The sequence below is a fragment of the Thamnophis elegans genome, chromosome 9, assembly GCF_009769535.1.
Source record: "Thamnophis elegans isolate rThaEle1 chromosome 9, rThaEle1.pri, whole genome shotgun sequence".
Taxonomy (NCBI): domain Eukaryota; kingdom Metazoa; phylum Chordata; class Lepidosauria; order Squamata; family Colubridae; genus Thamnophis; species Thamnophis elegans.
This window is the reverse complement of record NC_045549.1, coordinates 46,028,377-46,100,465: the sequence shown is the minus strand read 5'-3', so window position 1 is coordinate 46,100,465 and position 72,089 is coordinate 46,028,377. Positions and strand designations below refer to the sequence as shown.

The following is a 72,089-nucleotide window of genomic DNA, read 5'->3' as shown; positions in this document are numbered from 1 at the left end:
GAAGTACAAAGGGGCAGATGAAGACAAGAATTTTGTGAGGAGGATATGGAAAGGCAGATGTTAAAAACTTCATTTGAGGATATTAAAGTTTGTTTGCAGAAAGAATACAGAATTGGTCTATTTGGCTGAAGTTACAGAAACAGCTTGTTCTTTTCAGGGATGTTTACAAGTTTAATATTAGAACTGGATGATGGTTATTACCTCTGGTAATGTTTCATTCTTTTTTGAGTGAAACCAAACTGATTATTTGAAGAGGAAATGGGGGGATTTATTTAAAGGGAAAGGAAGGGTTTCAGTTAAGTGGAATAGATATAATCTGTAATAGGTATGTTGTTATTTCGGATAACTCTTACTGAACTTTTGCTATGTAACAGGAAGATATAAGGTTTTATAGAAATTGGGGCGAGCTATAGAATGAGATTTTTGTTTATACTTTAAGAGGTAGTGATAAATGGTTAATGTTGATTATTCTTATTGGGATACAAGAGGTTTCTTTTTTTCTATTTTTATTTTTCTGCACATCCCTTTTAAAGTTTTAATGTATTTAATGTATTTTTTTATTCTGTAGTTGTATAAATTTTTTGTGCAAAGTAAAACAAAAAACTGGGTGACTTTGGACTAGTCACTCTCTCTTAGCACATCCCACTTCACAGCTTTGTTGCTGTTGTGGGGAAAATATAAAGTGACCAGATTTTCAGATTGGTAAAGAGGGACACCATTGACCGGGGGGGGGGGGGGGGTTGATTAAAAATTTTATATTTTGTCAAAAGCTCACAAAAGGCGATTAATGACCCCAGGACACTGAAACCATCATAAATATAAATCTGTTGCCAAACAAAATTTTGATTACGTGACCATGAGGATGCTGCAACAGTCGCTAAGTGTGCAAAATGGTCGCAAAGGTCGCTAAGTGTGAAAAATGGTCATCAGTCACTTTTTTCAATGCCATTGTAACTTTGGTCACTAAACGTTTTCCCCCTCCTTGAGACACCTCACTTCTTCCTTCACTCCTCTTGCTTATCTACCTTCACCTTATCCGTCTTCTGCTCTTTCCCTCTCTTCCTTCCTTTCTCCTTCCATCCTCTCTTCTTTCCTCACTCACTCCCTTCCTCCTTTTCTCTTCCTTCCTCCTTCCATTCTTTCAGCTTCCTTTCTTTTGCCTATCTACCTTCTCTGTCTTTCTGCTCTTTCCATCTGTCTCTTCCCCTTCGCTTCTGTTCCTTCCTCCTTCCATCCTTTCACCTTCACTCCTTCCTATTTCTGCCTTCTTCCTTCCTTCTGCCTATTCTTCACCTTCTCTGTCTTTCTGCTCTTTCACTGTCTTCCCCTTTCCTCCCTCCCTTCTTTCTTTTCTAGTTCCATCTTTTCTTCTTTCCTCTCTCTCTTTTTCTTCCTTCCTTCCTTCCTCCTTCTTGCCTATCAACTTCATTCTCTTTGTCTTTCTGCTCTTTCTCTCTCTTCCCCTTCTCTTCCTACCTCCTTCCCTCTTTTCTCCCTCCCTTCTTCTTTTTCTTCCTTCCTTTCTTCTTCCATCTTCCTCCTTCTCCCTCCTTCTTCCTTCTATTCTTTCTCCTTCCTTCCATCTTTTCTCTTTCCATCTTCTCCCCTCCCTCCTTCCTTCCTCTCCTTCCCACTCTCTCCTTGGGAGGGAACAAAAAACCCAAGGGCTAACGGGGTTGGGGGGGGCAGCAGAGACCAAATAAAGTCAGAAGATCTTATTAAAACTTTCCTATTTGTTGGATCACATTGCTGCGAACTTATAAACCAAATCAGGGGAACATTTTGCAACCGAGGGTGCTGCAAGGAAAGGGGGGAGGGAGACAGCCCTGCCGTTTCCCCAGTTTTGCAAGGAATGAGAAACGGTGCTTTAATCCGAAGCAAAGGATGACTGCAATCAGAATCGCAGACAGGGAAAGAAAGAAAGATCCTTGTAGCACAAAACCCACTTTTGCATGGTTGTGAGAACATAGGTAAAACAAAACAAAAAAGCACAGCGTCCCTCCACCCTCTGAATGGGACTCAGCGTGACTCCGATTTGAATAGAAGGACACGGAGCCGGGCGGGGAGATAAGCACCTTCATTTGCATTCTCTGCGACCATGATGCTTTGTGAGGAACAATCCCAGGGGCTCCCCGTAACTTTTTGCAGATTTTTCCTTTTGTGCTTAAAAAAAAATGGGACTTTTTTAAAATGCCACAGAATGAGCTGTCAGCCTGACAAAATACAACCCCTTTCTTTGTCCTCCTCCTCCTCTGTCACTAACAGCTGGGGGCTCAGAAATCGGAGAGAAAAGCCAGTCCTCCATCTCTTCCCTCTTCCTGGATTCACTCCAAAGTTTCTTAAATCCCCCTTCTGTGCATAAACATTCCTTCAGCCTCTCTCTCTCTCTCTCTCTCTCTCTCTCTCTCTCTCGCTCTTTGCCTCTATCTCCCTCCCTCCGTTTCTCTCTCGGTGTGTCTGTCTCTCTGTGTCTGTCTCTCTGTCTCTCCTCCCTCCCTCCCTCTGTGTGTGTGTGTGTGTTTCTCACTCTGTGTGTGTGTGTCTCTGTCTGTAAGCCGCTGTTGCGCCTGTCGTCCTGGATCAGGCTGAGCTGCCTGTCCTTCTTCAGCACCTCCCGGGGGTGTACATCCATCGTAAAATCCATCGGGTCGTTCGAAGTAGCGGGGCTCAGCAGGACCTTGGCTGAATGCGTGCAAATGCTCAAGTCCACTGCTCGCCGCTCCTCAGCTAGTTGCAAAGTTCTCTCCAGAGATTCTGGCAGGCGGAGGCAGCACTTGCCTCTCGAGCTTCGACGAAAGGGATTTTTTCTGCAGGACGGAGCCTGGACGGCAGGGAATTTCCCCACCAAAGTAGAAGGCGAGGCTTTCAAACTAGTCTGATCCTGCTTGAAAAGGTTGCTGTGGCGGAACAAAGGGTGCCCTGGCTGAGGATTCTCTCTTTCAGTCGGTCTCTGGAATTCCCCCCCCCCTCTTTTTTCTACAGAAGGAAAAGGTTTTTTGACTGGGCAGCTCGACATGATTAAGATCGTTCTGCGCCTCCTTTGCACTGCCCTCCTCTCTCTGATAGCCGCCTGGTTAAAAAGGAAGAGCCCATCGAGAAAGATGAGGAACGCGAGGGGGATCCCTGCCCCCACGGATGGGCTCCAGACTAGCGGAGCCTCCTCTTCCTCCTTTTTAACCAGGCGATCTTTTTAACCAGGCAATCTTCAGCTGCTGCATAAGCCCACAGGCACGCGCTACCCTCTTCTCTCTGATAGCCGCCTGGTTAAAAAGGAGGAGGAGGCTCCACTGGTCTGAAGCCATCTGCGGGGGGAGGGATCCTCCTTGCATTCCTTGTCTTCCCAGATGGGCTCTGGACCAGCGGAGTCGCCTCCTCCTTTTTAACCAGGTGGCTATCAGAGAGAAGAGGGTAGGGCATGCCCGTGGCCTTGTGCAGCACCCAAATTCTCGCCTCCTGTTCTTCGGCTGTTGCACAATCCCAAGGGCACGCGCTGCCCGGTTTGCTGAATCTGGCGTGGCTTCACAGAAAAAAGGCATGCAAAAAGCCCCTGCCCAATCCCCGCTGCCTGAACAGTGAACTCAAACTCAAACAGTTTGAGTGAAGGAGGCTGCAGGCTCCTTTGTCCTCGGCTATGCGATTTTCTTTCGTTCTCTGCTGCCCTAATGAGTGAATAAGACAGAGGGAGAATGAAAGGAGATTGCGTCCCTTCTGTCTCCCTGTTGCTCAGAAAAGCAACTCCAGGAAGGTCCTTTGGTGGCGGCAGGCGTCCTAGAACCTGCCTGCTAGCAAAGGACCTTCCTGAAGTTGTTTTTCTGAGCAATGGGGAGACAGAAGGGACAGAGGTGGTGCAGTGGTTAAATGCAGCACTGCAGGCTACTCCAGCTGACTGCAGTTCTGCAGTTGGGCTGTTCAAATCTCACCGGCTCAGGGTTGACTCAGCCTTCCATCCTTCCGAGGTGGGTAAAATGAGGACCCGGATTGTTGTTGGGGGCAATATGCTGACTCTGTAAACCGCTTAGAGAGGGCTGAAAGCCCTATGAAGCGATATATAAGTCTAACTGCTATTGCTATTGCTAAAATACCGGCCGGCCGGGACGGGTATACAGGGCTGGGGGCAGGGCAGGCTTACTTCTGGGTCCGGTCACAAAAATCGGGACTTTTTAAGAACGCCCTAGGACGCGGGACAAATTGTGCAAAATCGTGACTGTCCCGCCAAAATCGGGACGTCTGGTCACCTTAGGAAAATAGGAGAAAATATACTCAGTATGTTCATCATCTTGAGTTATTTATTAAATAATAATAAATGCAGAATGAAAATAAATAATTAACAAAATTAATACATTAAATAATATAAATAACCTTTAGTAAAATTATTCAGAATAAATATATATATATATATATATATATATATATATATATATATATATATATATATATATATATTAATCTGCCTTTAGCTCATCTGCTTTGGAGGAATCACATTGTGTTTGCTTAGCCACAACTTTATAGAGACTGCCTATTTTCATGGAGTATATTTCCAGACAAGTGCATTTTTGCCCAGCTTAAAAAGGCCTAGATATCTTTTTGTACTAGCCTTTTGAGACAGGTCAGATCAAGAAAAAGGCACAGCAGGGATTCATAAATGTTTTTCAGCATGGTAAGGAATCTTGAAAGCCTGTCCTAGTTTCTCACTCTTACATCTTATAGTATACAAAATCAAGGTGGAATTGTTCTGAATTTCTTTCTCATTTTTTTTTCTGCTTTCTCAAAACTGTGTGATCATTTCTTCCTTTAATGGCTTGCTCCTTCCTTCTCTATTCCCAAGGTCAGCTCAACATTCTTATTACAGTTCATAAATATTTGATGGTTTCTTCCTAGTTCTTCCATCTTTTTTTTCTTACAATGGTTAATCTGATAAAGAGAAAACAAATAGAAAGGTTTCTTTTTTCCAGGAGATTTTTTGGGAAGCATTAAGAGAGAAAGGCTACTCACATTAAATTGGAGGGTTTTATTCAAAGACTAGTGAAATGATTCTGGAGTCTGAAAGTTTGAAACATTTTGCTCCTTATACTTCCAAGATTGGAAACCACAATATACTAAAAAGTTTCAGCCTTTCTGTATTAAACAAGCACTTTTTATTTCTCTGCTTAGATTGCAAACGATTCTCAATTCTATTTTAAGGGTAACAGTTAGATTGTAATGATACTAGAGTCAGCAATAGGTAGTTCTCAACTTATGATTGCTCATTTAGTAACTGTTTGAAGTTACCAACTTTCTGAAAAAGGGGACTATCTAAAATTCTGACAGTTGGTCACCTCCCTCTGGTCACCGGATTGCACTTTGGGTCGGGTGGGTTTCGGCCTGCTTTACTGGCAGTTTGCTCGTGTGCACGCTGCACGCGCATGTACAGTTCAATTAAAATTGTTGGCGTCAACCAGGGAACCAGTTCAGAGGCGTAGCAGGCCTGGGTTGATGCCAGTTCCAGAAATTCAAGCCGCCATACCACTACGGCTTTGGCCGAACCAGGCCGAACCATAGGAACCTACCTTTGCTTTGGATGCTCAGCACTGCAACCATGTACCCACACTTTAAAATGATTTGGCTGAAAACTAGCTACTTCCATTTTTCAACGAAACTGTGTTCATAGCAATCATCAGCAATCATCACAATGTTTGCCTAACAAACACTGCAAAAAATGTGAAATTGAGTTTCTTATATCAGGGGTCCCCATCTCCTGGGCCATGGCCCAATGCTGGCCATGGCCTGTGTGGAACTGGGCCACCAAAGTGGTGGGTAAGTGCGTGTGCAACACCGCATTTGTGAAAGCAGCACATGCATGCAAAACCATTCCCTCCCCCACTGCTGCTTCCGCCTGTCCACCAATCGGGAAAGGTTGGCAGCTGCTGGGTTACGTGACCAGCCCATTTCATGACCATTATGACTTGCAACTCTAATGGGCAGGCTTCCATTATGGTCGTAATTCAAGGAGTAGCTGTACTGAGTGTAACTCTTCCTCCACAACCCCTGGTATGCCCAAATATGGGAGGAAGATCACTCCATCCATTCGATTCCCAGTAAGGGTATGGCTAGCTGATGAGAGCTAAATAGCTTGAAATAGATCTATACTAGTCTCCCTTTATTTATCAGCACAAATATAACACACAAACACACATACACACACACACACACATACATATGTGTGTGTGTGTGTGTGTGTGTGTGTGTTATATTTTTTGTGTAACAAAAAGGCAACAGTAAAAAATATTGGGTTTCTGTCTGGATGGTCTCTTGTGACGAGCCGAAGGACAGAGAATGGAAGTAGTGATCTTCCTCCCATATTTGGGCATACCAGGGGTTGTGACTTTAAATATATATATTTACTCACGCACACACACACAATACATTGTTATCATTATCCCTCCTTCATTTAACGCTATCCATTATCATAGCATTTCCCCCCCAATAATCAAAACTTAACTAAATTCAACTTAGTTCTTTTTTATTAACCTTTATATATAACCAAATTATTTCTAATCTTCCTTTCATAGGTACCATTCAATATTCATATCCAATTACTACTTGTCATACCAATACATATGCATACATTATCATTATTATCACATCACCAACATTATTGTGGTTGCATAATAGTCACAATCATCCTGTTTTTCCAGCAAACAGGGCCAATTTAAGAAATTTGGGAGGGCGTAGTAATGGAGTACCTTATTTGAAACAATTACCTAAACACCCAGTCCCAGATTAATATCAATTGATTCCTACAAAATGAGACATGTATTCAGAATGGAATATCCAGGTGTATAACCTAAGATTATCTAGGAGACTTATATTGAATACGCTACGCAATAAAATTCTTCTCAGGAAAATGACCTGATCATTGGCCTGGCCTAACACTGAACCACATTGGCAAATGGGTCAAAAACTCTATTATCCCAATCTGCAGTAGCCAGAGGCAGCTGATCTTCCAGGAAATCTCATTGGTTTGAAGTAAAAACAGGAAGCTCTCTCATGATCAGAATGATAGAGACAGACTGTTATAGTTTGGCCCATCTTTAACACATAGCTCACTGCGCCCTTAGTATTTCCTTACTGTTCCAGGTCCAGTGCACCTATATACATCATGGCCCCACTTTCCCTCTAAAACAGACCTGAAGGAAATCATGTATGCTATTACACTTCTGGCAAATTTAGTTAATTTCCTAAGAAACATCCAGGCTCCGTGGTACATAACATAGCCATTATTGTGCTAAATTACTGAATATTTCTTACAGTGCAATTCTGGAATTAATTAGGAATTTTGCACTTAGAATAATGTTAAGTCGCTCTTAATGTGAACAGCTTGACCATAAATTCCATAATTCCTTTCAATAATGCTTTGGAGTGGAGGAAAAACACTCTGCAGCGAATGATTTTTTTCCTTTTCCAATTCCAGATTTTTATAGTAACAGCAACACCTGCTGGAAAAAGTTGGAAAGATTTTTTTACAAAACAGACTTGGGGGAGGTCCTGTTTCTGAAGAAAGGTGGTAGAGAGAAACCTTGAAGTACTGTCAAAGGAGGCAAAAGCCACATCAGAGCAAGAAGCAACACATATTATCTTTCTTCTGCTCTTTCCCTCAGCAATCCAGCATCTGCAAAAGTCAATAAGGAGGAAGATGTGGTCTCCTCCAAAGGCACATTGCCAACGTCCCAAAGAATCTGGAATAAAACACTTCTTCTTGAGCAGAACTATACCCTCTTCAACCACCACAAAGCAAACACTCAGCAGGAATATGGCAGTTGGGTTTCCTATAACTTGTAAAGGCATCAGCCAGCTTTGAAAGAGGGACCTGAGGAACATCGTCCAAAGATGCTGCTTTTGATTTTTAGAATTTAACGCTAACATGCTGGACCATTTTACTGGAGCATCATTAACAAGCATGCAAACAACAAAAAGAAAAAAAATGTGCTGTCACTTCCCTTCCTTTGCTTCAGTCTCTGCAAAACAGCCATTGTTGTGGAAGATTACTACTACAGGTAAAAAGGTAAAGGTTCTCCTTGCACATATGTGCTAGTTGTTCCCGACTCTAGGGCACAGTGGTCATCTCCATTTCAAAGCCGACAAGACAGCCAAAGACGTATCTATAGTCATGTGGCTGGCATGTGACTAAACACCAAAGGCACACGGAACGCTGTTACCTTCCCACCAAAGGTGGTCCCTGTTTTTCTACTTGCATTTCTATGTGCTTTCAAATTGCTAGGTTGGCAGAATCTGGGACAAGTAATGGGAGCTCACAGTGCTAGGGATTTGAACCTCTGAACTGCTGACCTTCTGATCGACAAGCTCAGCGTTCTAGCCACTGAGCTACTGCATCCCTATTTTACTATACCCAGGCAGAAAACTCCAGGCATCCTTGTGGAATACGGTACATGAGGTAGACTACCACATTTTTTAAAGTCTGTAGAGATTCTCAGTCATCCTGGTCCTGGTTGTCCCAACGGTGCTTTTTCCGGAGGCAACTGGACTCTCTTTTCTTTCGTGAGAAGCAAAACGTCTTCAAAGAAAAGAAAAAAAACAAAGTCCAGTTGCCTCCTGAAAAAGCACCTTTGGACACCACATTTTTAGTCTCCAGGAAGGGCAAGGGCATCGAGATCTGGCTCTAGGCGCTAGGATAGACTGATGGGTATCTGTGGATGGTATGGAAGCATCCTAGGAAGAAGACTAAGACGCCGGGGGTTTGGTTCAGTTGCCCCTACCCAGCGGCTGCCAGATGCGGGCTGTAAAAATCCAGAGCATTTTTAAATGGCACCAAAGATCTCTTTGTTATCATTTAATGGTCAACCGGATTTTTGCAGGAAACATTATGGTGCCTGTCTCGCTTCCCTAGTGGGACCGTTAGACGAGAGGTGGGAAGCTGATAAGATCGCAAGCATTAGAAAAGCCTCCCCTCTAAACTGCTGGGAAGACCGCATAAGCGCATCACACCAGGCGCCCTTCGTCAGGATGAAGCCTCGATGCCTGAAATGCGCATGCTCCGAAAGACCCCAAAAGGCCCGAAGATCTGCCTTCCCAGCTTCCGTAGCGGCGCAAGAAAAACGAAAGGCGGAGTTTGTCCTTCTGCGGCTCCCGTACTACGCCAGCAGGCATGGCGGAATATTCTTGCGTTAAGAAAACAAAACTGGTTCTTAAGGGGGCGAAATCGAAAAGGTGAGTGTTATTCCTCAGGATGGTGGAATGGTGAAAAAGAGTGTGGGTTTTCCTCTTTTTTCTCCAGTAAGTGTGGTCGATATCTTCGCCTGGGAGGCGGTTTGTAGTTCTCGCCCTGAAATAATGACTAAATGCCTCTGAGCATACACAGATGTCCTTCCCTCGCTTTTGAGGGGAAAAAAATTCATCATGCAGCTGGGATTAAAGGAGGAAATTAAGAAATTTCAAAATCTTAAATTTTTAAAAAGTGTATTTTAATTATATTTTAAACTAAAAAATACAATTAACGCCGCTTTTAAAAAGGGGTTTAATTGTACATTTTCTATCCTTCAATTCAGAGTATTTTTCTATTAGATTTGTATAGCTGCTTATCTCACACGAGACATGCACAATAACCACCAGCACTACAAATAACCCCAGGCGACAGATGATGATAATAATAAATTAAGACACAATTCTTTTCCCACCCATGACCCTGGTAAAACAGGGTCTTCAGCGCCTTACAAAATGCATAAGTGAAATAATATGCAAATCTGTAGATAACATTACTAGTATGTTGTATGTTTGCCCTGCTTGTTTCTTGTAACTTGCTGTTCTTGTAAATACATAAACCTCATGTCATTATGAAATGGAAATGATTACAGCATGGAATGTTCTTATATGTATGTTCGTATACATATTCTAAACCAAAAGAATTAAATTAAATTGTGTGTGTGTGTGTGTGTGTGTGTCAATTTTTTGATTCCTAGGACTATCTGGAAATAATCTCTACAGTTTTCTTGGGCAAGTTTTTTTAGAAGTGATTGCTCCTTCCTAGGTCTGAGAAAAAATGACTGTCACCCAGTTGGGTTCTAGCCTAAGGCAGTACTAGAATTTGCAGTCTTCCAGTTTCTAGCCTGGTGCCTTAACCACTACACCAGACTATTTCTCCTAAATCAGACTTTAGCTCAAAAGCACATTACTGCTTAAATTCCTATTCCACCAACCACTTTGTATAACCTCTTGTTAAGTAAACTATAGTTAATTACTTTGGAATTCTCTTTGCTCCTAATTTGTTTTTGGTTACTATATTTTTCGGAGTATAAGACGCACCAAGGTTTTGAAGAGGCTTTTTTAAAAAAAAAAAAAAAAGTAGGTAGGTAGGTAGATAGAGGGATAGACAGGGAGAGGAAGAGAGAGAAATACAGTAGGGAGGGAGGGAGAGAGTAGTTAGGTAGGTAGGTTGATAAAGGGAGAGAGAGAAAGAAAAAGCGAGAGATGGAGAGAGTGTAGGTAGATAGATAGAGGGATAGAGAGAGAGAAATAGAGATAGAGAGAAATACGGTAGATAGGTAGGGGGAGAGAGAGTAGTTAGGTAGATAGATAAAGGGAGAGAGAGAGAAATACAGGAGGTAGGTAGGGAGAGAGAGTATGTGTAGGTAGGTAGGTATGTAGAGGGACAGAGAGAGAAATACAGTAGGTAGGTAGGGAGAGAAAGAGGGTAGGTAGGTACCGTGTTTCCCTGAAAATAAGACAGGGCCTTATTTTCTTTTAACCCTCCAAATAAGGGGTTGGCCTTATTTTTGGGGTTGTCTTATTATTTTTCAGGTGCAGGAAGCAGCAAGCCCACCAGCCCCACCCTCTCCAACCCACTGCCTGCTTGCCTGCGGCCACAATGACCCAAGTTCTCCTTGCATCCTGGCCTTCGCCTGCCCTGCTTGCTGGCAGCGGAACAGCTGACTCTGCTGCTCTGGCCTCCCGGGGGAGGGGGGGGGCTCTTCCTGGCAGAACAAACGAACACAGACACACACACACACTTACACACACACCAAGGCAGCCACATCCCTTCACTTTCCAGCTCCATTCTCCGCTCCATGTGCAGGACAAGAAAAGTAGACTGTGTGCCTATGGAAAAAAAAATACCAGAAAATGCCTTCCAAGTTTTCGCAAAAAAAAAAATCTCACGAAGTGGGAAGTAGTCCCACATGGTAGTGGAGAATGGAGCAGGAAAGCAGGCTAGTGGAGGGATGTGGCTGCCTTGGGGATGGCAGGGGATCTCTCTCACACACACACACAGACACCATCCTTTCCTCGGGAACTCTGTACAGACACAGAGAAGGCTTCGGATAGAGCATTTGGGGGATGTACGTCTGCGCTGAGATCCCAAGAAAAGAACGATTGCCAGGAAAACCGGGGGGGAGGGGGGATTTTGCCTCTTATCCTGTGCTGAGCTTCAGAACAGGGTAAGAACAGAGTAAGAAAAAGTAAAATCTCCCCTCCACATTTTCAAGCCATTCGCAAAAATGCCCCATTCCAATCCTTCAATGCTGCAATCCTGGAATATGCTGAAGGCTCGAAATGGGGCATTTTTGCGAATGGCTTGAAAATGTGGAGGGGGATATTCCTGCCTCTCACCCTCTTCTGAAGGTTAGCACAGACTGAAAACAGAATAAGAGAAAAAATCCCCCCTCCTCATTTTCAAGCTGTTTGCAAAAATGCCCCATTTTGAGCCTTCAATGTGAATATGCAGGTGAGAAGTGACCTCCTGTAGGCATGAAAATCCATACATTTGGGACATCAGAATAAGCCCTGCGAGGAAACGTGCAGGCCGCTGAAGTGCAGGAAATCTTCCCCCAACCTGCATATCGTCCTTTCAAAGAGGAGTTTCATCAGGACGAAGAGGTAGCTGAAGGCGGCATTTGTGTTGCCTTCATCCTGCTGAAACTCCTCTTTAAAAGGATGATCTGCAAGGTGGGGGAATTTCCTGCACATCAGCAGCGGCGTCTCCTTGCAGGGCTTCTTCCGATGTCCCAGGTGTATTGGTTTCCATGCCTTCTTTTCCTGTTCCGTGGACAGAATTGCGAGCTGTGATTGTATTATGTAAGGAGGGCATGAGGCATTTGGGTTGTGTTGCTTGGCCTCCGGCTTCTTTTGCAGCCGCAATTGGCTGCAAAAGCGACCGGCGTTTGCTGGAGGCAGAGGCCTGAGCGGCACCTGCAAATCAACTGTTTTGTGAATGGAGCGGCCCAGCTGATCCGATTAAGGGGCCAAGAAGCCCTGAGGTGACCAGGGAAGGGAAGGACTGCCCCCTGTTCTGGCTAAACCCACCCCTTCACTAGGGCTTATTTTTGGGGCAGAGTTTATATTTTTGCCCACTGCGAAAATCTGGCATGGCTTTAGTTTCAGGACATGTATTTTCGGGAAAACACGGTAGGTAGATAAAGGGATAGAGAGAGAGAGGGAAATACAGTAGGTAGTTAGGGGGAGAGAGAGAGTGTGTGTAGGTAAGTAGGTAGAGGGAAAGAGAGAAAGAAATAGAAACAGAGAGAAATACAGTAGATAGGTAGGTGTTTCTGCTGGCATAGCACAGCACTTGATCAATGTAATTCTCATCGATCGGTTAAAGAGCTTTCCAAAAGGAAAAAAAAAAGTTTTTGCACTCTACAAACCTCCCAAAAACGGTCTGTTTTTCACAAAAACAAGCCCATTTTTTCCCAAAAACGGCATGAATAGCCTTGGGGGAGCTTGCAGAGTGCTCCTGCAGGGGGAGAGGGGCAAAAACAAGCAAAAAATGGTCCATTTTTTCATGAAAACGGGCCCATTTATTGTCAAAAAAAATTGCATGCATGGCCTTATGGAGGCTTATTGAGTGATGCTGGGGGCTTGGGGGGAGGGCAAAAAAGGCCCGTATTTTGTTCATTTCTGCCCTCCCCAGCCTCTAGGAGCTCTCTGAAAGCCTCCATAAGGGTATGCATGGCCAGTTTGGTAAGGGGGGGGGGGGCTTCGGAAGGCAAAAAATGCTGTATTTGATGTATAAAACACATCCAGATTTTCAGCCTCTTTTTTGAGGAAAAAAGGTGTATCTTATACTCCGAAAAATACGGTATATTTTGGCAGTATTTATAAAAATGGAATTTGCATTATTGATAAACCTAAGCAGATGTCCGGTGGTATATTTTTAGGACCTTAACAGACTTGACTAAGTCTAGGATATAAAAATCTCTGTATAATGGATTGTGTTGCTATTTTATGGATAATTCAAAAGAAGTTTTATTTCAGAGGAAAGTGAGTTGTAGGTTAAACAAAACACCAATAGAAACCAGAGTACGTTTATAATAGATAGCCTTTCTCTTAACATGTGAGATTCTGAGGAACACTGATGTTTAAGAGCAGTTCAGAAAGGTTTTGGGAAACTATGCCTCCAGATAAGAAATTTAGTTAATTAGTTCTAAATTTCAGCATTTTCTTTAGACATGTCCTTGCTCTTCTGTTGAGTGTTGCTGTCATTTGAAAAGGAAATGTGCAATATTAAATTGGTTAGAATTATTAATTACATGCAAATGCTCCCTTTTCTTCCAGTAAGAAAAAAAATACAGATAAAAAACGTAAAAGAGAAGATGATGAAGAAGATAAGCTTGATATAGTTGGTAAGTGATTTTTTTCATGGAAAATAAAAAATATAGGAATTCTTAATTAGGGACCAAAGAAAGATTAATGTTTAAATAAACTTGAAATTATAGCTTTAGCACATACCTCCCAACAGTTAATATATTGTGTTTTGTGGTTGACTCTAATAATAGAACATGTCTATTATAAAGCAATATTGATGGTTGGAGTCTGAGCATAATGGAATAGTCACAGAATTGTGTCTATACTTTGCATATTTTATGATAACGTACTGAATACAACATTCACAGCATTTTATTGTGATTCTTAATACTTCAAGCTGTCTAACTTATGAACTCAAATACATAGTCAAAAGCTATCAATATTATGATCCTTCATGTTTATTCTTATCAGCTGTTGTGGCAAGAGAATTTCTAAAACTAAACAATTTATTATTAGATTGAAAAATGACAAACAAGGATAGAGAAATGTGTTTTATATCTAGAGGCCTCCCATATATTTGCAGTCTAAATCTGGTATCCCATAAAGAAGTGAATGTGTTTAATGATGACAATTTAAAAGGCTTTTGATTAACAGCTACAATTGAGCATTAACTTTGATCTCTCAAAATAAATTGTTACAAAGGAAAGCAGTTGCTTGATATTTCCAAAATGTTTCCTTAAGCAATTAAAATCCCTTACATTTTACATAGGGAGCAGCTTTTTTATTCTGTTTTTTTCTCTATTTTAGAAGGCTGGTGGACGATAACTAATTTTGGTGAAATCACAGGAACTGTAGCAATAGAGATGGGTCTTGGTACCTATATCAGTGCTCTTGATAATGGCCTCTTCACTCTTGGAGCTCCACATAAAGGCTGGTATCACATCTATTTATGTTACCATGAAACCATTCTGTTTTTTCCAATGATAGCAAATATATGGTAAATTAATCTTACAAACACCGCCAAAGCAGTGTCTAGATTTCTAACTGCATTTAATTATTGGCATGCCAGCTGCACCCAAACAATATGGAATCAAGTACAGATAGATCTTGACATTACCACAATTAGGGCTGGAATTTCCATCACTAAGCAATGAGGTCATAAAGTCCAATGTTATGTGCCACATTGCTTAGCAACGGCAATCCTGTCCCTCTTGCCATCTTTAACTAAATTCCTTTAGTCATTAGTTAAAACCCATCCTGATCTAAGCCATTCCTGCCTTGGTTTCTCCTAGCCCTGAGCTGTTGTTTTTCTAAGGTAAGGAAATGCCTTTCTGTCAACTCCCTGCAACTGCCTATCCCCTAACCCACCCTCATCTCTTCCCTTTTGGTCACCCCACATGTTACCTTTTTAGGTAGATGCCAAATGTGCATTTAATGTTATATTTCTTGTGATGCAAAATCAGTCCTGTTTGTTATAAATTATAGATAGGTATAGGTCACTAATGGTTAATCTTTTCAGCACCGAGTGCCAAAACTCGAGCGTGCTGGAAGGTGAGAGCAGCTAGGCGGTACGCACAGCAGTCAGATGCACTTCTAGGTTTTGTCACATGTATATGTGTCAGAGAGCTGCTCTCTTCCGGGTTCTGGTGCATGCATGTCAGCTGGTCTTCACATGAAGACCAGCTGGCTGGCATGCATACGCATGATGGAACCCGAAAAAGCAGCTGGTGACGGCATGCATGCCCACAGAGAGGGTTCTGTGTGCCACCTCTGATACGCGTGTCATAGGTTCACCATCACAGGTATAGGTAGTGAATATATCAGAAAAAAATAAACTTTGAATTTCCTAATATCCTTAATGCATTCTCTGAGTCTTTTGTATCAATAATTGTTAAAGTAATTCTCCAACTCCCAACAACTTAAACTACAGTATTTAAAGCCAAAGTTCTAGATTGAAGCTACATGGTGCTCAGTTATATATTTATAAGGAATTTAAAAGCAATTCAGTCACAGTTGTTGAAAATCCTACCACAAGTTCCTTATTCAACTTCCAATTCTCTAACACTACTGGAACTAGTCTGCATTTCCCTTGGAGACTTGTTCTGGCTGAAGCAAGTCTATTGGGGAACTTCCCTGGTCCATCTCATCTTATTAGGTTCACTTCCACCCAAGAGAATAAATTATTGATGATTTGGCATACCACAGTCTCATTTTGATAATACTACCTGCTTTGGGACTTAATAAAGCTCTGGCTGGACCGAAGAGAAGATTTGAGAATCTAGAGATCGAAAATGACAGAGCCGATATCATGTCTCACCCCCTTTATTGCACAATTCCTTTTTCTCCCTGGACTGTCCCTTGATATTTCTTTCACCTGTTATGTGGTCTACATAGGAAACTATTTATTTTGGCTCAGATTGAGATGTTACCTATTAGGGCAACAATTGGTAGATATATACTGTATATACTCGAGTATAAGCCTAGTTTTTCAGCCCACTTTTTGGGCTGAAAAAAGCCGCCTCGGCTTATACTCGAGTCAGTGAAAAATTTGCCTGAAATGGAGGAGAAAAAGGGGCGGGGCCATGCCGCTGGGTGACACTCGTGAATGGCCCAGTGCCCCTGTGAGTTTCCCCTCCCTCTGCGTCAGTTTGCCGCGCAGCACGCACCGCACCATCCCCCCTCCTCACGTTCTAATGTAATGCAGGGCTGTCTTACGATTCCCCTTCCTCCCCCTCCTGCCGCTCTGCAACGATGTCCCACCTCCTCCTTGTTATGGCAAGCAGCCACATAGCGATGTCCCACCTCCTCTGGTACAGTGATCCAATGATAGGAATCACTGTGCTGTGTGTCATAGGAGGCGGGACATCGCTCCCGCGGCTGCACGGGACATCATCATCACAGCGGGACATCAGCATCATGAGGTGAGTGAAGTATTTCATTGAATACACCGCTAGTTTACTGTTTTTCTTTGAAATAAATATTCAAAAACATTATTGGTATCTATTTTTATTTTTGAAATTTACCGGTAGCTGCTGCATTTCCCACCCTAGGCTTATACTCGAGTCAATAACTTTTCCAGTTTTTTGTGGTAAAATTAGGTGCCTCGGCTTATATTCGGGTCGGCCTATACTCGAGTATATACGGTAAGTCTTCCATTTGAAAACCAGACTTGTTTCTTTTCAGACTTGAAAATAGAATTTGTTTGATACGAACTATCATACTGTATAAAATATCATATATCATATGCCTTTTGAATACTGATCATATTTTATATTTCCAATTGTTAACATTTCTAATTGCCATTGCATTCAGGAGGCCATTTCCCTTTTCCTTGGTGGTTACTCTTCAGAAACCTCAAAGATGTTTGACAGATTTTTATCAGTAGTTACAAACCATTTTTTCTTCCCTAATTTTATTTATATAGAATTTTTATGCCACCTTTGTTTTTGTAAATCTTAAGATGGTGAACTGTTCTGACCCCCCTCTTTGCTCCTTCACAAACGACAGCCAGACAGAACTTCAAAGGAAATATCTTTATCAGTCCCGGCTCAAGCTGGCTGCGAGCCCAAAATAAACATAGATAAAGTCTCTGGCAAAAAGTTACACAGCAAATGCAAAAACAAAACTCTTACAGCAAACCAGGTTTGCAGAAAGCAAATCACTTATCCAAGTGCCTCTTTGAATCACGGAACTGAACTCACGAACAAACGAATGACGAACGACATTGACTTCTGCAACTAAGGCGTGGCACCATCAGTCTTTTATCTGCAGGAGAAGACCCTAACGAGCAACAGCTGCTCATTATCCTGCAACAACTCACAGGTTTCTGCTGAATCACAACAGTGAACATACCTAATATTACTCCTCCTATTTTCCCCACAGCCACAATTTGTGAGATGGATTGGGTTAAAAGAGTGTTACTGGTCCAAAGTCACCTAGGTAGGACTGGAACTCACAGTTTCCTGGTTTCTGTCTCACAATACCACTGGCTGCCTATAAATCACAATACCACTGGCTGCCTATAAATAACTCATCATGACAAACATGCCTAATACTTTTTTCTCATCCTGTTTTCCCCACAACCACAAACTCTCCTAGTTTCTAGCTTGGTGCTTTAACTAGATCAGGCTGATTTTCCCAGTTTGCAAGTTAGTAACCATTGACTGTGTTAGAATTTTTTTTTTGTTAGTTAACTGTATTGCTAGTCTTTTTCTTGTTTTTGGTCTTAGGTAATAAATAAATTTTGATTGAATTCTATAACTCTAATAAGCATATCTTTTTTTAAAAAAAAAAAGATGAAGGACCTAGTCCTCCTGAACAATTCACTGCGGTCAAGCTGTCAGATACAAGGTAATTTTTCTCTTGGACTTTGAATTAATATAAGAGTATCAAATTTAGATTGTATTATCTGTCCGTAGATGGCTTTTGTAATCATAGTTTAGAAATAATATTTCCCTTTTAAGAAATTGATATGTATCAATTTTATGTATGTCCACAAGAGTTACAGAATCACTGCATGTATGCATTGAAAAAACACATGAGATCCTATAGGTTAGGTTCACTGCTGCCACATTTCGATTGTGCAATTTCTGCAGATATAGAGATCTCCCACATGAAAGGGGGGGGAATACTATCTGAACTAGAGCCCCTTCAGACTCATCCATATCTTGCAATGGATGGTTTGATATGTCCTTAGGGGAAGGTTAGACTACATAACCTCTTCTTCTAGCGGCTAGCCACATTCCCATATGCTCATGTTCTGTCTGGAAAAAACAGTGATACTTTTCCTCATACAACTTGCATAAAATAAGTATTGTTGCATTATTGTCTTACCTTGTATATTCTGTTTCTGCTAGAAATAGGAAAAAATGGGTTTAAGAACTTAGAAAGATCAATCTAAAAGCAAATCAGGGTCTTAGATTGACCTTTCTAAATTCTTAAATCCAATTGGGATTTGAGAAAACCCAGATTGAAATCCCTACTTAATCATAGTACCTTTTTGTTGTCATTCCTTCCTAGTGGAAACTACTTCGCTAAGTATTTTTCATGGTGCCACAGTGAAAAGAAAAGCCTACAAATGCCATTCACTTAAACTCCCAAAGAAAATCAGGATATAGACCATATTGTTAACAGTAATAACAATAATTATATAATTCTATTTATTATATAATACAACACAGGAAAGTTCATTGGGAATAGTTGGATAGTGGGTTCATGCTCTTGGTTGCATAGTGAGTTCATGTGAATATCCATTTGAATATTCTCTGGGTTTCTTTCTCAACTGCAAGTGTACTCTTAACACACATCTGTTCTGACCCCCCACCCCCCGTCCGGTGAGTAACGCCAACACAAGCTTACTGTTAGCCACGCTTTATTCACTGTAATTACTCACAGACAAGACGTTGGCAGCAACCTAGACTCCCACAGATAATGATACACACAAGAGCTTCTCCGGCTTAGTATAAACGGTTGTATACTGCAAAAGGTCTCCTCCCAAAGTCTCTTCTTATATACTCTCTTGGGAGGAGCCAAATCACAACCACTTGGGCCTGATTATCTCCTATGAGTCTGTCTTCGTAATTACTGCCTTCGCTTCTCCGCCCTTCTTTGCCGGGTGTCAGGGACAAACTCCCTTTGATCTTCACCACTGCTCCAGTGCCTGACGTCAGGGACAAACTCCCTTTGACTTTCACCACTGCTCCATGCCTCAGGTGCCTCCTGGTGGCCAAGCAGCCTCTCTGGTCCCTGCTTGGAGTCTGAACCCTGCCCAGGGTCCTCCACATCTTCCAGAGTCGACTCATAGGGTCCCTCGCTATCGGAGTCCATCGGCAGCTCCAACGGCTCCTGCTGGGCCACAACACACATCCATACAGCTATTCATAATTTCTTTTAAAGAAATGTGTTTATTGTCTTCTCATTGGATCAGGGAGTGTTCTAGAACATAACTTGAAAAAATATTAACTTCAGTATTAATCTGATCAATCCCTCAAATAATTTTTCTTCTTTTTGTTTTGTTTCTTTTTTTATTTTTATTTTTTCTTTCCTTTCTTTCAGAATTGCATTGAAATCAGGGTATGGAAAATACCTTGGCATTAATTCAGATGGGCTTGTAATTGGACGTTCCGATGCAATAGGTGCAAGAGAGCAGTGGGAGCCTGTGTTTCAAGAGGCAAGTGTTCTAAAATGTTCAGTTGTCCTTCTTAATGTAACTTAGCAGCAAAGGATATACTTTGTATTTGTGAAGAGAATTCAAAGTACCACATACATCAGATAAAGTCACAATGATTTACTGTGAGCCAGACTCTAGATGTGCAGGTCCTGGAGTTGATGAGGCATGGTCTAGTGGAGTTAGCCCTGTAAAGGGCTTGACCCTATGAGTACAGAGGAAATGAATAAATCCTCAGAACTATAGGCACAGCCACATTGTTATTAAATTCATAGCCTTCCTGTTCATCAAGATCCTGGATCCAGGCATCAATGAATGTGTCCTCCACACCCCATTGCGAGTGGAGAACTGCTAGTTTTAAAGAAACAATGATCTATCATCCCCTCAATAAACTCACAGAAAATCCAAGTCTGCAGGACAAATTTCGTCTCCAATTTTCCTTTTTTATGGAAAGTTGTAGAGAATGTAGTTGATTTGCAGCTTTAGAAAGTTTTTGAAGAAATGGGTTGTTTGGGTCAGGAGTTCTGGGAGTTGAAGTCCATAGGTCTCAAAGTTACCATAGATTCCCAGCCCTGATATATTGGCTGATTACCATCTATAAAGCACGTCAAGACATAAGGACAGGCTATTTGCTGGAAACTGTTTAACCCCATCCAGTGAAATGTACCTAGGCGAGTGTACTCTATGTACTTTCTAAGAAACAATGTACTGGTAATACTCTCTTGCATTTTTTTGTTGCAACAGTTTCTCTTTGCAATTGCGTAACTCCTGAGGTTCGAATGGACCCAATTTTTGGGGCCTTTTGTAAGACCTTAAAATCCTGGTTCTTTCTTCAGGATTAGGCAAAGAAGTTAGATGAACTGATTTTGTAATATGGTAATTGGGAAGATGAATATGATTGTGAGCTCAGTTGTATTTTCTCTTTTGTGATTTCACACTTCTGGCTGATTATCTTTTCTTGATTTTAATCCTACTTTAGCTACACAGATCTGCATTTTGACTTAGGTGGCCATACAAAAACATAAGAACAATAAATAGTGTGCTCAATCTATGGCCTCTTTAGTTATATCATATCAGATAGTACTTGATAGAAGATTGCCAGAGTCCTGTTCAGGCAGGGAAGATTATAATGGGCTTGACCTCTGTTTCATGAGTCAAACTAGGTGTCAAGATTCTGTCTTTCAGTAGCCAATTACAGGGTATTTTCTTTTTCCCCAACTCCAGAGAAGAAATATTTGCACAAATTGGCAAAGAAATGCTTATATAGAAATGCCTTTTACTGTAAGTGAATAATGGAAGTTTTCTACCTATCTCTGACGATTTAGGGATTTGATTGTTCCTATTGCAGAAGTGTAGCTTCACCTTGGATTAAATGGATGAAATAATATATCCAGTAATAAGACAACTTCTTATGTTACAGAGACCAAAATGACACTATTGGAACATTTACTGTAACGTATTTTTGAAGTGGCTATTTCAGTCTGACACCTGGAAAAGCATATTATTGAAAATAATTGTCAACTTGTTAAATGTAGATTTCGATTTAAATTTGTAATAATGTTCTAAAATGCTGTATTGTAACATTAATAAAGTGGGGGCAAATGGTTATCCAAAATCTATGAACATGCATACATATTTAGGATCAAAAATAATAATAATGAGTTTGGAATTAATGGGTATGGAAATAAATTCCTGAAAAAATAATCTTTAAATCTTGCATGTGAACCGTAAGCAAATAATTTAATTTGACTTTTTGTTCTAGTTGTTGTTTTTTGCCTTGCAGGGAAAAATGGCTCTGTTAGCATCCAACAGCTGTTTTATCAGTTGTAATGAAGAAGGTGATATAATAGCCAAAAGTAAAACAGCAGACAATGATGAAATGATAAAGGTAATTCTTGTAATTTGTAAATATAGGTACTTCTATAATCAGTGTTTGAATAACATAAACAAATGCAGAAACCTGTAGCTTACCACTTAATTCACAAAGATCTGGATTTTCTTCACAGATGGTGATGGTTACAAGAACTGGTTGGTACACATGCATCCTTTCTGGTGTTTTGCCCATAATATATGCCATTTCTGATCATCATTTACTGTTCAGAAACCCAGACAAGAAAAGCTTCCCTTGTCATCTGATTTAGGTTGTCTGTTTTTAACTGGCTTGAACTTTCATGAGAGAAAAATGAGATCCTCGGCAATTTTAGATGTAATAGCTTTAGTTACTGTATTTTTCGGAGTTTAAGACGTACCTTTTTCCCTCAAAAAAGAGGCTAAAAATCTGGGTGCGTCTTATACACTGAATACAGCATTTTTTGCCTCCTGAAGCCCTGCCCCCTTCACTAAAACAACCGTGCAGAGCCTGTAGAAGGCTTTCAGAGAATTCCTGGGGGCTGGGGAGGGCAGAAATGAGTGAAAAACAAGCCAGTTTTTGCTCAATTTTGACACTATAAGCACTCTATAAGTACTCCTAAAGGCTAGGCCTTTAGTACTGTATAAGCCTCCTAAAGGCTATGCATGCAATTTTTTTGACAAAAAAACAGGCCATTTTTTGCTTGTTTTTGCTCCACCATCACCACCACCCCGAGCATTCTGCAAGCCCCCTAAAGGCTATTCATGCCTTGGGGGGGGGGGACGGACCCCATTTTGTAAAAAACTGTCTGTTTTGGGGGGGTTGCAGAGTGCAAAAACCTTTTCTTTTTAATTTGTCTCTTCAAAACCTTGGTGTGTCTTATACTCCGGTGCGTGTTATACTCCGAAAAATATGGTAAATGCTTTTTCCTTTATTTAAGATACAGGTTTATATAGCAGAATTAATAGAATCCAATGCCTTGATGGAATCCCAACACATTTAAAATCAGAAAATACTCAGATTTTTACATAGCAAAAGGCACCATCTGTCCCACCAACAATGTATAAGACTTAATGCTGGAAGAACCGTTGTACAATTATGCACTTAAACTAAATCCTGGCTGTATATATTCCTTGAATCAGTCTTATACAACCTAGCATATCTTGATGTGTTGGATTATATAAGTCTTTTGTTCTCAGTGTGTTGAGAGCAATAAGAGTCCAACACCCTTCGGATGCATCAAGTGGAGAGAAAGCTGCTCTGTTTCTTAGGGCTTTATTATGAGATGTTATCAAAACAGATTGTTCACAGGCTGATGCATACTTAGGATTAGTGAACCTGAATAGGAAAACGTGGAGGAAAAATACCACAAAGGAAGATAAATTTGAAGTCGGACTTTTCAAAATCTGTAATTTTCTCTCCTCATTTAGATCAGAACATGTACAGAAAAAGAAGCCAAACAAAAAGATGACATTTCTGAAGAAGATAAAGGAAATGTAAAGCAATGTGAGATCAACTATGTGTATGTAACACAAATTTCTTCACTCTCAGTAAAAAAAATAAAAGCAAGTTGTAGCTTCACTAGTAATAACAGTTATTTTTCTTTTGGTGAAAACTTTTCAAGAGCTCTGGCCTGAGATTTCTGAATGAATTTTATTCTTCAGCTGCTGATAGGGCTCAAAACTGAACATAGGGGAGATTTTGGTGTTGAAGAAAAACTTGTTTTCATAGAACAAGATAAAAACGTTTGCAGCTAAATGCAAAATAGTTATTTTTACCAACTTGTCTTAAGGTTTATCACTAGGTTCAATCCATAAATGGGTGGATTGTTTTAAGCTATTTTACTGCTAAGATGTCTTAATATGTTTGTTCTGCAAATACACATGGATGCACATATGTGCAACACTGTTTCCCAAAACCACATTCCCTTGATTAAATCATGAAACTTATGTTCTATGGCATATGTTGCTAATGGTCCTAAGTCATAAAATGGATCAAATATATGATGTAATACACATTTCTTCACTGTTCTGGTTTTGCATTTGTACAGGTAGTCCACAACATATGACCACAATTGAGCTACAAATTTATGATCCTAAGTGAAAGATTTCTTAAGTGAGTTTTGATCCATTTTATGACTTTTTGTCACACTTGTTAAGTGAAGCATTGCAATTGTTAAGTTTACACATTAAGTGAATCTGGTTTCCCCATTGACAGTTTGTCAGACTGTCACAAAAGCTGATTACATGACTCCAGGACACTGCAATGGTCTTAAATATGAGCCAGTTGCCAAGCATCTGAATTTTGATCATGTGACCATGGGGATGCTGTCACAGTCGTAAGTGTGAAAAATGGTCATGTCACTATATATATATGTATATATGTATATACATATACATATATATATATATATGTATATGTGGTTTTTTTTTTATTTGTGCTGATAAATAAATAAAAAAATAAAAATAAAAAAAACACAAATATAACAAAAGGCAACAGTAAAAATATTGGGTTTCCGTCGTGATGGACTCTTGTGATGAGCCGATTGACAGATGTTGGAAGCAGTTAGCTTCCTCCCATAATTGGGGCTTACCAGGGGTTGTGATACACACACACACACACACACACATATATGTTGTATTTGTGCTGATAAATAAATAAAGGGAGACTAGTATAGATCTATTTCAAGCTATTTAGCTCTCATCAGCTAGCCATACCCTTACTGGGATTCGAACCTGTGCTTTATTACATCTTCGAATCCCAGTAAGGGTATGGCTAGCTGATGAGAGCTAAATAACTTGAAATAGATCTATACTAGTCTCCCTTTATCTATTTATCAGCACAAATACAACACAAATGTATTGTGTTGTATTTGTGGCACAAAGGCAACAGTAAAATATTGGGCTTTCGGTCTGGATGGTCTCTTGTGACGAGCCGATGGACAGAGAATGGAAGCACTTAGCTTCCTCCCATAATTGGGGCATACCAGGGGTTGTGACACTATATATATATATGTATGTATGTATGTATGTATGTATGTATGTATATATATATTTCAAATCAAAGGCATTAATCACTTGTGTTTTATTTTCTAGGAAGAAGTTTCAGAGTTTTCAAGATCACAAAATGAAAGTAAGCCAAGAAGATAGTAAAATTCTGAAAAAAGCTAGGAAAGAAGGAACTTTCCATGAAGCACTGCTGGACAGGTACTCTCATATATTATTATTTTAATATCTCTTTTATTTCCATATACAACTCAAGGTGCCAAACATACCAATATTCCTTTCGCCACATATTTTTCCCACCTGTGTGGGGAGTTCAGCTGAGAGAGAATGACTAGTCCAAAGTCACCCAGTCACCTTTCATGCCTAAAGTGTGACTAGAACTCATAGTCTCCTGGTTTCTAACCTGGTGTATTAATCATGGCAAGCATGTTCAAGGCACTTCTCAAATCGCAAGCCCAGATTTTATGGTGATTAAACTTACTGTTATCATTGGTCAGCCAGATATTTAGATTGGATTTGGATTTGTCTGTCACGTCCTTCCTAAGGATCTGAAACTGATTTGTTTAATAATATTAAATAATAATATTAAGTATATATTAAATATTATAATTATTATTTAGACTTAATTTTATATACACTCAGTTTTTTTCAGTGCATGAGGGTTTCATATTTTATGTGGGAGTATAAGGTTAGGATAGGCACCCACATTTTGTTATAGTCATTTATATAGCTTCTTGCTCTCTGTTTTCCAACATCTCCTTCCAACACTCGCAATTTTGGCTTTTATTTGTATTTTGTTTATTCGTAGTGTTCTAAAACTCTAATTTAGAAACCCAGAGTCATATATGCAGCAGGATCAATTGAATAAATAAATAATGGGCATCATTTATCTACAGTTACCCACAAACCCAAACAGAAATGATTTAAAGGACTTCATTGTCTTTTTATCAATTTACATACAATTTTGTAGGTCTCGGATATCCATCACATCAGTGGTGTCCAAAATGTCTGTCTGCCTTCGCAGAGTTTATTTGGCTTTTTATACAGTCTCAACAAGCAAAGCAAGAGCATAGGTAGCAACAGCATCTTATTGGCTTATTCTCCTTGTCAATCTCTAAGACCATCCAATCCAGGGTAGAATCTCACGTAACTCCCTGGTAGTGCCTGGTTCCACTAATTAGGTGCACTCATAGCCAGTTGAAGTAATCGGTTACCAAGGCGCATGGCAGTTTGTTGCTCACGGCTCCTCCATAACCTTTGTATAACCTCTACATCTCACTCTTTTTTATTTTGTGAGACAAGGTATCGTAAGAGGGGTTAATAAAAGAAATCATTATCAAAAGAGGAACATAAGTACTTATATAGGCCATATATGTGACACTGAAGCAGTATGGAAGAGGGTTTTAGGGCAAAAAGCTGTGATACACATATTGCACAGGGAGGGAAGACACTGAACAAAACAGTACCCACCAATCAGAATAGCACAAATAATCACTAAATAACGTAGAACATTTCCCAATAAACCTGTGGCCAACCAAGCACAAAAGCTTTCCCACCAAGATCCTAAAGTATCAATTTTCAAATCAGAGGCCAAATTGTGTAAAATGTTGAGCTGGTGCTGGATGGTTTGTGATTCATCTGAAAGATTGAAACAACACATTAATTACTAAAATAGCTAAAGAAATAGCATTAATTATTTTTGCCAAATTACATGCAACAGCATTAATATTAAGATAAGCGCAAGCAGCAAGCGCTTGCACACCCACTATAGATATAGCCAATACTACATATTTTACTTTATTAAGTGAAGCTGTCTCAGAGTCACAAGTGCTGTCTAGCATGACTCCGCGTCGAGAACGGCTTGAATGAAGTTGCTGTTTGGAAAGCAAAACAGGAATTAACCGGCTGAGACAACACTGTGCTTCACTAATATTAGCAGGAATATAATTAAAAGTTTCTTGACCACATGTAAAAAACCATCCTTGTGGGAGCCAAGGATAAAAGGAAGTCTCCTCAAAAGCTGTACAGTTTAAAGCAGGTGAACTAATATGAAGACAGTGAGGGTTTTTACTTGAAGATGTACAATTAACTACTTTTACACATGTTATATTCTCAAAAACTGCTACCATAGGTGTGTGCAAAGCAATTGCATCGGGGTGGATCAAAGGCATCAACCCCAAACTAGATATAGTCTTATAGTTAAAGTTTTCATTCAATAGCAATTAATCAAACCAGTGAAGTTTTTTACTGCAGGCGGTATACAAACAGGAACCAAAACATGTAGAAAGCAAATTTTCCATGTCATATGATTCAGATAAGCAAAAGACATCAGTGTGTGTGATATTAGCTAGCTGCATCCATAGGTTTTGCTTCATTCTCTGTTCCAGCGAGTGTTTGGGTGAGATGACAGCTGTTGTCGCTAAAGGCCAGCAATTAACAATCAAACATAAACAAATGATGACTAAGGAATTGGCAGTTAAAACCACAAAGATGGCAGCACACAAGTTCTCGAGGATTTGTTCCAGTGTTGTCGTTGCAACACTGTCTGTGCTTTGGTGGTCAGGGTTTTCATATCTCCCCACATCATGGACAGCTGGTCCAACGAGATCGTATTGGCCACTGTGCTGTTTGTAGAGTCATCTTGACCATTTCTGGAACCAGATTCAGGGACTGGTACCACGACATCCTTAGCTGGATGTACACAATGTGCTAGAATCCACAAAGATCCTGTAGAAGCAAGCACAGCATATCCTCATCCCCCTAGAGGGGGAGGCAAACCTTTTTTAACCTGTTTGTTACCTATGCCAAATTGAGGTACGCCAAATTCAACAAATTGATTGTGTACCTGAGAGCCCTCCTTTTTTATTGTTTGTGAAGACAGTCCTTAAAGGACCAATTGGCACGTTCCACAATGGCTTGACCTGTGGAATTATAGGGTAGCCAATGAGTTACAAAATTACAAAAAGGCCAATGAAGAGTAGGCCATTATCAGTTTTTAAAGAGAAAGGTTTACCCAAAACAGTAATAGCTGAAAAAAGATGAGAAATAACATGATTTGCTGTTTCTCCTCATTGAGGTGTGGCCCAAAGCGCTCCTGAATAGGTATCAATAGATAAATGAATATACTTCCAGGGAGCCAGAGAGGGAACATGGGTGGCATCCATTTGCCATAGTTGATTAGAGGCCAAACCACAGGGATTAACTCTACTTGGTCTGGTCGAGTGGAATATGGCAAGCTGATGCCAGTCCCCTGGCATTCTGGTGGAAAAAAGTGTGACTGAAGAATGGATCTGAAAAAAGAGTAGATAAAACATAAACAGCTGCATCTGCATATCTGTTGCCTGGAAGAAACAAATATGCATGTGAGATAAAAAATATAAATGCTTTTGATCTTGTAATAGTTGCTGCAAAGTTAAGAACAGAGCCATGAGATTAGAATCAATCCTAGGCGTGATGTAAGAACCTGAAAGATTAAAAATAAGTTGACACTTATAATGAAAGTCAGAAATTAAATTAAACAGCTATTGAGAAAAAGTGTGAAAAGCTAAAATACCAATAAACAATTCCAAAAGTTGTGGAGGCGACTGTATTGCATGGTAGGAAACTTTCCCGGTATCATAATGAGAATCCTTCTAGCAATCGCCCTCTAATTCGCCCTCTATCAGAAAAAACAGTAGAAGTTTGCGAAAACACAGAAAACGAAAGCAATAGATGAACAGGAAAAGAAGTCATTAAACACGCAAACCAAGAATCTTTAGGCAAATAATATGCAATACAGCCCACATAATCAGTTAAAGCACACTGAAGAGATAACTTACTGTATATACTCGAGTATAAGCCTAGTTTTTCAGCCCACTTTTTGGGCTGAAAAAAGCCGCCTCGGCTTATACTCGAGTCAGTGAAAAATTTGCCCAAAATGGAGGAGAAAAAGGGGCGGGGCCATGCCGCTGGGTGACACTCGTGAATGGCCCAGTGCCCCTGTGAGTTTCCCCTCCCTCTGTGTCAGTTTGCCGCGCAGCGCGCACCGCACCATCCCCCCTCCTCACGTTCTAATGTAATGCAGGGCTGTCTTACGATTCCCCTTCCTCCCCCTCCTGCCGCTCTGCAACGATGTCCCACCTCCTCCTTGTTATGGCAAGCAGCCACATAGCGATGTCCCACCTCCTCTGGTACAGTGATCCAATGATAGGAATCACTGTGCCGTGTGTCATAGGAGGCGGGACATCGCTTCCGCGGCTGCACGGGACATCATCATCACAGCGGGACATCAGCATCATGAGGTGAGTGAAGTATTTCATTGAATACACCGCTAGTTTACTGTTTTTCTTTGAAATAAATATTCAAAAACATTATTGGTATCTATTTTTATTTTTGAAATTTACCGGTAGCTGCTGCATTTCCCACCCTAGGCTTATACTCGAGTCAATAACTTTTCCAGTTTTTTGTGGTAAAATTAGGTGCCTCGGTTTATATTCGGGTCGGCCTATACTCGAGTATATACGGTATTCTGAAAATAAAATTGAAAATCAGATTTCGGAATAGGAAGAACAATATTAATCAAATCGGTCCAATGTCTGCAACAAGCTCAGGTGCAATCCAAAGTTATTAATTCAGCAACTGCCTGGATAAATGGCAAAACATTTTGGGATGGGGTCTGTTTGTCTTCTAATTCAGCTAACCGTCCCGTAGGCAGCTTTATTAGTAGAAAACATCAAAAGAGTTAGCTGACAGTCTCTATAAGAAATATGATCCACAAACTGAAATATATCAAAATATCATTAATCTTCTCAACTGTGGCCAGTGCAGAAGGAATCAGATCTTTGGGGTGTTTTCCTTCGGTCAATAAATCAAATAAGAGACCAAGTATATATGCCACCAAAGAAGAATACAGGCGACCCCAAGTAAGGATCCCCAGCAACTGCCGTAAATTAATTAGCAAAATATCTTTGTGTAATTTTAAACAAAGAAAAACTGGAGCAAGAAAACATTGCAACATTTCTTGCAGTTGTATTTTTTCCTGGATCAATTTGCAATCCATAGACACTTAAATCGTTTTTTTTATTTCTGAAAGCTAATTAGATTGTATCTTTGGGGCTCTAATTAAAATATCATTCATATAATGATTTACCAAAGCCGATGGATAACGCTTATGAAAAGGATTCAATTCTGCAACATAAATCTGACACAAAAAAGGACTAAGTAAATGTGTAAATCAACCAATGAAATAACTTTGCACATTTTGCTTTTAGTTTCGACCCTTGATGGAAAGGGCTGTGGGAGGCTGCAGATATACCCCGCCCCTTGGATTTCAACAATCCCTTTTAAAATGACCAGGTGTATCACAGTTGTAATACTTTCCTTGAGGCTTGCTTCTTGCAATAAAGCAGCCGCCAATAAATTAGTTTGACAAGAGGCTGTTCCTATATCTTGACACGCTTTAATCATATTTGCCAAATCAGGATTGTTCCCAAGACCAATAATTGCCCTTCGGCATTTGGAAGTAGTGTTTTCCTTTGCTAATTTCAGCAACAACTTCATTTGAGCCTCAGGATTGTCTATCTGTCAACTTAAAGCATCCTGCAATCTGTTAATAAAATCAGGATACAGCTCAGTAGCCTTCTGCCTGATATTAGAGAAGGCTTGCTGAGGCTTGCCAGAAACAGGCACAGTAAAAACAAACACTTCCTGATTTGGGGGGGGGGGGGGGCAGAGGAAAAACAATCTTTTAAGCCAATTACTTCATGATCTTATGAAATCAAATTAGGTGAACAGACAGAAAACATATCTTCTATACCCCCCGCCCGCCTCTTTTGCTAATTGTTTCTCTAAAATTTGCCTCATGGGAGTATACAATGACCGTGGAGAAGCAGAAGAATTAACCTCTCCATGAGGAGCTGAAAGTCCAATTAAAGATGATTTCGGGGGGAATAATTTTTACTTGATCATAATCAGGCAGAGGTTTTGTGGTCAATTGTCCTGCCAAAACTTTAGAGCCAAATTTTTCCACTGCTTGACGGCACTGAGACCATAGATGACTTGAGCCCTGGGTTCAAGATGTAAAGTTTTCCTTGTCCAGGGACATTGTTTCCCTATCTCTCCCACCAGCTTCCTTATGCCTGCCTCAGCTGCTGTAACACCTGACTTCTGTAACAAGAATCTTAAGTTCTTTTATGTGTTGTTGCTAGTGGTGAGACAGCCTGCAACCCATACTTACCTCTGAGGGGTCCCCTAGGGCGATTGGTGCCCCTTGGGGTCTCTTCCAGATGGGAGGCAAGTACGTTGGTTGTTGCTCCCACGGAGGGTATCCCTGTCCCTCTTCAGGCGCCAGATGTAGGTCTCAGAAATCCATCACAGCAGGTGTCTAAAATGTCTGTCTGCCTTTGCAGAGTTTATTTGGCTTTTTATACAGTTTCAATAAGCAAAGCAAGAGCATAGGAAGCAACAGCATCTTATTGGCTTATTCTCCTTGTCAATCTCTTAAAACCATCCCAGCCAGGATAGAATCTCACCTGACTCCCTGGTAGTGATCGGTTACCAAGGTGCATGGCAGTTTGCTCAATGATACCCTTATATCAATGATACCCTTATATCAAACCTTTACATCAATTATATTAAGTTTGCTGCATTTTATGACCTTTCTTGCCACAGTTATTAAGTGAATCACTGCAGTTAAATTAATAACATGGTTGTTAAGTGAATCTTCCCCATTGACTTATCTCACATGATCTCGGGAAACTGCAACCATCATAAATAAGAGTCAGTTGCTAGGCATCTCTTTTGATCATGTGACCACGAATATGCTGAAACAGTCCTAAATGTGAAAAATGATCATGTCACTTTTTTCACTGACCTTGTAGCTTCGAATGGTCACTGAATGAACTGTTGTACGTTGAGAACTACCTGTAGTAAACCAATTTGAAGATTCATTGTGGCAGTTGATGGGCGGCTTTCCTCTTTTCTTCAGTAATTTTCAAACAAAAGCATTGACTAACGGGTATTCCTCTAAAAACTATATATATACTATCATGTTTACATTTTCATCTGCATAATCTAAAAAGTTAGCTATGCCAATTTTTAAACATTACAATTTCAAATGTTTTGATCACAATGTTTCACAAAATACATAATTTTGAGTATAAAGCAGGTATTTTTGGAAGCATGTCAAGCTCAAACTACTGTCAAAAATCCCACAACAGTCCGGTTTACCTATGAGATGGGATATGTTGCTAGATTTCACACTTGATATATCTCAGAATGGTACATTTTGCACAGTTCTACTTATATCAGTGATAAATTATGTAGATTTAGTAGAAATAGTTCCCATTGATTCAGTTTAAATCACAATTGCATTATGTCAACCATAATCCATCCTTTTCTTCCTTTCTTTTTTAGGAGAGCAAAACTGAAAGCTGATAGATATTGCAAATGATCAGAACTGCGATGCACTTTGTTCCTTCCCTTATTAGCAGCTTTGTGTATTTGTATGTGTGTGCATTTTTTTAAATAAAACAGATTTGTCAAAATAAATTTCAATTCTAAGATATTTAATATTTTCATATTTTTAATTAGCATTACATTATAATTGCTGCACTATTATAAAAAATAAGCATAAAATGCACAAAATATGAAAATCTGGTAAATAATACAACATAGGCCTCTGAATGGCTTTAAAAAGAGCCAAAGTACAGATAAAATTAAGCCCCAGGCCATTAATGTCATTGACACCTTTTATCAGTCAAATCAAATTGTTGTAAAGCCTCTTCCAAATGTTATAGGAAGGTAATATTCCCATTTTAATATTAGGTCCAAAAACAGGGTTCTTGTCAGCGTCACTCCATTACATAATTAGGAAAGAAAGACTAAGAGACTCCATGGATTGGAAATCCAAAGTACTTTTACTAATTATAAATGGTAAGCAAGCAGTTGCGAAGCAAAGTCTACTCAATTAGGCGCGAAAGCGATTGATATATAGAATAGTCCATTCTCCACCCCTTAGGATCATAGCTCCAGGCCAATCATAAGTCCTTCAAGTGTCAGGTGTGAGATAACTTCAAACAGGCATCACGAAGATGGAATGTCGAGGCCGTTAATCTACGCGGGAAGCTCTCACGCATGCGCCATCCGAGCATCTCGAACATCCTAGAAGATTCCTCCAGCACATCAATTAACCCCTCCCAAATACCAGCCCTCCCTCCCCGTTTCATGGCAGCTGAAGCAACAGCAAGGCAGAAGCTGACATCCGGCCGCCCCCCGGAAAAAGGCTGTTAGGCCTGGAAAAAAAAAAAACGAAACAGACAAACAACAAAACACAAAAAGAAGAAGGGGGGGGGAAAGAAAGTCAAGGCTTGTTGGGATAAGCAGCATAAAATTTCCGAAGTAGGCGGGGAGCACGAACATGAGATTTATCAACCCATTCTGTGTGGGAGGGAGGAAAATGCTTCCAAGCCACCAGGTATTGGATGCGATTACGGTGCTTGCGGGAATCAAGAATGGCACAAACTTCAAAATGACGTTCCCCATCAATTAGTAATGGAGCAGGCGGAGGATCATCAGGGGGACGCAAGTGGGAAACCCGAACAGGTTTGATAAGGTTAATGTGGAACACCGGGTGGATTTGGTTGAGGTGTTTTGGCAATTGTAAACAAACAGAAACAGGATTGATGACCTTTACAATAGGGAAAGGGCCAACATATTTGGGTCCCAATTTCTTTGACTTCTGCGTAGTGTGCAGGAATTTCGTGGACAAATATACCAAATCCCCAGGCCGGTATTCATAAGGCTGAGAGCGCTTTTTATCTGCTTGCTTCTTATGGGCTTTATGTGCAGCGTCCAAAGTGGAGAGGGTCAATGGCCAAATTCGACTGAGACGCTCACTCCAGTCCGCAATTGAAGGGACTTGCGGTTGGTCACTAGGCAATTCGGGAATAGGAACAAAATCCTGACCGTAAACGACCCGAAAAGGGGTGAAACCCGTGCTGGAGTGAACTGAGTTGTTGTAGGCCACCTCAGCATGTGGTAACAAGTCTACCCAATCGTCTTGTTGATAATTGATGAAACAACGTAAATATTGCTCAAGAACGGAATTTGTACGTTCACAGCCGCCATTAGTCTGAGGATGGTAGGCAGAGCTAAGGCCCTGGGCGGAGCCAATTCGTTTGAGAAATTCCTTCCAAAAATTAGATGTAAATTGGACACCACGATCGGAGATAATACGGTCGGGCACTCCATGCAAACGGTAAATGTGGGAAATGAACAGTTTAGCTAATGCCTTGGCGGAAGGAATTTTGTGACAAGGCACGAAATGAACTTGCTTGGAAAACAAATCAGTGACCACCCATATGACAGTATGCCCCTGGCTTTCGGGAAGCTCAACAACAAAGTCCATAGAAATCTCCTTCCAAGGGGCAACCGGGCGAGCGACAGACTGGAGCAGTCCTTGCGGTTTCCCTGGCGGTTTTTTGGCGGCAGCACAAACTGGGCAACTGGCCACATAAAGTTCAATGTCCTTTTTTAAAGAGGGCCACCAGAATTGTCTCTTCACGAGATGTAAAGTTTTTACGAATCCAAAATGACCCGCCAATCTGGAGTCATGAGCGCGATGAAGGACCACGAGTCGTAGGGATGCGGGGATGTATAATTTAGCACCAATCCAGGGTAGATCATCTCTCATAGTGCACTCGTCCCGATGGTTCAGGAACCAGTTGTCGTGAGTAAGAGCTTTTTTGAGGTCAGAAAGTAGATTGTGAGGCACCTCCCTCTGTGATAGGGTCTGTTGGCGCGTGAGTACCGGAGCTGCTAGGAGCGGTTGGACGATACTCAGCTTAGAGCAATTATATTGAGGTAATCTGGACAAAGCATCCGCCATGAAGTTCTTCCCTCCCGGGATATACTTCAGAATGAAATTGAAACGGTTGAAATATTGGGCCCATCGCATTTGTTTGGGGGAGAGACGACGAGGCGTTCGCAACGCTTCCAAGTTCTTGTGGTCAGTCCACACCTCAAACGGGTGCTTAGCGCCCTCTAGGAAATGGCGCCACGTAGCCAGGGCCCAACGGACCGCGAAAGCCTCCTTTTCCCAAACCGCCCAACGCCTCTCCGTGTCAGTGAGCTTTCGGGAGGTGTACGCGCAAGGCTGCAGGTTACCTTGGTCGTTGGCTTGCAGCAGAATGGCCCCTACGGCGACATCGCTGGAATCAGCCTGGACGACGAAAGGCCGGTCGAGGTCAGGATGCTTAAGTACTGGTTCAGCGGCAAAGAGGCGTTTAAGTTTCTCGAATGCCGCCTGGCATTCCATGTTCCAGTCCAAAGGCTTAGTAGGTTTAGGTTTCGGGTCGCCTTTCGTCTTGAGCAAATTAGTAATAGGAAGAGCAATCTTAGCAAAAGAGGGAATGAACTGACGGTAGAAATTAGCGAAACCCAAAAAATTTTGTAATTGTTTACGAGTTTTGGGCGCAATAGATCCATCTATTTGGCAAAATACAATTGGGGTTTTCAAAGTGCGCAATTTGAGGCCCAATTTTTCCACCATGGCTGGATTGATCATGGACCGGGAACAGCCTGAATCGAGCAAGGCCTGAAGGGTGGCTGGTTGCCCCTCAGGGGATACTTTTAACTCTATGGGGATTAGCAGGGGCCCTTTGTTTGAACTCACCCAGTGAGGCGATGTGTCATCATCGGAGTCCTCAGAAGAAGAGGAGTTCGCGTTCGCGTCTCCCTCTAATGGCTGGGCGAAACGAGGGGGGTTGGAGTCCCCAGCGAAAGCAGTTTCCTTCTTCTTCTTCTCGGAGACTCTGCCAGACTTTTCCTCACGTTTGGGAGGGAGTTGAGCAGAGATGGGCAATTTAGCACGACATTCGGGGGCGGTGTGCCCCAATTTTCCGCAACGGAAGCATGTTAAAGGTCTGGAGAGGCCTGAAGGGGCCCCCCTCCCTTCCCCCCGTCGTTTGAAGAGCGATTGACTGGCTTGAGGGGGGGTGGACTTAGCAGCCCTCTCTTTCCGCTTCCTTCTTTCCTCTTTAGCATAACGGAGCCTGGTTAAGTCGAGTTCAGCGTCCGCTGCGTGTTCAAACCAAGTGATCAAACGTCTGGGCAGGTTACGATTGACACATTGCTGATAAATGTCTTCATCTAACCCCGAAGCAAATTTGTCCAGCAGGGCGTCCTCCCCCCAGCCTCTCATGTATTGTGAAAGACACTGAAATTCCTGGATGTATTGGGCGACAGGTCTATCGTCCTGTTCGAAGGTTATAAATTTCAATTTGCTCCGCTTCTCCGTTAAATGGTCATCAAAACGTTGGCGGAAGGCCTCCATAAAGCGGTTGAAATTCCCCAAGAGGAGAGAGCCAGACATATGTAAAGCCGTTGACCATTTGGCAGCTTCACCATCCAAAGATAAAAGAACCATTCTGACCCTCATGACATCAGTCTCAAAATCACGGCCATAAATTTCCATGTAATTAAAAACCTGCATAAGAAAAGAGGCCAGGCTAGCCGAATCACCATTGTAACGCACAGGCAAGGGAGGGATTTTAGCCATCCGGTGTCTTCGGGGAGGTGGGGGCCCTGGGCCAGCAAAACCTCTAGCCGCAGGGGGTGAAACAGGCCAAGGGGGAGGGGGAGACGGCGCGCGTGGGTAATGTTGCTGCCAACTTCTCCAGTCTCTTTCATCTTCCCCACTTCTTTCCCCAAAGTACCTTTGACTCCAATAATCAGGTAATTCACTCCTTTGGGGTCTTCTCATGGCTCCCTGTTGCTGCCAGCTTCTCCAGTCTCTTTCATCCTCCCCACTTCTTTCCCCAAAGTACCTTTGACTCCAATAATCAGGTAATTCACTCCTCTGGGGTTTTCTCACGGCTCCCGTCTCCAGGGTTGGTTGTCGGGGCTGCCTTTGGGTGATTCCAGCATTCCAGCTTGTCTCTGCCTCTCTTTGTCCCACCGAAGTCGACCATCGGGGGGGGGGGGTCAGGCTGGCTGGAAATTTGCAGTTGAAATAAATCTTCGTGCAGGGAGAGGTCGGGAGGTCCGGGCTCGTGAAGCGAAAGTTCGGGAGGCCCTGCTCCACTGGTATCGTCACCTCCAGCGGCCCCCTCCTCTTCCCTGATCGGTGAAGACATTTCCTCCCTTCACGGTAGACGTAAATCTCCTGGAAAGGGTTTTTGAGACTTTGCTTCTTGTCAGCGTCACTCCATTACATAATTAGGAAAGAAAGACTAAGAGACTCCATGGATTGGAAATCCAAAGTACTTTTACTAATTATAAATGGTAAGCAAGCAGTTGCGAAGCAAAGTCTACTCAATTAGGCGCGAAAGCGATTGATATATAGAATAGTCCATTCTCCACCCCTTAGGATCATAGCTCCAGGCCAATCATAAGTCCTTCAAGTGTCAGGTGTGAGATAACTTCAAACAGGCATCACGAAGATGGAATGTCGAGGCCGTTAATCTACGCGGGAAGCTCTCACGCATGCGCCATCCGAGCATCTCGAACATCCTAGAAGATTCCTCCAGCACATCAATTAACCCCTCCCAAATACCAGCCCTCCCTCCCCGTTTCATGGCAGCTGAAGCAACAGCAAGGCAGAAGCTGACAGTTCTACTACAAAAGGAGAATATGCTTTTGATGTTGAACATATGCAGGATAGGACCCATGAAAGTTGATCCAATAAGATTGGACAGGTACTCCATGACTTACAATAGTTCATTTAATGACCATCCAAAATTAAAAGCACTAAAGTGACTTATGGGCCCTTTTCACACTTAACAACTGTTGTAGCATCCCTGTGGTTACATGATCAAAATTTGGATGCTTGGCAATTGGTATATATTTCTGATCATTGCAGTGTCTGGGGTCATGTCATATTTTACAACCAGTGATACACTTAACTGGGACAAGAACAAAGGAGCAAAACATCTGCAAGCGTGCTCCCCTTGCTTCACAAAAGTTTTTTTTCTAGGAAATGCAATCTAATTTGGTTAAATGTGGGCTTTTTGTCAAAGCTATGATGACATTGTGTACATCATGATAATTTCAGGAAATGCAATTCTGTCCTGGGAAGAAATACATATCTGTTCTCCAGAGTTGCTACACTGATAACTACATAAAACTTTTTATGTTTGTGCCTTTGATTCATTGTTGACTCTTGTGATTAGTAAGTCCCTGCAGTTTTCCTGGAACAATGTTGGTAGTTGTTTGCTACTGCCTGCTTCCTATGGCTGAAAGAGACTGATTAACTCAAGTTCACCAAGCCTGAGGGCGCCTGGTGCACTTAACTACTACACTAAAGTGGTTCTCATAATTTTATATGATACTGCAACTTAAATTGCATTAAAAGCTAAACCATACAGAAAATAATCTGAATAGCTTCACCTGCCCATGCATGATTGATCTTATCACAGCTATGTAAATCTTAGAGCTCAAATATATAAGAAATAGTGCAACACACGAACAAGCACATATTTTAGCCTACCATTCACCATCTTTTAAATATATTTCTAGTATGTCAAAAACTTATTTATGTGGAAATACATTAGGAGAGGTTTACCACTAGTACCGTTTGTATTGCATAAAATGCCTATCAAATTTTACCATTATTTTACCAGAAACATTCTGTTCAAACAAATCCTGACATTTTTGAAAGCTCTGTATTTCTGCTTTCAAGCTTTACTGTCTTATATTTTCCCACATTTTAGATTCCTCCCCTTTAGAATTCTAATGTTTCAAAAGAACATTAGGAGGTTATACAAAATATGTACAGAAAGGCGAAGCTTGTACACTTTGGTACACCTTCCTCAATAATAAATCCCACTAAACAGAGATGATTATGACTGAGTAAAGATACATAGACCACACTGTTGATTAGTAAAATAGCATACAAGGAAATTATCTTTCCAAACATGCTAGAGTGAATTGCACAAGGGAAGTCAATAGAACAGAATGAGCTTCAAGATAATTTGCATTTCTAATATGTAAAAATTAGCTACAGTTCTAATCTAAAGTACCGTATTTTTCAGAGTAGAAGACGCACCTTTTTCCCTCAAAAAAAAGGCTGAAAATCTGGGAGCAGCTTATACACGGAATACAACATTTTTTTTTGCCTCCAGAAACCCGTCTCACTTCACCAAAATAGCCATGCATAGCTTTTAGAAGGCTTTCAGAGAGCTGCTGGGGGCTGGGGAAGGCAGAAATGAGAGAAAAATGGCCCGGGTTTTGCTCAATTTTGCCCCCCCCCTCCACTGTTCCCTCTAAGGTGCACAGCCACGGGCCGCGCACGTGGCAAGAAAACACCACGCAGCCGTTTCTAACTGCCGCGCAGTGATTTCTAACTGCCGTGCTAGAACTGGCCGCCCGCAAAGGACCTCTCCAGACTTGTTTTGATGAGCACGGAGCGACTGACAATAGTTTGCGCCGGCCAAAGCTCCCGTCAGCACCCCTGCCCGTGGCAGTGGTGCCTCTCCCTCCACGCGGAGCACCTGAGCTGGGCCCCGCGTTATCTCTCCCCCTTCCTCCTCCGCCATGCTTTTGAGGAGCCATGAGGCAGCGGGAGCTAGTAGGAAGGCGGCGGAGGGGGCGGGAGCAGGAAAAAAAGACCTCATGGCTTCTCAAAAGCACGGTGGAGGCAGCAGCAGGGGTAACCCAGAGCCCAGCTGAGGTGCTCCGAGGGGAGGGGGAGGCACCGCCACCGCTGCCATGGGCGGGGGTGCCTGCGGGAGCTTTGGCTGCTTCACCTTGGCTGCAGCGCTGGGCAGAAAATGTGTTGGTGATGTTGGAGGAGGAGGAGGAGGTGGCGGCAGCAGTTATTCTAGTGGCGGGGGGGCTCGTTGGCATCTTCAGCGGCAGCCCCCTTGAAAAAAACCGAAGATGGAGCAGATCCACGCAGATGACGTCGCCGCAACATGACTGGAGGAGGAATTCTGGGAGTTGAAGTCCACAAGTCTTAAAGCTGTCAGGTTTGAAGACCCCTGGGGTTTTTTTCTCTAAAGGGTTATGGGTGCAAGGATCTTGTAACTTGACAGCTTTAAGACTTGCATGCTTCAATGCCAGAGTTTCTGAGCCAACATTTTGGTTGCTAAGCAGGAGCGTTGTTAAGTGATACTGATATTATATAACACTTTTAATTAAGCAGGTACCTTGAATAAACATAACTTTGAGTTTCAAATAATACTGATTTCGTTGTTGTCTTAGGTGACATCTGTGAAAAAAATTCAGGTGCTCAGGCATGAAAATATGCCGCTCAAACACTATACTTTTCTGCTCACACTGAAAAAAAAATAGAGGGAACATTGCCCCACTCCCCCACCTCCCAGGAGTACTCTGTAAGACTCCTAAGAGTCTTTTGTTGTTTTGACAAAAAACAGGCATGGTTTCATGAAAAATGCACCATTGTTTGCTCATTTGGGGAGGGCACCCCCAGAAGAACTCTGCAAGCCTCCTAAAGGCTATTTTTGCCTCTTTTTTGGAGAAAAAACAGGGCCGTTTTTGGGAGGTTTTCAGAGTGCAAAAACTTTTTTTTTTAATTTGCCTCTTCAAAACCTTGGTGTGTCTTATACTCCGAAAAATAGGGTAGTTATGGGAAAAAAGTTGTGCAATGTTGGTGCTTACAAAACAGTTAACACATAGTTTGTCATTCCAAGTGATATTTATCCTGGGAGAATCTCAGTTCAGATTGAGAGCTGATCTACTCACTGTCTCCTTTGGAGAGGGGGGGAGATATACCACTTTTGGAAATATGAAATTGGTATCTAAGTTTCTATCTTTGAATTTAAATGAATGCATATAATTTTCATTCATATCTGTTCCACCGTTTCACCTTTAGTCATTTTGAACAAGCCTTTGCCCAATTCGTTACTGATACCCTCATTTTTCTAATTATGAACTAGGCATTTCCTTCAGGAACACTTGAGGAATTATCTTTTGCCTTGATCTTTTCTTCATAAACATGGTCGCCTTGAACTGTGACATGGGCACAAATAAATCTGATGATAATAAAGAACTGGAGAAGATAATAAAATATGAAGGCCTATAAATAGAAATAGAACGACTGTGGCAAAAAAAGCAAAGATAGTACCAATAGTAATAGGTGAGTAATAGGTGCCTTGGGTGCAATCCCAAAACAGCTAGCATATCACATGAACACTATCAGCATTGACAAAATCATGATTGGTCAATTATAAAAGGCTTTGCTCAGAACAGCTTACATCCTGCAACAATATCTTAAACACCATCAAACATCCATCTCTGCTTAGGTTCTTAAGAAGGACTCAATAGATGCACAAAAATCCCAAATCCAGTTTAAACATCTGGCTGATTGAGCAAAGAACTATCATAACATCCTGTTTGATTGTATCTCTTTTTAGTCAATGAATACCACCTACATATAGGAGTTGGCTAATGTAGAAAAGGCATTATTGTCCTTTCACACCCTCCTTTGGCAATCTGAAGGAGTGCCTTCACAGAAAATCCAATTTCTTGTCACTGAATGTTCACTCCATAATACTTATGGAAGAACAGGTGGGTGTAGCAAGGTGGTTTTTATTTTTTAATATATAGTTTTGGTGACCTAGTTTGTCTGTTGGACAAAAAATAGTTTTGAATGTGTCGGACAGCTTTTTAAAAATAAATTATGTTTATAATTAAATATGGAAAAGTAATATGTTCTCTCTTCTGATGTTTTCAGATATATATTCTCATTATGCAAAATGTTTCAGTTCAAAGAAATATAAATAATATTTGTTGCTTTAACCAAGGGCCATAACAAAATTAAGATATGTATTAAAGGATTATTTTAAAGATAATACCGTAGTGCATAGAATAAAATGAAACAAATCCAAAAATGCAGCTGATAAATTATTGGCAATTCCCAAAAAACTGGCTTAGTTTTCAGCAGTTGTCAAGCAAACCTTGTACTGGGAACATCTTCTTTTTCAAGCACTAAAAATTTCAAACAGGAAAGGCAATCATGAAAAAAAATTCTAGGGATCAGGCCAAGATTGTACCTTAGCATTTTTACATGGCCCACTTAAGAAATTGGACAAACTGGAAGACAATGAAAAATAACAATCCCCAATGATTATTCATATTAATAATCCATATTAATATTCATTTTCAATGAGGAAAAATCATTGAATGATTCAAAGTGCAAACTGTGGAAAGAAACAGAAGAAACAGTACATCATATACAGGTAGCCTTCAATTTATTACCACATATGAGCCTGAGATGTTCATTGCAATGGTTTAGAAGTTTTTCACTTAATCACCTTGCTTAATGGCCATGATACCAGCCTTCCCCATTGTAGTCCTTAAATCGAGGAGTGTATGAGGCCTTGGGTGGCTGGGGTAGGACCACATTGTAGCATTTCTCCAGCTCATAACTGACCTTAATCAAGCGTCCTTCCACCACTGAGGCATCTCTTACATTGTTTCCTGTCCCTCTGGGTCCCATGCCCTTGGCCTCTTCCCTCATCACACCTTACTCGACTCTCCTCTTCCAAAGATTACCTTCCCAAAAGAGAACCCAGCTGATGTGTCACACGTTGTCTTCCAGCAGAGGCCATCATCTGGACATGGGCGACATTTGAGCCATTCTTCAGCAGAGAGAGAGATTGTGAGAATGGCAGCTGCTTCCCAAATGGTGGGAGGTGGTCTCTGTAAAAGGTAACTGATTCGCCTTCCAAAAGACAATCTTTAGAAATTTCTTTTCAGAAAGAGAAGCAATTGATGCACCCATGCAGCTTTTTACAAGAGGTCACTTCATGCCATCCGGAAACCAGCCATGTGGGTACTAACTGCAATTCTTGGATGAAGAGCATTGTGGTCAGTTCTCTTCCACAAGAGAACCATGCACCATATAGCTTCTATATGGTGCATGGTGCATTGGCTGTTTCTCTTTCCAAAAAGCTATTTTCGGAAGAAGGAAATAGAACGAGGCACAATGGGGCAAGGAAGGCCCAAGATGTGGAACTCAGCAGTTTGAGCAGCAGACCCAAGGCCTTTGATCTCAGCTGGGTGGGAAAGTAGGCCCAAGGGAGGATGGGAGAAGATATGTGGGTGGGAGCAGTTGCAGTGTTGCTGCAATAAGTCATATGGGTGTGTGGATTGCCAAACACCCAATTTGTGAGCATGTGACCACGGGTGCTTCAGCAGCCACGCCTTTGGTTACAGACCACAAGTGCTTTTGTTCAGCATAGAAATAATTTCAAACAGTTCCTGAAGAAAAGATTGTAAATCAAAGACTGCCTATACTCAGCTCATGCAAGATCACATAAACTAATCATAAATAGCGACATAATATAGTTGCCAAAATGAATAACTGAAGCATCTGCAAAAATTATCATGCGCCAGTAGCAAAAAATTGGTTGGGAATACATATTGAAGAGCAAGTTAAAAGTCTATGGAGATTCTCAGTCATCCAGGTCACGGTTGTCCCAAAGGGGTTTTTTCAAGAGGCAACTGGACTTTCTAGTTTTTCTTTGAAGATGTTTCTCTTCTCATCCAAGAAGCTTCTTCAGCTCCCCACCATTCAGCCAGACTCAAGAGTTCAAATCACCAGGATGAGTTCAAATCACCAGGACCAGATGGGTTACACCCCAGGGTTCTAAAGGAACTGGCAAATGAGATCTCAGAACCACTGAACTATATCTTTCAGAGATCCTAGAGCACCGGGGAACTACCAGAGGACTGGAAAAGAGCTGATGTGGTTCCCATCTTCAAAAAAGGGGGGAAAAACAGATCCAGGAAACTACAGACCTATCAGCCTGACCTCAATACCAGGGAAGATTCTGGAAAAGATAATCAAGCAACGAATTTGAAAACACCTAGAAGTAAATAAAGTAATAGCCAAAAGCCAACATGGGTTTGTCAAAAACAGATCATGCCAGACTAATCTTATTGCATTGTTCGACAAAGTGACAAAATTAGTAGATCAGAGGAATGTCGTCGATATAATTTACTTGGACTTCAGCAAGGCATTCGATAAAGTAGGCCATAACCTACTACTAGATAAAGTAGAAAAATGTGGGTTAGACAGCATCACCACCAGATGGATTCATAACTGGCTGACTAACCACACTCAATGTGTAGTCCTCAATGGAACTGCATCTATATGGAGGGAAGTATGCAGTGGAGTATCCCAAGGCTCTGTTTTAGGCCCAGTACTCTTCAACATCTTCATCAATGATTTGGATGAGGGGATAAATGGAGAACTCATCAAATTTGCAGGTGACACCAAGATGGCAAGAATAGCCAACACTCTAGAAGATAGGCTTAAGATACATAAGGATCTTGACAAACTTGAACATTGGGCACTATCTAACAAAATGAAATTCGATGGTGAAAAAAGTAAGGTTCTACATTTAGGCAAGAAAAACAAAATGCACAGGTACAGTATAGGTGGTACCTTGCTCAATATTAGTAACTGTGAGAGGGATCTTGGAATCCTAGTGGACAACCATTTAAATATGAGCCAGCAGTATGCAGCAGCTGCCAAAAAAGCCAACACAGTTCTAGGCTGCATAAACAGAAGGATAGAATCAAAATCACGTGAAGTGTTAATACCACTTTATAATGCCTTGGTAAGGCCACACTTGGAGTACTGCATTCAGTTTTGGTTGCCATGATGTAGAAAAGACTCTAGAAAGAATGCAGAGAAGAGCAACAAAGATGATTAGGGGACTGGAGGCTAAAACATATGAAGAATGGTTGCAGGAACTGGGTATGTCTAGTTTAAAGAAAAGAAGGACTAGGAGAGACATGATAGCAGTGTTCCAATATCTCAGGGGTTGCCACAAAGAAGAGGGAGTCAAACTATTCTCCAAAGCACCTGAGGGCAGAACAAGAAGTAATGGGTGGAAACTAATCAAGGAGAGAAGCAACTTAGAACTGAGGAGAAATTTCCCGACAATTAGAATAATTAATCAGTGGAACAGCTTGCCTCCAGAAGTTGTGAATGCCCCAACACTGGAAGTCTTTAAGAAGATGTGTAAAAAGAGCTGACCATGCTTAAACAGATCCCACGGAGAATTCGGGAACAACGTAGGCAATACCAATTTTTAACAAACGAGTTAAATAAAAATAGAATAATGTACAGATGGTTGGTACCAAAAGGGGTTCTGGTATCTTGGCAAGGAAAAAGATATAAGATAGAGAATTTAGAAGAAGCACACAAATTCTATGAAGAACACTGCAATAGGGAAGGAGAACAAGGAAACAAAGAGGAACTAGAATGCAGAGGCCAAGAGGAAGAAACATTAGAAGACAGCGGAAGAAGCAGGAGAGAAGAACGGAGGCAAGAAAGAAAGAGAGCAGAGAAGGAAGGCGCGAGAGGGAAAAGTCAGATACAAACTAGAAATAAAAGAAACAATCCCAGCTAAAGATGGATCAAGAAATAACAATTATGTTGATAAACCTGAATGGACTGAACGCACTAAAAAAAAAGAGCCCAGATGTTTAATAATCTTAGGAAATTGAAAGTAGACCAGATATGGGTTAATTGGTATAGATGGATGGAGCAAAGAAATAAAAAGCAATGAAAGAATAGAACAACTCTCAAAAATAATAATTATGAGTAAAACAAGGGGGTCATGATTGGTGAAATCAAATCAGGATGATAGCTGGCATATAGACTGTAGAATGATCGAGAAAAAAGGAAATGATATGGGGGGGAAAATGGACTTGTGGAAATAACATCCCCAAGAAAACACAAACTGGATTTGAAAGAGACACAATAACAATAGAAAAAGAAAGGAAGGGAAGAAGGAAGGAAAGGAGGGGAGGAAGGAAGTAGGGAATGGAGGGACGAAGGAAAGGAAAGAAATGGAGGGTGGAAGAGAGAGAGAGAGAAGGAGAGATAGTAGGAGAGGAAGAAGAAATGTGGAGGAGAGGTAGGGGAAGAAGAAAGAAGTAAGGAGAGGTGGGTGGAAGAAAGATAAAGAGAAGGAGAGGAGGGAGGAAGAGAGAAAAAGAAAAGGAGAGAGGGTAGGAAGGAGAAGAAAGAGGGTAGGAGTAGGGGAGAAGTAAGGGAAGGAAGAAGGGGAAGGAGAGGAGGAAGGACGGAAGTAGAGAAGGGAGGGAGGGAGAAAAGAAAAGAAAGAGAAAATAAGGTGGTGTCATAGCAGGTGTGAAGGATGGTAAACAATGCATTCCAAATTATACCTTATAATCTTTTAAATGGAATAATAATAATATAAGAATGGCAAAGAAAAAGAATAACTATGTGAATGTATACCTATAACTGTATGTAAGAGAATAAATGACAGTAAAAATATAAAGCACAATATAGGTAAATAATACTTGATCATAAGTAGCTAAGTATAAATAAAGAAAGAAATGGATATAAAAATGGATAATGAATAACGAGATTATGAACGGAAGATAGAAATGTATAGAAGGGAAAACACTAACTGCAAAGAAACTGATTTGGAACTGCTATATGATATACGATGGAACTTATTGTTCCTATGTTGTTTTTAAGTTATGTGTTTGTTTCTGTTGATGTGTTTATGTGTTCTGTTGATGTGTTTATGGGTATAAAATAAAAATTCAAAAAAATAAAATAAAAAAGATGTTGGATAGCCATTTGTCTGAAATGGTGTAGGGCTTCCTGCCTAGGCAGGGAGTTGGGCTAGAAGACCTCCAAGGTCCCTTCCAACTCTGCTATTGTATTGTATTGTATTGTATTGTATTGTATTGATGAGCAAGTTAAAATATCATCTGATTTCAAAATACAAGACTTGACTCATAACACACCAAATTTAGTTACGTTGACAAAAAGAAAAGTGTGGATAATTAAAAAGAAAAAAAAGTGTGGATAATTGCTCCTGATAGCAATATCAGGAGACAATAGAATATAATCAAAAGAATTGGAGATCACAACATATCAAGATATGAAAATTCAAAATGAGAAGGAGGCGAGAAGCAGCCAGGTTGAACACTAGAATACTTGGCTGATTGAATTTTTCTTGTCGGTTCTATGGGCGTGGCTTGATGGTCATGGCTTGGTGGGTTGCCACAAGTAATGTAAGTTGGCCACGGCCATTCAGTCACATGATCCCACCAAGTCACGTGCACCAAGTCACGCCCAAAGACTTGGTAGGGGGGGAAATTGAATTTCATCACTGAGTGAATGGCTATCATGAAGTTGCGCTGTATTTATCTTTTTTTTTAAAGTTATCTCCTCTCTCCAATAGTTTATCTTTAAAATGGATAGGTTGTTTAACATTTGTTAAGAATTTAACAGTGGAGATTTTTGTCTCTTCTTCACTTGGATGGGATTTGAGGTCAGGACAATAAAATGTTTACCCCCTCCACACCAACTGCAGAAAAAATCCAGTGCATCCTTTGGCATGAAACAGGAGCAAAAGTGATTAATTCAAATAGTTAAAGTAGCACTTTTATTTTTACAACTAAAAGAAAACTTTGAATTGAACAGATTCAGTATACATCTGCAGAGTGATGCCTATTTCAGTAATGCCTGCGTAGCAGCATTTGGAACCTGTTTCATTTTGGTATACTTGACCATAGCAATTTCATCAATATCAGCCTTTCTCAGCATACATCCTTCAACATTGGTGAATCCAGGAATGTCTTCAGTAATTTTGCATTGAGATTAATAAAAGCTAAATGACAATGATCAGGTTTGCATCATTATTTGGTCTAGCCTGGAACCTATACATTTGATTCTTGCCAAATTCTAACAGCAATTACTAGAGCAGTGATGGCAAACCTTTTTGCCCCTAGGGAGGGCAAAAAACAGTGCAATAGGCAAACCGAAAGTTCGGGAACAGATTTCCAGGTTACCCATTGGGCCTTTTTTCGCCCTCCAGCAGCTTCAGGAGGCGTCCTAAAGCCTCCGGAGCGCGAAAAACAGCCCAACACACAAATCAGAGGTCCATTCCTGAACTTCCGGTTTGCGCATTGGGTGATTTTTTGCCCTCTGGAGGCTCCCCACGCATGACATAGACTCATGGAAATTTTCTGACAGAACAATTAATCAGTGGGATGACTTGCCTCCAGAAGTTATGAATGCTCCAACACTGGAGGTTTGTAAACAGAGATTGGACAACTATTTGTCTGATATGGTATAGGGTTTTCTGCCTGAGCAGGGGGTTGGACTATAAGACCTCTAAAGTCCCTTCCAACTCTGTTATTCTCTTCTGGTATTCGGTCACCCTATGGAAAAACATTAGCTGTAGCAATTTAAGCGATCATCCTAATTGGTTTACCAATTGCAAGTGTTTTGATCACTATGAACAAAAAAAAAATCTAGGGATTTGGGCAGCAAACAAAATTGTGCTACAGTACATTGGAAAAAATTCAATTTGACTCTCTAGTCATTTACAGATCCTGCAGTAAATATAAATAATGAAGTGTGTAGTCCAGAGGATGATTTTGTTTAGTTATTCTATTAAATTCCCACTTCCATCTCATAATATACTGTAGGGCATTGCATTAAAACTGATTCAGCAATATAGAACACAATCATAATTGTAGCTTTTTAATGACCGTACTAAAGTGCTTTTCTTCCATTCTTCAGTTTTTTATTTGGCAAAAGATAATAATCACATAATTTATAGAGCATCAATGTGGTATCTGGACTATTAGTGTTACCTTTATAGATTTATGTGGGGCAGTTTCAGGGCAGTGATCAGTGTATTTTCCTTTTTTCTTTGTCCTCCCACTCAATATCACTATTAAAGTGTGTTTGTTGGGTAGGGGAACAGAGGTCAGACCACAGGCACTTCAGGTTGCTCCAGGGTTCAGCCCATCCTTTCCGGTTCAACATTTACCTTCATCTTCTGAAGTAGGCCATCTGTCAGTAGATAATCATCAATATGTTGGTGCTACTCAATGATAGTCTCCACTTGGCTCCTTTTGTATTTTATTTGCCTTAGATTCTCTCTATAACACCAAGCCACCTCAACATACTGTACTTACTTCTGATAGCTCAATTTGTATTCAATCCACATTAATTCATCCCCGTTCATTCTTCATTCTATTTTTTTTCTTGGTTTACTACTTTTGCTTCTGAAGTATTCCATTTCACTGTATTCTATTTGCATAACTTTCAATTGGACTGCTTCTGACATAGCTCTCGCTTCACTAAGACAGTGGTCTATACTCTTCTAGAGCGATTTTGCAAACTGTTATTCCTTACAACAGATACAACATATTACGTACCACTTTTTTATTAAGATGCCCACCCATCCATTTTCCATCTTTGCTAAACACTAACTTTTATAAATTATTTATTTGCCTTAAATTTTATTAATTTAATGAATAAAATATATGGTGGTTAGGAGTTAAAAACAATTTGATAGCATATAATCAATCGACTATTCACTACACTACCTTGGTTTTTAAAGCATTAAGTTTGAAATCCATACTCCTTGTTCTATCATAAAGTCTGTCATTTGCTGAAAATAATTTAGGTGCTCAGCCCCCTCCCACCCTAATGCATCTACACTCTGCTTAACAAACTAATCCCCCCTTGGGCAATCACTCTTAATCTTCCTCTCTTCTCTAAAATACTCTTTCCAACATCTCTTTTCTCATCCCAAATCAACTATCACTTTTATGCTTGCATCATGATTTTTATTATTTTATATATCCGTCTGATTTCTACAGGGTTCATCCCCAAGCAAGACTCTTGCTTGAAAGCACATCCTCTAGTAATTTGTATTCCTGGTGAATTTGGAATATTTGAATCCCTTGGATGGCTTAAAATGAAAATTTAAGCTTTTTTTTTTTTTTGCAATGGAAAAATGGTCTTCCATAATCGTTGTAAAGTATTCATGGATTCTTTGGATGGAACGCTGGTTTTAAAATACAGCCGGGAATCCTCACGTGGATACCACTTTCGCACTAAATCACCTAGCAGGAAGAAGGAAATGATTCCATCCCCACTTCTCGGCTGAATGGTACGTTCCGAGTCAAAGTCGCTTCCCTCCTGAACTGTTTGGTTAATTCCGAGCAGCGAGTCATATGAAGGAGCGCCCGGGTGGAAATCACGTGTCGGAGCAGCCTTTTTTAACCTCCTGAACTGGCGGCGGGAGCAATTGGGCTTGATCAGCTGGAAGGACGATGCGTAGTTGGGTGTTCGTAGCTGTGCTGGCCGCGACTGTGCTGGCCGTGCGAGCCTTGGACCCGGTGAGTTCGGAGGAGAGCTCTCCTCTTCCCTCTCGGCTTCTCAAGCCCTGGGCGGTTCTTCCTAAATAGTGAGAAGGGAGCTTAGTCTGTTGCGGGGCTGGAGTGGGAAACGGAGAACGAAGGGGAAACTCTCGAAAGCCCCGCCGTGTGAATTCGATTGGGGCAAGGGGAAAGGGGGTGGTACTGTCTCTGCTCGGCGGTCCGGGTCCCGGGTTGAAAGTAGGCGAAAGTTCTGCGCTGTAAGGGCTTTTCTGTTGTTTTTTGCTGGTTGCTGTACATCGCGCAAGAGAAATTATGTCATTTTAGGAGTTGAAGCAAACATTAGAAGAACTAAAGTTCTAAGAAAGAAAACATCAATACATTTTTAAAAAGTTCAGAGATGGTAGATTTGTTCCAGATTTATGCAAACGTAACAAAGACCCCGTGAAATTGGGGGAGGAGGTGTGTAGTTGATTGCGGTCATTACTTTCAGGGGGGATCTGCTATGACACAGCCAACTTATCAGAGCCAACTCTAGCCTAGTTTTTTTTAAAAAGTATTTAGTGTGAGTACATTGACACCAGGAGATCCCACAGCTTTGCAATAGATTGAAAAATTGTGGGGTGGGGGGAGTTCTGAAAAAAGACACTGGAGAAACTATTACAATGTTGTAATCAGAAAAATAACATTGAGCTTCCCTAGTCATAAATTGTGAGGAACTGAAAGCTCAGCTGATGCTTTTTCTAGATAGGAAAGAAGGTTATAATAGTTCAAGTAAAGGGTTCATGTGGAAAAATAAGATCCCATTTTATAAAAGAGTTGGAGAAAACAAACTTATTCCATACATTAGAGACAGAATATAGCGGCTTGATGGTCCTTAAATAAGGTGTGGTAACCTTTGCTTCCAGTGAAGATGGCCATTTCTTGTTTTTCCTGGTGAAGGAGTTGTAGGTCAACAAATCTGAAGAATGTCAATAGATGTTGAGAAAGGCTGTACTAAGAAGTCTTTAAAGTTTTATTCAAAAGATGGACCTTGTTAGTCAGATTGATTTCTTCCTAATTTTCAGTTGACTGGCAAAAAAAGGATTGGGCTGAAGGAGAAACAAATTTATAGTAACCACAAGCTTAGGTAGACAGTTTGCAGGTTGCTTCTCAGAAATATTAAAGCATGAATTTATATAAATGTAAAACACTCTCATGCAAGACAGTCTTCTCAAACACCAAATTAAACAGCATTTAGTAGTAACGTTCTACCCACCAACCTGAACTATTTGCCCATTTAGTTCAGTGACTATCCTCATATTCTAACAGTAGATTTCACTTTAAACTTTCTTTTTACTCAGTCCTGCAGAGAAACTGAAACATTACTTCTCTGCCTGATTGTATGGTTGCAAGAGAGAACGCCTGCATGTATCTTGTTCATAAATACAGTATTTACTGGGATTATATGCCATCAACCAAGTTAGATTAGCTTTCATCTTTTAAAAATGTTTATGGCTTTTTCCAATCCATGCTGACAAAATTCAGCTGAGCTACTCATCTTCTTTTAGCTTTTTGTAGCTTTTTTCCTCTGACTTTGCTATCACATCTTAAATTATTCAGATGTCCAGTGCTTGCTTGTTCAGATTCCTAATTGCATTTAAGCATTATTTTTAGCCCAATTTTGTTTCTAAAATTTTCATGAGCTACTTTACTTGTAGCCCATACAAAGATATTCATTATCTGAACATTTTTTTCTTCTATTTTATTTTTTACATGCTTACAAATTATTTTAATTACAGTGTGTGAAAGTTCAAACATGCTCAGAGGAGTAACAATTAAACTTGCAGTGATTTTATGATTCATAAAATTCCTGTTTCTGTCTTTCTGGTAATGTTGTCAGAATGGTTCTGGCAATAACATTTTGGCTTGAAATACCAACATATTAATGCCCCATGTGGGGATATATGATAGTACTCCATGTGCCCATTTTAGGGATATGCAACTGCAATTTTTCTTATTTTATTTTCTGGCAGATCAGGGGAATTGGGACAGTAGTGCAGTGAAGTTTTAATGAAGAGTTTTGTGGCTTGTTTGCTTGTACTTAAGAACAGAGGATCAAAGGATCATATCTCAATTCAGGAAGCAAACATATAGTCTTCCCTACACATACCAAAGATATGCAGCCTTAATATTTCACAAAACCAGAGTATATAATTAGGAACAGGAAAAATCTGTGTAACTTCAGATTTAATGAGTTTGTACAGTGGAACCTCGGGTCACAAAACGTTCTGACCACGACCAAATCGGGTGCCGACCAAAAGGTCCGCTAAATGTTTCACTCTGTTTACAAACACATCCTCCGGTGGTAATCAATCACAGCTGCAGCGATTTCCCCTTCCCTGCCTTTTTTTTTTGTGCGCGCACACACAGTCTTGCTTCTAGTTACGACCAAATCAGGTACCAACTGAAGTCCTGGAACAGATTACAGTCATGACCGGAGGCTCCACTGTACTTTTCTGGATGCATCTTTGATCTTGCTGCATTTTTCTCTCTGTATATTTTAGAAATATGAAACTACCTTGATAAATAATTCATTTTCTTGCATGTTCTGATTTGAGATGCCTTTCTCTTATAAATACAAATACCTTCCAACATACTTAGCATATTACTTATATATTACTTTATATTCATTAATATTTAATTTCTTGAATAAATACAGTATAGAGTTTTGCTTACCTGAAAGGAATGATGTATAAAAGATACATGAGCCATATGTAAAATGATATACAATTAGAGATGTCCCTGCTACAAATTGCTTGTCTTTTAGAAAGTAGATGCCAAACTCCATTCCATAAATGTAATCTGGTTTCTGGCAGCCGATTATAGTCTCATGTAAAGTGCCTCTTCTTTCTTCCAAGGTCGCCTTTCTTTCCTATTATTTGCTGCAAAATCATGTTTGCAAAAGCTGAAGCTGGTATGCCTGCAAACATAGCTTTATCTTGGCCATCATCACATTCCCTGATGGTGGAAGACATATGAACCCCACAAATGACAAGAACTGTACATCATGATTTTCTGACTGGATCCCTTGTAAGGCATACCTGCTGGAAATGAGAGAGGAAGAAAACAACTGGGACATTTCTTGCCCCAAAATAAATGCTACTTTACAGATGCACAACATTTTAAGGAAGAATGTACTGTACCACTATCTCCAGTTCTGGTTTTATTCCCCTTTTTATGTTGTTACTCCTGCAATTTTGAAGCAACAGTTGCTTTGTAGTCTTATTAATGAACATGTATGTTACCCTTGCCATATGAGATGCCTTGTTCATGCAGAGTTTCTCAATGTTGTAAAATTCCCACCCTAATATATTCTTAGGTGCAGCACCGGAAACTAAATTTTTGCATTTCTGCTAATGAATATCATTGAAGTGGGCTATGGAATGGGAAGATTACTACACTACTATTTAATATTGAGTTGCATAGAAAGTTGTACTTCATTGCCTTTTCAGGTTTGTTAAGCCTATAGAGGCAAGATGCCCAAGGCTAATTTTCTTTTCCCACAGAAGATAAAACAAGATTCTTTCATATCAAATGAAGATTCTTTCATTTGATTTTATTTTTAAATGTTTACTGGGTTGTCTGAAAAAAATCCAAGCCTGAACTGTTGTCACCATTGTGTCTATTTTAGTTGCATAATCTAGTTGAGTGATATTTCTAAAGACCTATGTTTTTGGCTTCTCCATGGATTTAGAGGTACACATGTTATCAGCAACAGAATATTTTTGTGAATGTGATCTACATAATATTGCATTTTATACTGGATTCATTCTGATTTCCAGTGCCACATTTCTATATTTTTGTTAATGAAGTTAATGAAAACATTGAATGAATTAATGTACATTTGAGGAGGACAAATATTCTGACTAAATGCAGTCAAAGAGGAATTTATTTAATATGGGTCTTTCCCCAGCTTCATTCATGGAAAGTTGTTATCTTCTCCTGCCAGCCCCTCTATTTGACATCAGATTGTAGTAACACTTGGCAAGCCAAGAAAAAATTCTACGAGCTTCTGGGAGGAAAGAAATTATACAAAATAGAATCCCAGAATAAAAGGATAAATATATGCGTTCCAGGATAATGTTGCAGGATCCAATCTGAGTCTGTCACTGGGGCAAAGATTTATTCTTCCAAGTTTTTATGCAGTGCTGTAGTCCCTCAAAGTAGAACCTGTTTCTGTTTAACTGGTAATAATTTATCTCAGTAAACCATGTATAAATTAGCCTTATTCTATTTAACATAGTATCCTAATTAACATGATGCCTTAACTACCTTATTGCTAGAGATTTTATATCAAAGAAATGAAGGAAATCTGTAATAACTTGAAGCCTGGAAAGGACTAGATTAGTGGATAATCTAGAGATCTAGACAAGATACGTTTATAGAAATTTCTAAATAATTACAAGATCTAAATATCTTTTTCAATAACTGAAGTCCACTCAAAAAAAGCTTCACTACAATCTACTATGATATTAACGTGAACTCATTTTCTCACCTATAAACTGAACTTGTACTCTCATCAATGCAACTTTGTGTTCTCACATATACATTAATACTGTGATGGCAAACCTATAGCATGCATGATGGAAGTGGCACATAGAAGCATCTTTCCAGGCATGCCAGCCATCCCCCGTTGCTCTTCCAGGTTTCAGCGCGCACATGCACACCGGCCAGCTGGTCTTTGCATATGTGGGAGCCCAGAAAGCAGGAGAGCAGCTCCCAGGAGCACATGTGTACACTGGGAAGCTGAGCATCCAGTTTCCAGCATGCACATGTGCACCGGCTGGTCTTTGCGCACGCATGCCTGCCAGAAACCGGAAGGCCAGGAAACTGGCACACATGCGCGTACCAGAAATGCATGTGCATGCTGGGAACCAGAAGCTTCTCTTCCGGTTTCTGGTGCTCCCACGTGCATATGGCACTCGGTGCCAAAAAGGTTCGCCAAAATTGCATGAATGTATGGACCTAATCCATCAACTCAACTCTTTGTTAGATAAGTCTGCTTCTTCATAAATGGAAAGATTAAAGGCATATTTAATTTATACTTCATATTTTTTTAATTGCTCATCTTCCTCAGAGAGGGACTTTTGGAAATACTCTGACAAATCTGATATTCTCACTTTTTACTGAGGGTTGGATCATAGAAATTCCAGATTTCACATTATTGAAAATTTTATGAATGTATATTTTTAACACAAATATTCAAAAACATAAACACTGATTTAGTGGGCACAAGCTAATTTATAAGGATAATCTTTAAAGTGAGTAGCATTGTTGCAGTAGTTATTCTAACAAACCATAATGTTGACATAAAACAATTCTAACATATTCCAAAAAGAAAGGTCATCTTTTGATTTTACATTTTGTAATTTATATTAATTTTAGTTATTCCTAATGTTAGGGAACACTTGTTAATTTTTCAGAGAATTCTAGGACAAGTTAATGATCCTAGTTTTAGAAAAGAATACCAAAACCTATTGGTTAAACAAGAAGAGCCTGTTGGCTCCAGAACATTTGTACTTCTACATTTATTTTACTAGCTAGCAAATGATTGTGGTAATTGGGAAGCTATAATTGTTTGTCTCAGTTTAAAACTAATTGTTAGTCTCCAACTCAGATAAACTGAGAGCTGTTCTTAATTTATAACCAAAATAGCTTGTTTGTAATCCTCTCTTCAACTACTAAAAGTCAGAAAGGAAAACTTTCAGAACTTCAGATGTCTCCAGTGTCTACATTAGTAGTTGTTTCAATGGTGAGTCTGAATTAGTGCACCATATTCTACAGTAAAGAGCTTTCCAACTTTATAACTTCCTATACAGCATGCTTTTCTGTAATTAAAGGCTTATGCACCAACCAGGAACAGTTTTGCAACACAAAGTAAAATACGCTGATGGCTACATGACTTAATTCTTGCACTGTGTGTAGGATTGAACCTTCACTTCCTTTTTTCCTATTACAACAAGAGAAGGTGCTAGGACTCTGTAAATGTTTTGTATTTCACCTATATAAAAAAGCAGCTACTTAAAAAGGCTTTTATTTTATTTCTAGTTTGCTGAAGATTGCAAAATACATGAATATCCTCCAGATGGACCAACGTATGTAATTTACTAACATCTCTTCTGAAATTTGCAGATGTAAAGAGAACCTGGTTTAATTAGATAGGAATTTTGAATTGTTTGTACTCTATCAAAATTATACTACAAAGAAAATATACTACAAATTATACTACAAAGAAAATTAGGATCATCTTGTATTGTCTAATAAACATACCTGATAAAGGTAGTCCTTGACTTAGGACCAGTTGCTTAGCAACTGTTTGATGTTCCAACAGCCCCTCCCCATCTGCAGATCATGTGGTCATGTTTTGGATTCTTGGGAACTGGCACGTGTTTGTGATTGTTTGCAGAGTCCTATGGTAATGTGTCCACAACTTACAATGTTTTTGGCCAGAAATTAGTGTTTATTTTCAGTTTCAGGCAAAAAAATGTCCATTGTAGACAATGGATTCACTTAATGACTATGGTGATTCACTTAGATGCTCTAAAAAGGTAAAAAAAATCGGACATGATCACATGATGACCCACTTAACAGCACAACTTAACAACTATATATCTGGAATACATGTGATGGTGGGGTTAGAACGGGGGTGAAATCGAGCAGGTTCTGACAGGTTCTGGAGAACCAGAAGCTGAAATTTTGAGTAGTTCAGAGAACCAGCAAATGACACCTCTGGCTGGCCCCAGAGTGGGGTGGAGATGGAGATTTTGCAGTATCCTTCCCCTGCCATGCCCACCAAGCCACAGCATGCCCACCAAGCTATGCCCACCAAGCCATGCCCACAAAACCAGTAGTAAAAAAAATGAAGTTCACCACTGGGTTAAAGAGTAGTTCTTGTTAATTCTCTTTAGAAATAATAATAAGTTTCTCAAGACAGAAAACAATATTTGCCTGTTTCAATAAATATTAGGGAAATAACTCTGTTTCATATATGAAGCACCTGTCTTAAATATTGGTGAATTAAAACTAGACAGGTAAAATAATGACAATAGTATAAGAAATAATAGATTGGAAATTAGCAGTTTATATGTAACAGTTTCATTCAGAAAGTTATGGAAATTCATTGTTTTTCAGGTATAAAGGAACAGTTCCTGAATATGTCATAAATCTTGACCTGCCACCAAGTGAGAGATGGGTCCAGGTGGTACGTGACAAAAAAAATGAGGTAAGGAACACAGCAGAAAGAATAAAGTATCTTTGTCTTTCTGAGAGAGTTATGATTTAATTAATTTGAATTATCATCGCTAATATCCATACTATTAAAAATGCCCCCCAAAATTAGGTGAAAAGCTGTACAATGTTTTTGCACATTGAAGTCAAGCCATTTGATAAATTGGCAGTTAGGATAAGTCCTCTACAATATCCTTCTCCATTTTGGTCCAGTCAAGAGCCTGTAAACTAGTGTTTCTGGATATTCACTATATCTGCAGGTCATCCTGTGGAAACAATTATAAGGGAGTCTGTCTTCCTCAGTTATCCAGAGTAACATTGTAATATATGTAATTGAAATCCAAACGAATTTCCTGAGTAGTTGGTTCTACAGAATAAGAGTCTGCAAGTGGAATAAGTTTCTAAATGTGACAAAATAGGCATGAATAAGTATGACCAGGTAGCAGCAATATAGGTGCCTTCCTACATCAACCCTTGCACCCTCATTGTCACTTTCCAGGTTGAAATGAGGCAGAGAAGGTGTGAATAGATTCCCACTTCAAAGCTTTTTTAGTTACACAAAATGAAGGTTCAAAGTGCCTATGTAAGAATAAATCAGCAGTTTTGAAAATTGTTGTACATTATTTATTGCACTTATTTATAATATTTGATATATTTCCATTTAATTGGATCTTGCATTCCATTCCATTAACATAGGTTAATCTCTCGTCTTTTCTTACATTCTTCTAGTTAAAGATTGTAATGAAGACTATTAAAGATATTGTATTGACATTCATCCCTAATGAGAAATTTGTAGCATCTCTGGAGTCAAAAATAGTGAGTATATTTTCTACGTTCAATTTGGGGAAGAAATTAAACCAAGTGTAACATTCTACCTACTACTTACGAACGAATGATACCAGCAGATGGAGACTTATTAATAATTATATACGTGACCTGCTGTTTAAGAATATAATCTCAACCAGTAAGTATAGTGCCTCTTCCTCCCAAAATAAGACTACTTTTCCAAGCAATCTAATGATTTTTAATCAGCACAGTAGATTTTCCATACTGTATTAAAGTACAAGTCTCATTAGTACCCCAAATTTGCTAACTCTTGTTTGGAACATAAAGGAATAATCCAATTTGATTATCTATTGGCGCATTATACCAACTAACAATAGTGGTACCAGATTTCATTGTTCATTGATCCAACCTAGAGTAGCCATACAGAGTAGTCTGGGCATGTTCTATACAACAAAGTGGATCTTTTTCTAACTGTGGCACAAAACCGAAACTTATTTATGGACAATTTCATTTATCAGCATAAATATAACATACTATATTTATGCTGATAAATAAATAAAGGGAGACTAAATATAGCAAATGTAACAAAAAGGCAACAGTAAAAAATATTGGGTTTCTGTCTGGATGGTCTCTTGTGACGAGCCTAATGACAGAGAGTGGAAGTGTGACCTTCCTCCCATACTTGGGCATACCAGGGGTTGTGACTTTGTTATGGGAGTTAATATAATAATGGGTGATTAAAATAGCAATAGCACTTAGACTTATATACCGCTTCACTGTGCTTTACAACACTCTCTAAGTGGTTTACAGAAAATCAGCATATGGCCCCCAACCATATGGGTCCTCATTTTACTGATCTTGGAAAGATGGAAGGCTGAGTCAACCTTGAGCCAGTCAGGATCGAAGGAATCGAACCCCTGGCAATGTGAGCAGATTTGGCTTGCAGTACTGCATTCTAACCATTGTGCCAAGATAATGAAGGGGAACAGAAAAGGGAAACATAAACTTGACATGCCCAATATCAGTTTTAAACTGCATGCTTAAAGTCATTTTGCTCCACATATTTAGCCATCATAAATCATTCTCTTCCATTTTCCTACTGTGACATTTTCTTTTCAAACAGAAGGCTCTTACTAAAGCAGTGCAATATGTTACTTTATAAAATAATAGTTTAAAATAATACTTTATTGGTTTGAGATGGCCTTCAACTGACTTGCTGGATTCAGAGAAAAAGACAGAACCATGTAGAATTTAGAACTTTCAGCAGTTTTGGTTTCCTTAGAAATAAAGTATTCTCATGTTTCTTTGGTTGACTTGTTCTCGAAAGTCCATAGCCAAATGACTGTCTTCATTGTCTTCAATTGGATTTTAATTTTTCCTGTTCTTTATCATCCTTATGTGAACATTTTGCAGTGATTCAGACATTGCAGTCAATGAAATAACAATAAAAGAAGGGTTGTATTGGAGTTTATACTTTTTCAGCAATTTCATCTATTCTGAAGTACAACAGCGTTAGTCTTTTTCTTTCAAAGAAGAGAGAGAAGGGGAGGGAGGGAGAGGGGGGGGGGAGAGAATAATTGCAGTACTTCTACCAATGAAATGAACTGAAATTATATGAGTGGTTCCTTAGACTTCCTTATGCTGAAATAATGAGTGGCAGTTGTGCTTAACTTTCTGAATGATCCAAGGGCTGCACTAGGCAGGCAAAAGTACATTAGCGTGGAAAAAGATTACAGACATGGCAAGGGATAGTATTTTTTGTAATGTTTGGTGAGTGGATTGAGGAGGGACTCATTGGTTTGTGTTACGTGTATTTTAGCTTAGAGTAGAATGTTTATATTTCTTGCCTGAACCTGTGAGAAAATACATGTGTAATTTTATCACTAAAATAGCGGCTGCAGCAAAAGCTATTCAGGAGCCAAAGGTTGATTACTGCATATTACCCTGAGTGAAATAATTAGAGCTTAAAAAATAAAGTTGATTTTTTTTTAGCATACATCGTTATAATTTGCCAAATCTAACTAACTAATTTATGGTTTCCTTTTAGGGTTGGTTATGCTCTACCCTTCCCTATCCTTTCAATGAAGAAATAAAAGGCATTGCTTCTGCTATTGATGCTCCTTTAGGTAATTTCCATATTCCTGTAATATTTGACTTTCAAATATATAGGTTCCTTTGTTGCCTCATTTTAGCTACTCCAGTAGCTAAGGTTCTGTGCTGAGGGTTCCAGTAAGGGCATGGAACTTCAGTGCCCAGATGTACAATCTGCATGTACTAGAGAATAGGCATAAAACCAGATAATTAATTCAAATGAAGAAATGCTAAATCCATTAATAACTTCCATTAAATATCAGTCAACAAACACTGGGTGGAATCTCAAGTGTGCATTGTATTTTCTCTAATTTTCATGCAAGAAGCATAATGTTTAAAGCAAGTTTTAACTTCATGTATTGGTATATCTGATCTCCTTTGCCCTATAACCTTTTCCTTGTTTTTCAGAAATTGCAAAATTGGTTATTTTATAATTCAGAAAGGCATGCTAGAAAATTTATGCAAATGCAAATAAGGTCAGATAAGAAAGCTTATAAATTCTTTTCATAGGCAGCTAAATATTGTGTGAGATAGATCTGATGTAGCTTCTAATGAGTCTCAGACTAAGAGAAAGGATTAGCACCTGGGATTAGTGTTGCCAGATTATATTTCTTGCTTTGCTTTGTACAGATCATCTAAATATTTTATTGACAATTCAGTAATCTCTGCTTCTTCTCTCCCATTATGTAGGTGATGTTGTTGTGTTCAACATCTTCTATGAGATCTTCACGGTGTGCACATCCATAATAGCTGAAGACAAAACAGGTAGGCAATGCATAGCTATTGTGATTCATTTGAGAATGCAATCCCAAAACATACGGAGCACCACTTGAAACACCATCGGCATTGACAAAATCACAACCAGTTAGTGTAAAAGCCACCATACCTTTTTCAGTGCCATTGTAACTTCAAACATTTACGAAATGGATGGTTGTAATTTGAGGATTACCTGTACTAAGGCAATAAGGCCTGGTACTGTGCCTAGGGCCCAAAGGGTGTGAAGGGTCTCCTGGTTGTGTTAACAATCATCAATAGTGATATCTCCCTCAGCAGCTATGTATTTTACTTTCTGTACTTATGAGGAGAATTTGTTTTTAACTTATTTTAATGTATGCTGCCTATTTGTTGAGATGGTTGCCCATCAAAATTGAGTAAATACATAACGATTAAACATCTCTTCTCTTAAAATTTGTTTTCTTTGTTTTCCTTTTCAATCAGGAAAGTTATACCATGCTAGAAATCTTGATTTTGGACTGTTTCTTGGGTATGTAATAATTGCAAGATTATTATTATACTTCTTTCTGAATGTTGGTATTATTTGTGTCTTCAGCATAGTGATGTTTTCCATTTTTCTTTAAGACCGTGTCTGATTGAAATTACTTGACAATGCATATTAAATCTCCCATTTACATATGAACTGAAATTGAGGGTTAGTTTGTATATTAGGCCCTACATATTATCTAAATTTGATATCTAATAGCAAAAATATCAGTGCAAGTATTTGCAATTTCAAGGATGCTAGAATCAATCTATCTATTTAATTCTGGGTATAAAACTAGAAGGCCACCACAGTTTTTACAGTATTTCCTGCCTGAGTATGTAAGTTTTGTGTTTTAATCTGTAATGCATTGTCATCCTGTTTTGTTTTGATCCTAATAATAGACAAGGTACTAGGGAGTCCTGGTTTTTCTTAACAGGGTTAGCCAAAGCTTTATGTTCTACATAGCATAGAAGAATTTTAAGATTTAATGCTTGGTATAAAATTCAGTGGGTGCTAATGAAAAACAAGACTGAATGGGATGAGGAAGTTGACAATGTATGTAAACTTTTCCATTAACTATTAAGACAGATGTTACACCTGACTAATAGAGAAAAGAAAGTGACATACACAGGCTGTTCTACATAATAATTTTTGACAAACTGGACAAGTTGTTGAATATATTATATTGATATAAACCCATTCAAAATATGAGAGATGGTTAGCTCAAAGATGATGGTTAGAGTGACATATTAAGACTAAGGAGATGTAGGTTCAAATCCTAATTCAGGCAAGAAGATCATTGGTTATGTAGACCAATCACAATCTCTCAGTTAAACTTCGAATAGGAGAAAATTGGATCCTCTACAAATAACTTTGAATGCACTGTTTAGAAGAAATATCCTTCTGTGATATTTCTAAATTAAGATTTATAGATCAGCCTGTTGTGAAGATTGACAAGGGATGATATTATATCCCTTGTTCTCATAAAGAAACACGGAATGAAGCCGCAAATATTGACTGATCTAGATCTTGAGATTTAGCCTTTGACCAGAGAGAAGAAAACTCCAATTTTCATAGCTTTCACCAAAAGGTGAAGCTCAGAGGTTATGTAGTTCTTTTTAGTTTTTTTTCTATTGAATGAAGCTGCCCAAAAGGAGTCCATTTAGTTTTGTATATATATTTATTTCTTATATTTAATTTTCTTTCTCCCATGTAGGTGGGATGTACAAAATAGTTCCTGGTATACAACACAGAAGCTGAAGCCATTAATGGTATCATTGGATTTTCAGAAAAACAATAAAACAGTATTTAAATCTGCAAATTTTGCTGGCTATGTAGGAATGGTAACTGGAGTTAAACAAGTAAGTGTCCATCTATCTATCTATCTATCTATATAGTGTAAATGGCATTCTGATTTTAATAGTACAGAAAGTTCATAATTTATTACTCTCAACCTGAAAATATTTAAACTCAGGTGGGCAGGTGTCCAGTTTTTCTTTTTTGTGACTAACAGTCGAAGTCTGCCACAGAACTTGCAAAGCATAAAGTGTGCAAACTTTCACTATTTGAAAAAAGAGTCTGCTCTTATTTTTCCCGTTGATTTATTGCAACATATATAAAAATCAATCATTTTACCTTTCGTGCTCAAGTTCTGCAAATGTAACAGAGCAAATCAGACCAAATATTACATGACTGGAGAGATGAAGAGATTAATTTTGACCTAAAACTTCATTGGATTGTATTTTTGTTACATTCATGAGGTGTATTTATTTGACAGATAGGTTGACTAGGAAATGAAATTTGTATTCCTGCAAGTTTCTACAATCCTGGCTGCCACTGGAAGTGCTTCATGCACAAAGTCTGAGGAGAAAACAAAATAAGGCCACTTAACTTAATTTTCTACAAATTTGTTTGCTTCAGGTTGATGTTCTACAGTTTGGGCAGTGAGATGGAAAAATGGTTCAATTGTTGAATATTCCTCTAAATGTCAAGCTTCCTCCAAATTCATTTTTCTTATTGAATCAGAAACACCCTTCTCTGTTCTGAGGGATTATATGAGCAATTTTGAAAGAAACATGAAAATTTCAATTTCTCTCTCTTCTCTGCTCTGGTAATCTTGTCTTGTTCAGCTGGTGTAACAAATCTCAGTATAGTTGACAGTTAATGAAACCATCATTTTGCAGCCCCTGTGAAGGCACTATGAGCCTCAAGCATCTGACTGTCCTCTGTCATCAGAATTTCTAACTGGGTTCACACAGTTTATTGCTTCTCGTTTATTGATGGTTTGGGATTGGCAGTTCTTTGAACTGTGAACTTGTAAACAATGACTTTGAGTTTTGTGCAGATGAGCCAATTTTAGCTTACTAGTGATCCAGTGTTAAACAAGATATGATTAAATTAACACATGTGAATCATGTGAATCCAGTGATGCTGTTGCACATAACTATATAATAAGGCATAATTTGCTTATTTAAGCAACCCTCATTGTCTGAGTTTATGCAATTTGCTAAGCCAAACTGATTTACAATTCATGGAGGCTGATGTCATTGTAAACAAGCATCTACACTATAATTTAATCCATTGTGTGAAAAACTATGTACATAAGCATGGTGACCTATGGTTTGTTTAATTGTGCCTTATTGCATAATTTATAATTGATTGGGTTTGCACATCATTGCAAGTCAGAACTCATTGCTTATGGTCACAAGGGGAGATTCAACATTTTATTCCAAATCAAAGGATCACACAATCATTTAAAGCAAGGGTGCTCAATCTTGACAATTTAAAGATCTGTGGACTTTAATTCCCAGAATTGGCTGAGTCTTAACATTATTGAAGTTGGACACTCCTGATTTAAAGTGATTTATTAAAAGAATCATAGTGTATGTAAATAGTGGAGCCCATTGTAAAAGGAAGTCTGCTAGTCATATTGAACTCCTTTATGGAAGAATCTTTATGAGATATGATAATATTATAAATGAAATTACTTTATTCAAGTAATAGTTGCATTAATTGGCTTCTGTTTTAGGGGATATTTACATTAACCATGAATGAGAGATTCAGTCTTGATGGAGGTTACATTGGTGAGTATCCCTAATGAACTGTTCTTGTCTAATGAGAAAATATCAAGAGAGAGTAATTTTATTAAAAACTGAATCCTAAATCCCTCAGATTATCAATTATGTCTGATGTCAGAATTGAAGACAAATAGCATTAAGATTCAAAAGATGAATAGAATTAATGCTCTGAATCTTTTACAGGAGTCTTTGAGTGGCTTATTGGCAAGAGGGATGGTTGGTGGATGAGTTTTCTCACCAGAGTTGTGTTAGAAAACAGCACAAGGTAACATGTCAGATGCTTAAGCAGTTCAAGATAAATTCATTGTTTTGTAACTGCTGTAAAGTAGACAAAAACTTTTCTTTTACTTTCCTGCCTACACTCTTTTCCACTTCTTTTATCTTTCTTTTTAAATTTCATTCTGTATAATTTCATACTTATTTTTTTATTTATGTGAAAATCTTTTATAAAAATTATTCAAAAGTTGCTTAAGCAGTTAAGCAGCAGGCGTGACTTTATATTGGTGTTGCAAACTAATGCAGGTTTTTTTATATTTCTGTAAAGTTCTTGTTAATCATGTGAATTTTTACAATCAGCTTTTATCAAAAAATTAGGACAGGCAGACAAAATATATTGTGAATCATTTTATTTATGTAGATAATGATTGATTATTAACAAATTTTTCAACTCCTAGCAACCATATAAATAGATGTTCTCCATGACAGTCTATCCCTAACTTAATATTTCAGGTTGCATTCATCAGCACTGTAACGAAATCCATCAAGCTTGCTGCTAGTCTTCCTAGATTTCTCTTTCTTCCCATCTTTTCAAGCATTAGCATTGTCCCCAAAGACCTATGTCTTCTCATAATGTGTCCTAAGTAGGATAATTTGATAGTTCAGTCACTTTGATAATTTTATTTTCAATTCTAAGCCTGGTTGTTCTACCTGTTGTCATATAACATTCTACCTTTACATATAATTTTAGTCTCATTTTTTTATTGTGCTCCTTGACTTTTATTGCTAGAGCTTACAGATCTTTTGTATGTTTGACTATCAAGGTTGTGTAATCAACATAGCACAGGTTATTAAAGTTTGCTCCTCCAATTTTAAAGCCACATTCTTCTTCTTCCAATCCAGCTTCCCTTAATAGATAATTCAGTACAGTGATACCTCGGTACTCGTAGTTAATTGGTTCCAGGAGGCGCAATGAGTACCGAAAATGATAAATGATTTTTCCCATAAGAAATAATGAAGTAGGTCACAAGGCAGCTGACATTAACAAGTTCTGGCTTTTGAGTTGAGTACCAAACAACAATGAGCATCAGGACAAAAAATTTTGGGCAAAATGTGTTGCGTACCAAATTCAATAAGTTTCAAAGCAGTTGAGTACCAAGGTGCCACTATATATAGGTTGGATAAATAAGGGGAAAGTTAAACTCCTTTGCCAACTTGGAGCCAGTCTGTTTCATTGTGCTCTGCCTGAACTGTGGTTTCCTGACCTGTATATAGTATAAGTTTCTTGTGAGAACAATCAGATGTACTGGGATTCCCATTTTTATGAGCACATTCCACAATGTAATGTGAATAACACAGTAAAAGGTCCATTTATAATCAGTGAAGCACATAGCATCTTCTTTTTCATATTCTTTGGCTTTTTCTCTCGGTTTTCACTTGAATCATCAATGATATCTTGTGTTCTTCAGCCTTTTCTAAAGCCTGTTTGGACATCCAACACCTCTTTTTCAATGAAGGACTATAATTGGGTGATCCTAAGCATTATTTTGTTAACATGTGAATGTAGCTATCTTATGCATTGATTTATTTTTAAGACAATAGTGAATACAGCCGACACATCATGGTTGGCTTGAGTCATATTTTCTGACTTATACACAATCACAAGTTGATCTTGTGATCAAATTCTATTTTTCCTTTTTATTCTGATTGATCTTCATTGCTGCCACTGAATAGCAATATAATTGTTTATCATACAGGAAAGGAAGAATAGAAGCATAATCACTCCATGCACATGCGGAAATTTATCGCTAGTTTTTTCTTTTTCTTTCTTTTTTCGTTTCTACTATAATTTTGCACCGGTGAGGCCAAACCAATTTCATTGTATTTATTTTGTACAATGACAATGAAGACTATACTATACTAATAGGAGAAATCATCTATCACATTATTTAATTGGCAGCCAAAGAGCCACATTAGAGGCACATTAAGTCACAAGAGCTCTAGTAGTAGATGGACTAGAGGAAGTGTTATAAAGAGAATCTACTATTTGTATCCCTTGTGGTTTCTTAGGATCAGTTGCCATGGTTCTAATCCTTCTTAAATTAGCCATACTGTAACTATATCCTTCAGATACATAAAACTGCCATTTTTAGAACTGACACAGTGAATGGCTAATATTTCTGGGAGATACCAAGTTTGGTAAAGCTACTTGAAAAATTTTCAGTATCTCTTTGCTTCTTACCTGTTTTCTTAGGAACAATGCAATGCAACTTGTCTTTCCCTTTCTTTGTCTTTCGCAGTAGACCAATATGTCTCCATCTATCAAATTTTTTATTCTTATATACTGCTCTTTATGGTATATTCCCAAACTAGTCAGAGGTTATTAGATCCTTGGGTATAGGCATCTCTTCTCTCCCCACCGCCCCAAATCATGCCACTGAAACTTACAAATACTAATGACTTGGTAATCACTGAGATAACTTTCCCATTAATTTTTGCTGAGAAAATCAAGAGAAGGCTCATTAAATACCCCCTTTCATAGTCTCATGACTGCTGAAAATAATAGGATAGCACACACAGCCTCCACAAACATATTTCCTATTCTTGCTGTATACAAAGCATTTTGAAAGACTACCTTTTGTTTATAATGTGCATCTCACACCTGCTCCCTGTAATCATTGCATTGTTTCTCTTGTTGCATATAGTTATGAAGATGCAAAGGATAAATTGGCCAACACAAAGCTGCTGGCTCCAGCTTACTTCATACTAGGAGGAAAAAAATTGGACGAGGGTTGCATTATTACACGTTCTCGAACTGCTGCTTTAAACATTAAAAAGTACGTATGGTCACTAAGGAAAATATCACTGTTGCCTATAATAGCTTGTGTTAAAACAGCCATGTTGATACTTATAATATAATACAGGTATTTAGTTTTTGCATTTAGAATAGAGTAGAATAACAGAGTTGGAAGGAACCTAGTCCAACCCCCGGCCTAGGCAAGGAACCCTTCACCACTTCAGACACATGGTTATCCAATGTCTTCTTAAAACCTTCCAGTGTTGGAGCATTCACAACTTCCCAATTCCAGCAACCGTTCTTCATGTGTTTTAGCCGCCAGTCATTTGTTTTCAATCTCAAAGCTATGCTTTAATAGCTTTAACAGTTTTCTTTTTACGAAGAGGTGTTTCTAACTTTATGAGAGATCTGTTTGGAATGCACTTTTAAGAAATAGCTTGAATTTAGCTGCTAATGTTTTAGAAATATTGGGTCATAACTTTGGTAAAAAATGCTAATATTTATCTTTTATTTCAAGTTTGGACGCAAAGAACGGCAACTGGTTTGTTGTAGAAACCAATTATGATCCCTGGAAGCCACCACTTATTATAGATGACCGGAGACACCCTGCAATGAATTGCTTGAATAAAACGGGTCAAGAGGTAATGCTGTGTAATATGAAGGATAAACTATGCAGAGAATTACGGAGATTAATTTGATTCTCTATGCAAGCGGGTGTCAAGATGGAACTTAAAAGTAGCGTTAAAAGAACAACTGAAATTTGTAACAGTTATTCCATATAGTTAACAAATGTAGCCCAACATAACCATATTTGAAAATTCATATTTGCACTAAATCAAAGGATGGCTTTTATTTTACTTATAGATCATAGTTTATAGTCCACAATTTAAGCCCAAGATACATATATTTTCTTTTAATTTGTTTTAGGGCAGTAAACTAGTTTTAAACTATAGTTTGTTGCTTTATTGACTGGAATTATGATTTAATGGCAGTGCATGATTTATGAGTTTCTGACACGCTTTTGTGGAATGGCTGAACTTCTGAAACATGCAAGGGACAAAAGGGTTAGAAAGGAAAGGAAGTTTTTAAAAACCACTAATTTAACTAGCCATATCTATTACGACTGAGTCTTGTGTTAGCCAGGGCTAGTTCTTGTCTTGTTTAACAAATAATTAGTCTCCTCTATGAATGCAAACAATGTGGATAATGGAAATACCGTATTTTTCTGAGTATAAGACGCACCAAGGTTTTGAAGAGGCAAATTAAAAAAAAAGTAGGTAGGTAGATAGAGGGCTAGAGAGGGAGAGAAAGAAAGAGAAATACAGTAGGTAGGTAGGTAGGTAGGTAGGTAGGTAGAGAGAGTAGGTAGGAATAGAGAATAGGTAGGTAGGTAGGAAGGTAGGTAGGTAAATGGATAGAGAGAGAGAGAAATAGAGAGAGAGAAATACGGTAGGTAGGTAGAGAGAGAGTGCGTCGGTAGGTAGGTAGAAGGATAGAGAAATAGAAACAGAGAAATACAGTAGATAGGTAGGGAGAGAGAGAGTAGGTAGGTAGGTAGATAGAGGGATAGAGAGAGAAATACAGTAGGTAGGTAGGGAGAATGAGAGTAGGTAGGTAGGTAGATGTTTCCAGGTGTATTTATCCATGTGCTGGAGAAGGAAATCGCTGACAAACCTTAAGATTTTGTTTCTGCTGGCACAGGATTTGATCAATGTAATTCTCATCAGTTAAAGAGCTTTCCAAAAGGAAAAAAAAAATTTTTGCACTCTGCAAACCTCAGAAAAATAGCCTGTTTTTTGCAAAAATAGACCCGTGTTTTTGTTTTCAAATAAAAGGCATGAATAGCCTTGGGGGGGGGGGCTTGCAGAGTGCTCCTGGGGGGGACAAAAAAAAGCAAAAAACGGCCCTTTTTTGCAAAAAAAACATTTTGGCAAAAAATTGCATGCATAACCTTATGGAGGCTTATAAAGTGCTGCTGGGACGGGGGGGGGGCAAAAAATGACCCATTTTTTGCTCATCTGCCCTCCCCAGCCTCCAGCAGCTTTCTGAAAGCCTCCATAAGAGTATGCACAGCCATTTTGGTGAAGGGGGCGGGGCTTCAGAAGGCAAAAAATGCTGTATTCGATGTATAAGACACACCCAGATTTTCAGCCTCTTTTTTGAGGAAAAAAGGTCTGTCTTATAATCCAAAAATACAGTAATTTTCATTCTAAAATGGAAATAATTTTCATTCTAAAATTCAGCTAAAATACTTTAAGTTTGACTGACATAATAAACTAAAAGAGTCACAAGCCTAGAGTTGTTTGTTTAATTCTATAGCTGGCAGGGTAGCAGCATCTCAGAGCAAATTCTTGACTCTCCAAAACATTTAGGATGGGACACTTGTTGCTGAGATTGGATATTGGTTAATAGTATTCTGTACTACAGCTGCTCTAAAGATTAAAATAGAATTTTTAATTATTCAATCTTTACTCCTTTCCCTAACAGAAAATCGCATTACCAGGTTTATATAATGTTCTCTCCACAAAGCCTATACTCAACAAGGTAACTTTTCTTTATTTTACTTTTATTTATACCTCACCTTTATTTTTTTATAAACAAGCCTAGGTGACGAACATATCTAATAGTCCTCCTTCTCCCACCCCCCAGCAACAACTCTGAGGTGAGTTGGCTGAGGGAGAGTGATTGGCCAAAGTCACCCACAGGTTTGACACCCCTGGTCTAGCACATTATCTGTTTTTTGAATTAGTGTAAGCTTTTGTAATGGCAAGCAAATCTTCATAGTTTTTCTGAAGATTTTAACTCAAAATGGTTCTAGGTCAGGGATACAGTTTCTTTTTATAAAGTAAAAACTAGGCATTAAACTGGATTGTGACTGTAAACAACTGTGGCCTGAAAGCATAGTTAAATCAAGGCTTTGTTGTATTGCGACAAATCAGGCATATATCCATTTAATGTTTTACTTATCTTACTAACAGATATATGATAAAGCACAACAGCCCTAATGTGTAGCAAAAGCATTGAAAGGAAAGGGTTATTATTTTGAAAATCATTTGCTTTTATCATATTGGCAAACTAACATTTTTATATGAAACTTTCCCCCTTATTTAGTTGACAGTCTCAACCACACTTTTAGAAGTTTCTGAAGGCCAAATAGAGACTTATCTGAGAGATTGTCCAGACCCCTGCAGTCCCTGGTGAGGGCCACTCAGCCTGCAGAATACAACTCATGGAAGAGGATCCCTTGCTGGGTGAACAATGGCAGATGTTTTCCATTGCCAAGTACCTCTTCGTCTTCAGTGTGTCTTCAGAGAAACCTGGATTTAAGTGCTTGCAATTCAGCCAGCAAAATTAACCCAATCTGCTTTCCAAATGTATACTTTTCATTATATGAACCTTAAACAGGGTTTGGGGCTTCTGCTTCTTCCTCCTTAAACATCAGTTGATCCTTGGTTAGGCACAGTGTTACTAGAGAATTTCTTAGGGCAGGTATCTTATTGCAGTTTGCCCTATGTATCTTCATTCAGGAGTTGGTATGCAAGGTGTGTTTTAGACAGGTGTGTGTGGGATACAGTTTTAGGAAATTATGGCAGTTTGAACTGGTATTGTTCAATCCTTTGAAAGAACTCAGTGCTTGCCTTCTTCGGCTGCCACCTACTTTGGTACATCAATGTGTATTCCCAGCCTGAAATAATATTCTGGAGTTCTTACCGCCCTGTGCACCTGCAGACTTCCGCCTACTTCCAGGAGGAGAGAGCCATGAGAAAATCCAGCCCTGCCTCAGAGAAACAGCGTGGCACTCCTCTGCAGTTAGCAAACATGCCTGGAGCTTTCCAAGGTGTTGCCTCTGACATTCTTCAGACGTTCCCAAGTAGTCTGCATCTATAATTGTTTTTCATCTGCAGCCACAAATTTTAAACTAGTTGCATAACTTTAAGTAGTAATTATGAGTGAAGCCATATTGCTGTTTCCATAAACATTAATTGGCTAAGATGGCAGATGAATAGGAGTTTTTGGGCAGTCTGGTGAGGCCCTTGCTCTCTCTCACTGCAGTGTGACTTCCAGTTGGATAAGTAGAGTAGAAAGAGTGTCAGGTTGAGGCATATCAGTAAGTACAGCATGGTGGGTTCCAGTGCACTGACTCAGACTTGGTATATTTTTAGTGATACTACTTGTTAAAATATATACCCACTACCCCAGGATCACAACAAACTGAATGTTTCAGTTCTGTTAATTGAAATAAAAAATGTAACATTAATATGTACTTGAAAATTTTGCAATTAAAAAAATAAATTACATTGTGTTGTCTTATTGAAAGGAAGTAATATTGCAGTGATAAAGTGTGTCGTTGCAACTTCTAAATAATTTTTTTTTCAGTGTTTACTTGTGGAACATTTCTCATAAATTAAGCCTAGGATCCAGTTAATACATGGATCAGTTTTATTACTTGACTGCTTAATAAATTAAGCTTGATATCTTTTGATAATTTAAGAAATGGCCCTTTTAAAGCTACCCATACCCATATTTCATTGATTTGTTTGGTATCAGCAAATACTTCTATTATGGGTTGTATGAAGTTGAAGGGACGGGTAAGGCAGAGTAGCCTTCAAGGCATCAGTAAATGTGGAAAGTTTGGAGACTTCTTGTTCTTCTGAAAGAAAATTTGATGTAATTTGAGACACTGGTGCTTTACTCTCAGGCATGGGAGATTACCTGAGTGAGGTAAGTAAATGTTGGTACAGAAGAGAGCTTAATGTTTGAGGACTTAATGCCAAATAATCCAAATGATGTGAACTAACCTGACACTATCTCATTTGCAATTTTTATTTACTGCCTTAATGAGTAAGAATTTGCTTTCGCCCAACAAAACTTTTCTAAATATCTGACATGTATTTCCATAGCATGTTTAACTTGCTCCACTTGCTGATTAAACACAACCCACTC

The 72,089-nt window shown here is 39.4% G+C and overlaps 2 protein-coding genes across 2 annotated transcripts; both read left to right on the top strand.

Moving 5' to 3' along the window:
* Positions 1-9,100: 9,100 nt before the first annotated feature.
* On the top strand, positions 9,101-32,075 carry FRG1 (FSHD region gene 1). Its single transcript, XM_032223891.1, has 9 exons — positions 9,101-9,204; positions 13,543-13,610; positions 14,320-14,442; positions 17,808-17,862; positions 19,567-19,681; positions 21,462-21,566; positions 22,958-23,049; positions 24,623-24,733; positions 31,925-32,075. Exons 1-9 carry the CDS (start codon positions 9,143-9,145, stop codon positions 31,959-31,961), a joined length of 768 nt encoding a protein of 255 aa, XP_032079782.1. The 5' UTR covers positions 9,101-9,142; the 3' UTR covers positions 31,962-32,075.
* Positions 32,076-49,501: 17,426 nt separating this feature from the next.
* Positions 49,502-71,434, top strand: ASAH1 (N-acylsphingosine amidohydrolase 1). The gene is made up of 14 exons (XM_032224223.1): positions 49,502-49,669; positions 55,739-55,785; positions 56,822-56,912; positions 57,647-57,733; positions 59,751-59,829; positions 60,485-60,559; positions 61,013-61,058; positions 62,272-62,416; positions 64,084-64,138; positions 64,316-64,397; positions 67,054-67,185; positions 67,663-67,786; positions 69,633-69,689; positions 70,257-71,434. The coding sequence occupies exons 1-14, from the start codon at positions 49,604-49,606 to the stop codon at positions 70,344-70,346; spliced, it is 1,176 nt and encodes a 391-aa protein (XP_032080114.1). The 5' UTR covers positions 49,502-49,603; the 3' UTR covers positions 70,347-71,434.
* The last annotated feature ends 655 nt before the right edge of the window (positions 71,435-72,089 follow it).

Excerpts from the sequence above, each read along its gene's own strand:
- ASAH1 (XM_032224223.1), top strand. The coding sequence starts at position 49,604 with ATGCGTAGTTGGGTGTTCGTAGCTGTGCTGGCCGCGACTGTGCTGGCC. Across the intron at positions 55,786-56,821 it reads TATCCTCCAGATGGACCAAC|GTATAAAGGAACAGTTCCTG; the intron begins GTATGTAATTTA and ends ATTGTTTTTCAG. Across the intron at positions 64,398-67,053 it reads GTGTTAGAAAACAGCACAAG|TTATGAAGATGCAAAGGATA; the intron begins GTAACATGTCAG and ends TGTTGCATATAG.
- FRG1 (XM_032223891.1), top strand. The coding sequence starts at position 9,143 with ATGGCGGAATATTCTTGCGTTAAGAAAACAAAACTGGTTCTTAAGGGG. Across the intron at positions 13,611-14,319 it reads AGATAAGCTTGATATAGTTG|AAGGCTGGTGGACGATAACT; the intron begins GTAAGTGATTTT and ends TCTCTATTTTAG. Across the intron at positions 24,734-31,924 it reads CATGAAGCACTGCTGGACAG|GAGAGCAAAACTGAAAGCTG; the intron begins GTACTCTCATAT and ends TTTCTTTTTTAG.